Source organism: Coregonus lavaretus (assembly GCF_964263955.1).
Source record: "Coregonus lavaretus genome assembly, chromosome: 37".
Classification (NCBI taxonomy): domain Eukaryota; kingdom Metazoa; phylum Chordata; class Actinopteri; order Salmoniformes; family Salmonidae; genus Coregonus; species Coregonus lavaretus.
Window position 1 is genome coordinate 31,301,695 of NC_140024.1, and position 60,948 is coordinate 31,362,642.

The 60,948-nt window shown below is 42.2% G+C and overlaps 1 protein-coding gene across 2 annotated transcripts; it reads right to left on the reverse strand.

Annotated features, from left to right (window-relative positions):
- Window positions 1-27,227: 27,227 nt before the first annotated feature.
- On the reverse strand, window positions 27,228-60,692 carry LOC311111612 (GRAM domain-containing protein 2A-like). 2 transcript variants are annotated; one of them, XM_084154381.1, is made up of 12 exons: window positions 60,468-60,692; window positions 56,527-56,640; window positions 48,276-48,327; window positions 46,619-46,691; window positions 45,079-45,182; window positions 42,522-42,620; window positions 41,503-41,574; window positions 40,883-40,945; window positions 39,035-39,212; window positions 28,066-28,159; window positions 27,674-27,778; window positions 27,228-27,371 (listed from the first exon to the last, which is right to left on the reverse strand). In XM_084154381.1, exons 2-12 carry the CDS (start codon window positions 56,628-56,630, stop codon window positions 27,368-27,370), a joined length of 948 nt encoding a protein of 315 aa, XP_084010507.1. In that variant the 5' UTR covers window positions 56,631-56,640; window positions 60,468-60,692; the 3' UTR covers window positions 27,228-27,367. The 2 variants fall into 2 exon arrangements, with proteins under 2 accessions (XP_084010507.1, XP_084010506.1); XM_084154380.1 differs by having other exon boundaries at window positions 27,669-27,778.
- Between the last annotated feature and the right edge of the window lie 256 nt (window positions 60,693-60,948).

Genomic DNA, 60,948 nt, shown 5'->3' on the forward strand with positions numbered 1-60,948 from the left:
TGTTTTGGATCATTGTCTTGCTGCATGACCCAGCTACGCTTCAGCTTAAGCTCACAGACAGATGGTCTGACATTCTCCTGTAGAATTCTCTGATACAGAGCAGAATTCATGGTTCCTTCTATTAAGGCAAGTCGTCCAGGTCCTGAGGCAGCAAATCATCCCCAAACCATCACACCACCACCACCATGCTTGACCTTTGGTATGATGTTCTTACTGTGGAATGCAGAGTTTGGTTTTCACCAGGCATAAATATGTAATTGTTGTGTTATTTGTTCACTTATGTTCCCTTTATCTAATATTAGGTTTTGGTTGAAGATCTGATAACATTCAGTATCACAAATATGCAAAAGTAGAGAAAATTAGAAAGGGGGCAAATACTTTTTCATAGCACTGTAGATGAATGGTTATTGGTTCTATTTGAATTAATCTGTATCAAGAATTGTTATATGTTCATTATCAACACAGTATTGTAGCAAACGGAGGGGCAGGGAAGCAACCCCGATCTCTGCCATGAAAGGCAAACACCCTATGCATCACGCCAATAGGGTTAACCCACTTCACTTGTATATCGAGGATTGCTACACTGCCCCCTCCGAACGGGAAGGCACTTCCCAATGCTTCAACTAACCTCAGCCCCCCTCACATGTCCGGGTCGTGTGTTCCGATGGCCTCACAGCCGCCATCCCACATCTGACACCAATGTTCACAATGGCGGGCCAGGGAAGCAAACCTGTGTCTCTGACGTGAAAGGCAAACACCCTACGCATCGCGCCAATAGGGATAACCCACTTGGTGGGAATTGTAACGTGGCTCACATAGCGAGGATCGCTACAGTATGTCACAGGCCTAGCATGCTAATCTGACTATCTCAATGTGACTTGCCTGGATAGCAAAACATGCTAATGTCATTGCCACCTCTATGAGGAAACAAAATACACTTATCGCGTTAGCAAAATCTAAGATGAACGTCTTTATGAATCCAATATGTTTGGCCTTTGCGTAGCAAACACAAACAAGAACTGATGTAATTTCGTATCGCAATGCAGCATAAAAAATAAAGCTGGACTGTTGCTGTATCTTTGCAGGCAGCTTGTGCACATTGACACAACAAGAGTAAGTAAGGGTCCCCTGAGGAACATTCCAGCACAGACAGTATGGCTCCCAAGAGGAATGGGCTCGGCTGTAGTGTGTCTGGCCATCTGCTTCAACCTGACCTCTGCCTCTCTCCACCCCAACACAGCCCCCTCTCAGAATTTGGGTTCTACATTATGCAACAATTATGCAACATTGGATATGTTCATTTTTGTTCATGTGGACTGAAATCATGGAATGTGGATCTTGTGGATTTCCGAACTGTGTCCATTCTACCTATTTTCTTTGTACGAAGAAGACTTTGTTATGGAGACCTACATCAGTAGGAGCATAGGAGGTATGCCTATGGGATCAGCACCAGGTTATGCATTGGACAAAAACGACTAAATCTATTGCTAAGGTAATTTGATGTCTGAGCCCAATTTATTTAGATAGAGAGATGTGAATATTTAGAGAGATGTGTCTACACACGTACAGAGCCACTTAGCTCCAGTGTGGTTTGTGTAGACTGACCTATCAACCTTAAAGCCTGTGTGTTCAGTGTCTAGCTTCCCTAGGTAATTAGCTAGGGGAATTCTTGGCATCGCTAAGAGAGTGTCAGAGTAGGGCTTCTTGAACCTCTGAACCATGTGTCCCTCTGGTCCCGCCCACCAGGCTGTGGGAACTAACCTGTCAAGTGTCATTCACTTGAGGGTTGTCATGGTATCCAGGTGGAGTGGGCTCCTGAAGATCCACCATTTTAGAGAGCATTCTCTCTCTATGAGATCAATAAAATACGTAGAGGATGAAATGTTTGACTGAGTTTATTCTTTGGGAAATTACTTTTATAATACCCCATTCTAATAGCAATTTACTGTATACCAGCATTTGATGAGTATAATTACTTGCTTTATGCACAACTTGCTGTGGTGGCTACATAGAGAGCCCCACAGTGGAGGTGTCATAATACCGATAAAACCTAGCGGTCAAACAGGGAAATTGTTCCAATCGAAACTAAGGGCTGTGTTTAATTTAGGCTTACCCTGGCGTGGGGTTTTGATAACCATGTACAGTGCATTTGGAAAATAATGACCATTTAATAAAGACCTTTTTTTCTACCAGGGTTCATTGGGTTGGCCAAAGACAGATCACGATTTACATTTACATTTGCAACATATAAAAATATCACTATTGCGTCATCCTGCCACTGCTACCATGACGTCACTGAATACAGTAGTTTTCTAAATGTAAACTGTCATTAATAATTATTGCATCATCATTTATCCCATAATGACGTCACTCCCGCCCCCCTCCAGCCCTATAAAACGGACCACGGGCCCGTCTAATACTATTATCCATCAATCACAATGCCCAGAAGACGCCGATCCTCCAGACGCCCTGTCCGAAGGCGCCGCCGCCCCAGGGTGTCCCGACGTCGCAGGAGAGGAGGCCGCAGGAGGCGTTAGACAGGCAGGGTAACCTACCTGATCTAACCGCCCCCTCCCGGTTCTCCCTCCCGACCCCTGGTAGTGTAGAGGTGTTAAAGTCTGCTTAAATAAAAGATGGGCTTTTAACTAAAACTGTTACGACTTTCTTTATATTATTAGATGTTATTTAGGCGATAAGAGTTTTAGTCAGTAGAGTTAATAATATATATTTGATAATAATAGCTTACTCTGTTAGGGATAGATACAATTAACATTTTGAATAACTTAGTCCCTAACAAATAAATAAATACATACATTCAAACATTATTGACACATTCAGTCTTATCAACAGTCAAGTCAGATGCATTGCACCATTAAGGTTTAGTTTGCGCTCATTTGCAGCATAGGCCTACAATCATTTATTGATCCAACGGTTGGATTTCAAGCATTATAAACGGCAAATCATTCATTCATAAACGTTTCCTATAGCTATAACATTGCACAACATTGACAGACAACTAAGGAACATAATAAACACGGGAATATAAATCATTAGACACGGGAAGATAGGCTATTAGTTTAAAAGTATAACGTTTATAGGATAATTTTAAGATCGAACAATGCATTCTCTAAAACGGTAAATTATCTAGGCTGTATTATAATACCGTAAGCCTCTCAGCTGCGGGAGGGTCTACTCCTACAATTTTGCGCCGATTTTCTTCATTTTAGGTACAAAAGATCATAAACCACTGTGTTTTTTGTACTTTGTTTAAAAAAAATAATGTGCAGCCCTCCGCTGAATTTTTATTTTATTTTTTTATTTGCGGCCATCCGCTGAATTTGGAAATCCCGATGTGGCTGGCCCTCGAGACAAAATTATTGCTCACCGCTGGTACAGTAACCCATGTGGCAAAGGTGAAATTTGGACATTATGGTTGGGTTTCAGGTCTGTGCTGCCATCTTGTGATCAGAAAAGGAACTGCAGCTTTTTCCAGGCCGGCAGTGGAATTGTGGTTTCTACATTTTGTGCCGTTAATCTCTTTATTGCTCTGCTTTCTTGCATCACACTTCATGCAGTATCCCCCCCCCCCCCCCTTTTTATTCCTAAAATCATTTTGAAGGAACCTGAAATCAATATATGGTTTCACTTGTTTAAAAAAAAAACAAGGTCGAATCATGATGACGCCAGTGATCTTCAGGTCGTAGCTCTAGAAAGAGGCCCGAGTTCCCGATTTACAATTCTGAGTTGGATGACCGTTCAAAACGTATTTTCCCAGTTGTAGCTCGTTTTTTTCCCAAGTTCCCAGTTGTCTTGAACTCACTGAAGTCAGATTTCCCAGTTCCGAGTTCAGTTGTTTTGAGCGAGGCAGAAATCATGCTGGATTGACATCATGGCCAATGTTGAACGTTTATCATTTTAAGCTTGGAAAAGAGACCCTTAAACCCAGACTTGGGACCACACACCTAATCCACTGAATAGCAGGCTAGTGATTGCTTTGCAATGCTTGCAGTTAGTCACTGATTCCTTCCAAACCACTCATTGTTGAATTTGCAATTTCCAACTTGTTGTGTAATATTTACGTTTTATCTATAATTTCTCTTCATTAATTTTCTTCATATGACAAGTATTAAAAAAGATTTGCCAGTACATTGTCGACTTGATTCATGATGATGACTGCTAGCTAAGATTTATGAAGTATGGTGTTGACCTGATCAGTCCAATCAAAGCTACTGTAGATACAACGTGATTTGACCTGTGGGCCAATGACCTTGAGCCTTCTTGGATGAGCACTTCTAATGTAACCCAAGGGGCTTGGATTTTCAAGCTCTACCCTGCATTCTGGAGCTGCCTTATTTTTATTTAACTAGGCAACACCTACCAAACCCAGACCAATTGTGCACCATCCTATGGAACTCCCAATCATGGCCGGTTGTGATACAGCCTGGAGTCGATCCAGGGGGTCTGTAGTGATGCCTCAAGCACTGAGATGCAGTGCCTTAGACCACTGCGCCACTCGGGAGCCCAGGAGTCCATGAATTCAGGAATGTATGCGGCTTTATTAACTCAATGATATAAATATTTTTTTAAACATTTTTTGCAAACTGATATGTGACACGTATTGATGCAAAAATAACATGCAAAACAGGCAAACCTGTATATAGCCATGTTAGTTTCTACTCCCTGTATATACTGTATTTAGATAGCCTTGTTAGTTTCTACTCCCTGTATATAGATAGCTATGTTAGTTTCTACTCCCTGTATATAGATAGCCATGTTAGTTTCTACTCCCTGTATATAGGAGCCATGTTAGTTTCTACTCCCTGTATATAGGAGCCATGTTAGTTTCTACTCCCTGTATATAGATAGCCATGTTAGTTTCTACTCCCTGTATATAGATAGCCATGTTAGTTTCTACTCCCTGTATATAGATAGCCATGTTAGTTTCTACTCCCTGTATATAGATAGCCATGTTAGTTTCTACTCCCTGTATATAGATAGCCATGTTAGTTTCTACTCCCTGTATATACTGTATTTAGATAGCCTTGTTAGTTTCTACTCCCTGTATATAGATAGCTATGTTAGTTTCTACTCCCTGTATATAGATAGCCTTGTTAGTTTCTACTCCCTGTATATAGATAGCTATGTTAGTTTCTACTCCCTGTATTTAGATAGCCTTGTTAGTTTCTACTCCCTGTATATAGATAGCCATGTTAGTTTCTACTCCCTGTATATAGATAGCTATGTTAGTTTCTACTCCCTGTATATAGATCGCCATGTTAGTTTCTACTCCCTGTATATAGATAGCCATGTTAGTTTCTACTCCCTGTATATAGATAGCCATGTTAGTTTCTACTCCCTGTATATAGATAGCCATGTTAGTTTCTACTCCCTGTATATAGATAGCCATGTTAGTTTCTACTCCCTGTATATAGGAGCCATGTTAGTTTCTACTCCCTGTATATACTATACTGTATTTAGATAGCCTTGTTAGTTTCTACTCCCTGTATATAGATAGCCATGTTAGTTTCTACTCCCTGTATATAGATAGCCATGTTAGTTTCTACTCCCTGTATATAGATAGCCATGTTAGTTTCTACTCCCTGTATATACTATACTGTATTTAGATAGCCTTGTTAGTTTCTACTCCCTGTATATAGATAGCCATGTTAGTTTCTACTCCCTGTATATAGATAGCCATGTTAGTTTCTACTCCCTGTATATAGATAGCCATGTTAGTTTCTACTCCCTGTATATAGATAGCCTTGTTAGTTTCTACTCCCTGTATATAGATAGCCATGTTAGTTTCTACTCCCTGTATATAGGAGCCATGTTAGTTTCTACTCCCTGTATATAGGAGCCATGTTAGTTTCTACTCCCTACAGTGAGGGGGAAAAGTATTTGATCCCCTGCTGATTTTGTACGTTTGCCCACTGACAAAGAAATAATCAGTCTATAATTTTAATGGTAGGTTTATTTGAACTCACTGTATATATATATATATATATATATATATATATATATATATATATATATATATATATATATATATATAGATCCATGTTAGTTTCTACTCCCTGTATATAGCCATGTTAGTTTCTACTCCCTGTATAAAGCCATGTTAGTTTCTACTCCCTGTATATAGCCATATTAGTTTCTACTCCCTGTATATAGCCATATTAGTTTCTACTCCCTGTATAAAGCCATGTTAGTTTATACTTCCTGTATATAGCCATATTAGTTTCTACTTCCTGTATATAGCCATGTTAGTTTCTACTCCCTGTATAAAGCCATGTTAGTTTCTACTCCCTGTATATATATAGATAGCCATGTTAGTTTCTACTCCCTGTATATAGCCATGTTAGTTTCTACTCCCTGTATAAAGCCATGTTAGTTTCTACTCCCTGTATATATATAGATAGCCATGTTAGTTTCTACTTCCTGTAACGGACCTACCTCTTGGTTCATGCGTCGGTGAAGACAGGTGACTTTTCCAAAAAGGTGACACCATCTCAGGATCAAATGGCTGTTTATTAGAAACCGTCACAGTTATGTTGTACAGTGTTAGTCTTGTAATGGGTTGTTCAGAGGTGCTAAAGAGTTATTCTGTTCTCAGAGTGGTTACAGGGACAGGTTGTTCTTTCACCATTGAGAAGACCAGTGACCACTATTACATAGTTACAGCTGTGTCTAGACCCAAAACAGACCAGATGATACATACTAATGGTTCTGGTAGTAAAGTATACCTTACATACTGAAGCTCTGATGTTTCCTCAACAATATTACTGGAATACTCAAAGTGGGGTGTTTGTTCCTAATGCTACACATCTGTTCAGACATTCTGAGTAAAATAAATAATAAATAATTAGTCATTTAGCAGACGCTCTTATCCAGAGCGACTTACAGGAGCAATTAGGGTTAAGTGCCTTGCTCAATGGCACATCGACAGATTTTTCACCTAGTCGGTTCGGGGATTAGAACCAGCGACCTTTCGGTTACTGGCACAACGCTCTTAACCACTAAGCTACCTGCCGCCCAGTAAAAGGACTAGAAATATTTTGCTAGTTTTCTTCCTGGCTGAAATGCAGATTTAACATTCAAATATACAGTCTGTCTCCCAAGAGGAATGGGCTCGGCTGTAGTGTGTCTGGCCATCTGCTTCAACCTGACCTCTGCCTCTCTCCACCCCAACACAGCCCCCTCTCAGAATTTGGGTTCTACATTATGCAACATTGGATATGTTCATTTTTGTTCATGTGGACTGAAATCATGGAATGTGGATCTTGTGGATTTCCGAACTGTGCCCATTCTGCCTCTTTTCTTTGTACGAAGAATACTTTGTTATGGAGACCTACATCAGTAGGAGCATAGGAGGTATGCCTATAGGATCAGCACCAGGTTATGCATTGAACAAAAACAACTAAATCTAATGCTAAGGTAATTTGATGTCTGAGCCCAATTTATAACCGCGATCGATAAAAGACAGTACTGTGCAGCCGTCTTCATCAACCTGGCCAAGGCTTTCGACTCCGTCAATCACCGCATTCTTATTGGCAGACTAAATAGCCTTGGTTTCTCAAATGACTGCATCGCCTGGTTCACCAACTACTTCTCAGACAGAGTTCAATGTATCAAATCGGAGGGCCTGTTGTCTGGACCTCTGGCAGTCTCTACGGGGGTGCCACAGGGTTCAATTCTCGGGCCGACTCTATTCTCTGTGTATATCAATGATGTCGCTCTTGCTGCTGGTGACTCTCAGATCCACCTCTACGCAGACGACACCATTTTGTATACATCTGGCCCTTCATTGGACACTGTGTTAACAAACCTCCAAACGAGCTTCAATGCCATACAACACTCCTTCCGTAGCCTCCAACTGCTCTTAAACGCTAGTAAAACTAAATGCATGCTCTTTAATCGAACGCTGCTTGCAAATGAGAACTTGTTCTCAACTGGCTTACCTGGTTATGTGAATATTTAGAGAGATGTGTCTACACACGTACAGAGCCACTTAGCTCCAGTGTGGTTTGTGTAGACTGACCTATCAACCTTAAAGCCTGTGTGTTCAGTGTCTAGCTTCCCTAGGTAATTAGCTAGGGGAATTCCTGGCATCGCTAAGAGAGTATTAGAGTAGAGCCTCTTGAACCTCTGAACCATGTGTCCCTCTGGTCCCGCCCACCAGGCTGTGGGAACTAACCTGTCAAGTGTCATTCACTTGAAGGTTGTCATGGTATCCAGGTGGAGTGGGCTCCTGAAGATCCACCATTTTAGAGAGCATTCTCTCTATATGAGATCAATAAAATACGTAGAGGATGAAATGTTTGACTGAGTTTATTCTTTGGGAAATTACTTTTATAATACCCCATTCTAATAGCAATCTACTGTATACCAGCATTTGATGAGTATAATTACTTAATTTATGCACAACTTGCTGTGGTGGCTACATAGAGAGCCCCACAGTGGAGGTGTCATAATACCGATAAAACCTAGCGGTCAAACAGGGAAATTGTTCCAATCGAAACTAAGGGCTGTGTTTCATTTAGGCTTACCCTGGCGTGGCGTTTTGATAACCATGTACAGTGCATTTGGAAAATAATGACCATTTAATAAATACATTTTTTTCTACTAGGGTTCATTGGGTTGGCCAAAGACAGATCACGGTTTACATTTACATTTGCAACATATAAAAATATCACTATTGCGTCATCCTGCCACTGCTACCATGACGTCACTGAATACAGTAGTTTTCTAAACGTAAACTGTCAGCCGACTAGGTGAAAAATCTGTCGATGTGCCCTTGAGCAAGGCACTTAACCCTAATTGCTCCTGTAAGTCGCTCTGGATAAGAGCGTCTGCTAAATGACTGTAAATGTAAATGTAAATGTAAATTAATAATTATTGCATCATCATTTATCCCATATTGACGTCACTCCCGCCCCCCTCCAGCCCTATAAAACGGACCACGGGGCCCGTCTAATACTCTTATCCATCAATCACAATGCCCAGAAGACGCAGATCCTCCAGACGCCCTGTCCGAAGGCGCCGCCGCCCCAGGGTGTCCCGACGTCGCAGGAGAGGAGGCCGCAGGAGGCGTTAGACAGGCAGGGTAACCTACCTGATCTAACCGCCCCCTCCCGGTTCTCCCAACCGACCCCTGGTAGTGTAGAGGTGTTAAAGTCTGCTTAAATAAAAGATGGGCTTTTAACTAAAACTGTTACGACTTTCTTTATATTATTAGATGTTATTTAGGCGATAAGAGTTTTAGTCAGTAGAGTTAATAATATATATTTGATAATAATAGCTTACTCTGTTAGGGATAGATACAATTAACATTTTGAATAACTGTCAGTCCCTAACAAATAAATACATACATGCATTCAAACATTATTGACACATTCAGTCTTATCAACAGTCAAGTCAGATGCATTGCACCATTAAGGTTTAGTTTGCGCTCATTTGCAGCATAGGCCTACAATCATTTATTGATCCAACGGTTGGATTTCAAGCATTATAAACGGCAAATCATTCATTCATAAACGTTTCCTATAGCTATAACATCGCACAACATTGACAGACAACTAAGGAACATAATAAACACGGGAATATAAATAATTAGACACGGGAAGATAGGCTTTTAGTTGAAAAGTATAACGTTTATAGGATAATTTCAAGATCGAACCATTCTAAACGGTAAATGATCTAGGCTGTATTATAATACCGTAAACGTCTCAGCTGCGGGAGGGTCTACTCCTACAATTTTGCGCCGATTTTCTTCATTTTAGGATCAAAAGATCATAAACCACTGTGTTTTTTGTACTTTGTTTAAAAAAAAATAATGTGCAGCCCTCCGCTGAATTTTTATTTTATTTATTTATTTGCAGCCATCCGCTGAATTTGGAAATCCCGATGTGGCTGGCCCTCGAGACAAAATTATTGCTCACCGCTGGTACAGTAACCCATGTGGCAAAGGTGAAATTTGGACATTATGGTTGGGTTTCAGGTCTGTGCTGCCATCTTGTGATCAGAAAAGGAACTGCAGCTTTTTCCAGACCGGCAGTGGAATTGTGGTTTCTACATTTTGTGCCGTTGTCTCTTTATTGCTCTGCTTTCTTGCATCACACTTCATGCAGTATCCCCCCCCCCCCCCCTTTTTTATTCCTAAAATCCTTTTGAAGGAACCTCAAATCAATATATGGTTTCACTTGTTTTTAAAAAAACAAGGTCGAATCATGATGACGCCAGTGATCTTCAGGTCGTAGATCTAGAAAGAGGCCCGAGTTCCCGATTTACAATACCGAGTTGGATGACCATTCAAAACGTATTTTCCCAGTTGTAGCTCGTTTTTTTACCAAGTTCCCAGTTGTCTTGAACTCACTGAAGTCAGATTTCCCAGTTCCGAGTTCAGTTGTTTTGAGCTTTGAATGTTGAACGTTTATCATTTTAAGCTTGGAAGACCCTTAAACCCAGACTTGGGACCACACACCTAATCCACTGAATAGCAGGCTAGTGATTGCTTTGCAATGCTTGCAGTTAGTCACTGATTCCTTCCAAACCACTCATTGTTGAATTTGCAATTTCCAACTTGTTGTGTAATATTTACGTTTTATCTATAATTTCTCTTCATTAATTTTCTTCATATGACAAGTATTAAAAAGGATTTGCCAGTACATTGTCGACTTGATTCATGATGATGACTGCTAGCTAAGACTTATGAAGTATGGTGTTGACCTGATCAGTCCAATCAAAGCTACTGTAGATATAACGTGATTTGACCTGTGGCCAATGACCTTGAGCCTTCTTGGATGAGCACTTCTAATGTGACCCAAGGGGCTTGGTTTTTCAAGCTCTACCCTGCATTCTGGAGCTGCCTTATTTTTATTTAACTAGGCAACACCTACCAAACGCAGACCAATTGTGCACCATCCTATGGAACTCCCAATCATGGCCGGTTGTGATACAGCCTGGAGTCGATCCAGGGGGTATGTAGTGATGCCTCAAGCACTGAGATGCAGTGCCTTAGACCACTGCGCCACTCGGGAGCCCAGGAGCCCATGAATTCAGGAATGTATGCAGCTTTATTAACTCAATGATATAAATATTTTTTCAACATTTTTTGCAAACTGATATGTGACACGTATTGATGCAAAAATAACATGCAAAACAGGCAAACCTGTATATAGCCATGTTAGTTTCTACTCCCTGTATATATTTAGATAGCCATGTTATTTTCTACTCCCTGTATATAGATAGCCATGTTAGTTTCTACTCCCTATATATATGTAGATCCATGTTAGTTTCTACTCCCTACAGTGAGGGGAAAAAGTATTTGATCCCCTGCTGATTTTGTACGTTTGCCCACTGACAAAGAAATAATCAGTCTATAATTTTAATGGTAGGTTTATTTGAACTCACTGCATATATATATAGATCCATGTTAGTTTCTACTCCCTGTATATAGCCATGTTAGTTTCTACTTCCTGTATATAGCCATGTTAGTTTCTATTCCCTGTATATAGCCATGTTAGTTTGTACTTCCTGTATATAGCCATGTTAGTTTCTACTTCCTGTATAAAGCCATGTTCGTTTCTACTCCCTGTATATAGCCATGTTATTTTCTACTGCCTGTATATAGCCATGTTAGTTTCTATTCCCTGTATATAGCCATGTTAGTTTCTACTCCCTGTATATAGCAATGTTAGTTTCTACTTCCTGTATTTAGCCATGTTAGTTTCTACTCCCTGTATATAGCCATGTTAGTTTCTACTCCCTGTATATATTTAGATAGTCATGTTAGTTTCTACTCCCTGTATATAGCCATGTTAGTTTCTACTCCCTGTATATAGCCATGTTAGTTTCTACTCCCTGTATATAGCCATGTTAGTTTCTACTCCCTGTATATAGACATGTTAGTTTCTACTCCCTGTATATATTTAGATAGCCATGTTAGTTTCTACTTCCTGTATTTAGCCATGTTAGTTTCTACTTCCTGTATATAGCCATGTTAGTTTCTACTTCCTGTATATAGCCATGTTAGTTTCTACTCCCTGTATATAGCCATGTTAGTTTCTACTCCCTGTATATAGCCATGTTAGTTTCTACTCCCTGTATATAGCCATGTTAGTTTCTACTCCCTGTATATAGCCATGTTAGTTTCTACTCCCTGTATATAGCCATGTTAGTTTCTACTCCATATATATAGCAATGTTAGTTTCTACTCCCTATATATAGCCATGTTAGTTTCTACTCCCTGTATATATTTAGATAGCCATGTTAGTTTCTACTCCCTGTATATAGCCATGTTAGTTTCTACTCCCTATATATTTACATTTACATTTTAGTCATTTAGCAGACGCTCTTATCCAGAGCGACTTACAGGAGCATTTAGGGTTAAGTGCCTTGCTTAAGGGCACATCGACAGATTTTTTACCTAGTCGGCCCGGGGATTAGAACCAGCGACCTTTCGGTTACTGGCACAACGCTCTTACCCACTAAGCTACCTGCCAGCCATGTTAGTTTCTACTCCCTGTATATATTTAGATAGCCATGTTAGTTTCTACTGCCTGTATATAGCCATGTTAGTTTCTACTCCCTGTATATAGCCATGTTAGTTTCTACTCCCTGTATATAGCCATGTTAGTTTCTACTCCCTGTATATAGCAATGTTAGTTTCTACTTCCTGTATTTAGCCATGTTAGTTTCTACTGCCTGTATTTAGCCATGTTAGTTTCTACTTCCTGTATTTAGCCATGTTAGTTTCTACTTCCTGTATTTAGCCATGTTAGTTTCTACTTCCTGTATTTAGCCATGTTAGTTTCTACTCCCTGTATAAAGCCATGTTAGTTTCTACTCCCTGTATATAGCCATGTTAGTTTCTACTCCCTGTATATATATAGATAGCCATGTTAGTTTATACTTCCTGTAACAGACCTCTTGGTTCATGCGTCGGTGAAGACAGGTGACTTTTCCAAAAAGGTGACACCATCTCAGGATCAAATGGCTGTTTATTAGAAACCCTCACAGTTAAGTTATACAGTGTTGGTCTTGTAATGGGTTGTTCAGGGGTGCTAAAGAGTTATTCTGTTCTCAGAGTGGTTACAGGGACAGGTTGTTCTTTCACCATTGAGAAGACCAGTGACCACTATTACATAGTTACAGCTGTGTCTAGACCCAAAACAGACCAGATGATACATACTAATGGTTCTGGTAGTAAAGTATCCCTTACATACTGCAGCTCTGATGTTTCCTCAACAATATTACTGGAATACTCAAAGTGGGGTGTTTGTTCCTAATGCTACACATCTGTTCAGACATTCTGAGTAAAAGGACTAGACATTTTTTGCTAGTTTTCTTCCTGGCTGAAATGCAGATTTAACATTCAAATATACAGTCTGTCTCCCAAGAGGAATGGGCTCGGCTGTAGTGTGTCTGGCCATCATCTGCTTCAACCTGACCTCTGCCTCTCTCCACCCCAACACAGCCCCCTCTCAGAATTTGGGTTCTACATTATGCAACATTGGAGATGTTCATTTTTGTTCATGTTGACTGAAATCATGGAATGTGGATCTTGTGGATTTCCGAACTGTGTCCATTCTGCCTCTTTTCTTTGTAGGAAGAAGACTTTGTTATGGAGACCTAGATCAGTAAGAGCATGGAGGTATGCCTATAGGATCAGCACCAGGTTATGCATTGGACAAAAACGACTAAATCTATTGCTAAGGTAATTTGATGTCTGAGCCCAATTTATAACCGCGATCGATAAAAGACAGTACTGTGCAGCCGTCTTCATCAACCTGGCCAAGGCTTTCGACTCCGTCAATCACCGCATTCTTATTGGCAGACTAAATAGCCTTGGTTTCTCAAATGACTGCATCGCCTGGTTCACCAACTACTTCTCAGACAGAGTTCAATGTATCAAATCGGAGGGCCTGTTGTCTGGACCTCTGGCAGTCTCTACGGGGGTGCCACAGGGTTCAATTCTCGGGCCGACTCTATTCTCTGTGTATATCAATGATGTCGCTCTTGCTGCTGGTGACTCTCAGATCCACCTCTACGCAGACGACACCATTTTGTATACATCTGGCCCTTCATTGGACACTGTGTTAACAAACCTCCAAACGAGCTTCAATGCCATACAACACTCCTTCCGTAGCCTCCAACTGCTCTTAAACGCTAGTAAAACTAAATGCATGCTCTTCAATCGAACGCTGCTTGCAAATGAGAACTTGTTCTCAACTGGCTTACCTGGTTAAATAAATGTGGGAAATGTATTTATTTATTTATTATTATTTAGATAGATAGATGTGAATATTTACATTTACATTTACATTTTAGTCATTTAGCAGACGCTATTATGGAGACCTAGATCAGTAAGAGCATGGAGGTATGCATGGAGGTATGCCTTTAGAGAGATGAGCATGGAGGTATGCCTTTAGAGAGATGTGTCTACACACGTACAGAGCCACTTAGCTCCAGTGTGGTTTGTGTAGACTGGCCTATCAACCTTAAAGCCTGTGTGTTCAGTGTCTAGCTTCCCTAGGTAATTAGCTAGGGGAATTCTTGGCATCGCTAAGAGAGTGTTAGAGTAGGGCTTCTTGAACCTCTGAACCATGTGTCCCTCTGGTCCCGCCCACCAGGCTGTGGGAACTAACCTGTCAAGTGTCAATCACTTGAGGGTTGTCATGGTATCCAGGTGGAGTGGGCTCCTGAAGATCCACCATTTTAGAGAGCATTCTCTTTATATGAGATCAATAAAATACGTAGAGGATGAAATGTTTGACTGAGTTTATTCTTTGGGAAATTACTTCCATAATACCCCATTCTAATAACAATCTACTGTATACTGGCATTTGATGAGCATAATATTACTTACTTTATGCACAATTTACTGTGGTGGCTCCATTGTATCACAATGCAGATACAGTGACATCACAACAATCTGATTCTGAGAGGTTAGTTGCAGTAGTATGAAAAAAAAAAAAAATACATGTATGCACTCACTAACTGTAAGTGTCTCTGGATAAGAGCGTCTGCTAAATGACTCAAATGTAAACATGTAGTTACACAGACATTCTGAACAGTTTAGCTGAAAGAATCTGATTCAACTGACCACTGAGATATCAAATGATAAGAGATTTAATGAGAGAGCCTACTCAGTAGTTGAGAGGTTGGTTGTAATAAACATATTCAGTAGTTTCAGACTTTCTAATTGATGATATGCCTGACATGTCAAGGGTAATAGCAGAGGTCATTAATAATTACTGCAGTGGGCAGAATCAGGGTCACACAGAGTGTTTCTTGGTAGTCTTAAACAAATCCACTTTGAAACAAAAGTATACACCTCACACACATGGTTATGGGCTTTAAAAAGAAGACACCTGTACCATGTCAGATATAGAGTTGAAATGTATTACATTTTGTGTTTGCATTCCAATATTACACTTTATATACATCACAGAAGACTGAAATATAACAAAACCGTTTGACATAGAAACACCGGATTTTCGGCAGTAAAAAAAAAAAAAAGTTTATTAATTATTAAATTATTACAAATATTAATAGCATTCCACCCATGAGGCCACTAGGTCATTTGACTGCAGGAAATGGATGATTAAATAGAGACTTACCTTACATCCTCTGTTCTATGTTTTAGCATCATCTATGGGGAATGGGTTTTACTGTAGATAGCGTATCTGTATTATAATATGCTAAGCATTCTATGCTGCAGTAGGATCTCTTTCCTACAACATTCCAAATCACCATTAAATAAAGACCTGAGTGATTATTTCTACTAAGGTTCATTGGGTTGGACAAAGAAACAGATCACTATTTAAATTTACAAAATAAAAAATATCATTATTGCATCATCCTGCCACTGCTACCATGACGTCACTGAATACAGTAGTTTTCTAAACGTAAACTGTCATTAATAATTATTGCATCATCATTTATCCCATAATGACGTCACTCCCGCCCCCCTCCAGCCCTATAAAACGGACCACGGGCCCGTCTAATACTCTTATCCATCAATCACAATGCCCAGAAGACGCAGATCCTCCAGACGCCCTGTCCGAAGGCGCCGCCGCCCCAGGGTGTCCCGACGTCGCAGGAGAGGAGGCCGCAGGAGGCGTTAGACAGGCAGGGTAACCTACCTGATCTAACCGCCCCCTCCCGGTTCTCCCTCCCGACCCCTGGTAGTGTAGAGGTGTTAAAGTCTGCTTAAGTAAAAGATGGGCTTTTAACTAAAACTGTTACAACTTTGACTTTATATTATTAGATGATGTTTTTTAGACTATAAGAGTTTTAGTAAGTAGAGTTAATAATATATATTTGATAATAGTAGCCTAATCTATTAGGGATAGATACAATTAAAACATTGAATAATTGTATCTGTCCCTAACAAATAAATACATTAAAACAATATATTTATTGAAAACATTGACACATTCAATCATCAACCGTCAAGACAGATGATGCATTCACCATTATGGTTTAGTTTGCGCTCATTTGCAGCATATACCTACAGTCATTTCTTGATCCAAACGTTTCCTATAGCTACACGGGAATATAAATCATTAGACACGGGAAGATAGGCTTTTAATTGAAAAGTATAACGTTTATAGGATAATTTCAAGATCGAACCATTCTAAACGGTAAATTATCTAGGCTGTATTATAATACCGTAAGCCTCTCAGCTGCGGGAGGGTCTACTACAATTTTGCGCCGATTTTCTTAATTTTAGGATCAAAAGAAGCGCGTGGTCCTCCACTTTATAAACCACTGTGTTTTGTATTTTGGTTTATTTTCCAGTTTTTTGTGTGTTTGGAATGGCACGGCTTCTATGGGAGATTAAGATGGCATAATGCAAATGATGTAAGCGTTTGTAGGCCAATTTTGAATCTGTAGAATGACTAGGCCTATATTAAACATAATGCTAATTGCTGGACATTCCAAATTACCATGGCAATTATGCATCACAATAGTAGTTAGATTTCTATGGTGAAGGCTAAGAACATGTGAAGGGCCTTAAAGAAGTAGGGACAGTACCTTTTTTAGTGTGCCAGGTTGCACACAGACTTTTATGGTCACACAGGGTGCCACAGGTGGATTCCAAATGAGTAGCCTAACAATTATTTACACGGCCCTGGTAGCGTTTGGAAATAAACATTTTTTCTGTACTAAATCAATATGAAAACATAGTGTGACAGTGAGCAGTGACCAAAATAACAATAGATTGGAATTGGCATAAATAAATAGTATTTCTATGGTTGCAGTCCTCAAAGATTAAATTTCATTGAATCAAATTAGATGCAACGCGGGAACAGTTCCTTTAAATGTCCGTTTGAACGTCTAAAACTATATATAAAGTATGTAGAAATTATAATGGACATACCTATTCAAATGACTGGCCCGCAAATTGCTTTTAATGAGCAAATCGTTCGGAGAAAGAAAATCTGTGCCGCCCTTCGCTGAATTTTGAAATCCCGATGTGGCCCTTGAGCCAAAATTATTGCTCACCACTGGTACAATATAACCCATGGGGCAAAGGGGAAATTTGGAAAATAGAAAGAGTTGGTTTTCAGTTCTGTGCTTCCATCTTGTGATCAGAAAAAGGAACTGCAGCTTTTTCCAGGCAGACATTTTGTGCTGTTGTCTCTTTATTGCTCTGCATCATACTTTATACCGTAAACAATAAACATTTTTATTCCTAAAGCCCTTTTGAGGGAACCTCAAATAAATACATGGTTTTACCCGTTTTAAATATAATTTTATTTTACCAGGTAAATTGACTGAGAACACATTCTCATTTAAATCAAATTAAATTGTATTTGTCACATGCGCAGAATACTTACAAGCCCTTAACCAACAATGCAGTTTTAGAAAATAGAGTTAAGAAAATATTTACTAAATAAACTAAAGTAAAAAATATAAAAAAAGTAACACAATAAAATAACAATAATGAGGCTTTATACAGGGGGTACCGGTACCGAGTTAATGTGCGGGGGTATAGGTTAGTCGAGGTAATTTGAACATGTAGGTAGGGGTAAAGTGACTACGCATAGATAATAGCAACGACCTGGGGAATAGTTACAGGGGAGAAGAAGTGGGATGAATGAGTCTATTGAAAGCTGGGGATGATTAGGTGGCCATGATGGTATGAGGGCCAGATTGGGAATTTAGCCAGGACAATGGGGTTAACACCCCTACTCTTGTGATAAGTGCCGTGGGATCTTTAGTGACCACAGAGAGTCAGGACACCGGTTTAACATCCCATCCGAAAGACAGCGCCATAAACAGGGCAATGTCCCCAATCACTGCCCTGGGGCATTGAGATATTTTTTTAGACCAGAGGAAAGAGTGCCTCCTACTGGCCCTCCAACAGCACTTCCAGCAGCATCTGGTCTCCCATCCAGGGACCGACCAGGACCAACCCTGCTTAGCTTCAGAGGAAAGTCAGCAGCGGGATGCAGGGTGGTATTCTGCTGACCCCTAAAAGAGGTGGACATATAACAGACCTCTTGGTTCATGCATCGGTGAAGACAGGTGACTTTTCCAAAAAGGTGACACCATCTCAGGATCAAATGGCTGTTTATTAGAAACTGTCACAGTTATGTTGTACAGTGTTAGTCTTGTAATGGGTTGTTCAGAGGTGCTAAAGAGTTATTCTGTTCTCAGAGTGGTTACAGGGACAGTTTGTTCTTTCACCATTGAGAAGACCAGTGACCACTATTACATAGTTACAGCTGTGTCTAGACCCAAAACAGACCAGATGATACATACTAATGGTTCTGGTAGTAAAGTATACCTCTAATGTTTCCTCAACAATATTACTGGAATACTCAAAGTGGGGTGTTTGTTCCTAATGCTACACATCTGTTCAGACATTCTGAGTAAAAGGACTATAGACATTTTTTGCTAGTTTTCTTCCTGGCTGAAATGCAGATTAAACTTTTAAGCAAGAAAAATATCATATTTTTCAATTCAGTTAAGTTCTTGATTGTTTACTCATTCAGACGACTGTTTTCAGTATTTAGATACAAGACTGATCACTCACTGTGACACATTGTGTCTGGCTAAAGGTAGCTTACAATACAAAGCTGACAACTGACATTTGTACGAATTAAAACAAAAGACAAGATGTTATACTAAACAATATTTTTCTGACATCAAAGATTAACATCCTACCCACTCTGGTAAACATACCTGTGGTGTCATGGTAACACAAACAGAGTTAAAGGACAACATTTCAACATTTAAAAAGTCAGACTAGGCTGGATACTTTGCATAATTGTATTGCACTATTTATCAGGAATAACATGCCTGTTAGAATGGCAACATATGAAGACCTCATTGATGATGATGAACATTTGAAACAGTGGACCGATCCTCAAAAGTTCATATGGGCAATCTTTTAACATTCTGTAAAACCAACGATATTGGCTTCTTCCACTGTCAGTGTGTTAATGCATCCAAATCCTTTCCTTGAAAGTACTATATAGATTGCCAAAAGTTGAATGGTTTTGACTTTTCTCTAAAGTCCTGTAGTTGGTTCATTCCTGGTTGAGTTGACAGGAGGGAAAAAACCCAGTTGACTCCAATGTTGGCGAACATGGCCAGAAATCTTCAATAAAAACCATCAGACCAATCCGCTTGTTGCTTTTGAATCCCTCCACCAATCAGAATCCTTCCTAGTCCTGACTCCCAGCAATTCCCACCAATCCTGGGCTTTTCAGTCCATCCACAATTGGTTTGAGTGTAGTTTGCTGGCTCTTCAATCAGCCTGCCCATTTGATCTTTCACCTGCCATTGTGGGGGGGTGGGGGGGTTGCCCTCTTCTAGTCTACAGTGTATTAAAATCATGATAAATAAATAGTCTGTTTGCATAGTCTGGAGGTGGTCACAGAGAGGAATGTGTCCGTAAAGGGAGCCAGTCAAGTGGTATTGGATCACAGTGCAGAGCAGCAGTTACCTGGGAAGAAGAGACCAAAGACAACATAATTGTCAGTAAAATAGCTTTCCCTCCAAAAATGTGACATTTGAATAACAGTTATGAACAGGATTTTCTGAGGGTGAAATCCTAATTTAATAAACGTGACAGTTTATTATTATTATTATTATTATTACTATTACTATTACTATTACTATTACTATTATTATTAGTAGTAGTAGTAGTAGTAGTAGTAGTAGTAGTAGTAGTAGTAGTAGTATAAAACTGAATTACAAAACAGTTACGTCAATAGTTACACACACACTTGGCTGAAGTTAAGACTGGCCCCACCTCACCTCTCTCGGAGGGGCAGTGTTGGGTTGTTGAGGAAGGACAGCTGGTGCTCCAGGCTGCATACACGGAAGGCCAGGTAACATGAAGACAGGATGAGGAGGATGATTCTGAAGTGATGGACAATACGTTTTGACATTAGGATGTACCAACTGGGTGTATACACTAGGTGGCAGTATAACTGGATTTCTGTGATCATATGTTTAAAAATACTAAATTAGGCCGTGTTCGGATATTATTTCACAGAAAAGATTCGGACAAAAAATGTTGATCATAATGCTGCCAATGAATGTATATTTATCCGGCAACATAATGTAAAGATACTTATCATTATTATGGTCCTAATGATATGATTGTTGCTGCGAGGAAGCTGGTTGAGGGGCACAGCAATAGTTACAGTATGACGAAGAACTTGAGAAGCTGATATTCCATCGGGCCCAGCTCTGGTACAGGCTCTGTTAGAAGGATCTTCTCTGTCTCAAGGCTCCGGTCTACAACACACACACACACACACACACACACACACACACACACACACACACACACACACACACACACACACACATTAATATATCCATCTAACAGACTATGTAGTAGATAGTGTATTGTTGCTTACAGATGCCATCAAATATATTGTGGTAAGTTGCAGCTGCCTACGGGGTAAAATGAGCCATTCAACCAGTTTTGAAAAGAAAGAAAAACAGAACATTCTGCTCCATTGCACTTCATTGTAAAGTGCAAGGATGCCAATATATATTTGACCACATCTGTCTGTACAAAGGTATTGAATGTATGCAAGTGGGTCAAAGTTTTTATTTGATCAATTTACACTCATGTTTTCCAACTCTTATGCAACCCCAGACAGTTACGTCATAGTAAACACATCTTAAACAAATATTAAATATGTAAAAAGTCCACTATGACAATATGCACCCATATGCATAAGGGGAAAGGCAGAATGTCCTATATCAGGGATCATCAACTACATTCAGCTGCAGGATGATTATTTCTTGAGCGGATGGTCAGGGGGCCGGAAAATAATTACAAATAATTTGTAGACTGCAAAAGGCCCAAACAGATATAATATTTGACTAAAACATAATCATTTTAAACCTTGCTTAAACCTTTGTATAATAAATATCTCTATAATGCGTGGGAATACTTTGAAACAGATTTCCCAAATTCAAATCACTTGGAGCTGATTCGCTGGTGTTTCTACAGTCGTTTATGTCTCTCCCCTGTCTTATGCCTGCATACAGATGGGAACCCTGTCTTATATGTCATAGTAAAGCCTGGATAGAGATGGAACCCTGTCTTATATGTCATAGTAAAGCCTGGATACAGATGGGAACCCTGTCTTATATGTCATAGTAAAGCCTGGATACAGATGGGAACCCTGTCTTATATGTCATAGTAAAGCCTGGATAGAGATGGAACCCTGTCTTATATGTCATAGTGAAGCCTGGATACAGATGGAACCCTGTCTTATATGTCATAGTAAAGCCTGCATACAGATGGAACCCTGTCTTATATGTCATAGTAAAGCCTGGATACAGATGGGAACCCTGTCTTATATGTCATAGTAAAGCCTGGATACAGATGGAACCCTGTCTTATATGTCATAGTAAAGCCTGGATACAGATGGGAACCCTGTCTTATATGTCATAGTAAAGCCTGCATACAGATGGAACCCTGTCTTATATGTCATAGTAAAGCCTGGATACAGATGGGAACCCTGTCTTATATGTCATAGTAAAGCCTGGATAGAGATGGAACCCTGTCTTATATGTCATAGTGAAGCCTGGATACAGATGGAACCCTGTCTTATATGTCATAGTAAAGCCTGCATACAGATGGAACCCTGTCTTATATGTCATAGTAAAGCCTGGATACAGATGGGAACCCTGTCTTATATGTCATAGTAAAGCCTGGATACAGATGGAACCCTGTCTTATATGTCATAGTAAAGCCTGGATACAGATGGGAACCCTGTCTTATATGTCATAGTAAAGCCTGCATACAGATGGAACCCTGTCTTATACAGTGGGGCAAAAAAGTATTTAGTCAGCCACCAATTGTGCAAGTTCTCCCACTTAAAAAGATGAGAGAGGCCTGTAATTTTCATCATAGGTACACGTCAACTATGACAGACAAAATGAGATTTTTTTTCTCCAGAAAATCACATTGTAGGATTTTTAATGAATTTATTTGCAAATTATGGTGGAAAATAAGTATTTGGTCAATAACAAAAGTTTCTCAATACTTTGCTATATACCCTTTGTTGGCAATGACACAGGTCAAACGTTTTCTGTAAGTCTTCACAAGGTTTTCACACACTGTTGCTGGTATTTTGGCCCATTCCTCCATGCAGATCTCCTCTAGAGCAGTGATGTTTTGGGGCTGTCGCTGGGCAACACAGACTTTCAACTCCCTCCAACGATTTTCTATGGGGTTGAGATATGGAGACTGGCTAGGCCACTCCAGGACCTTGAAATGCTTCTTACAAAGCCACTCCTTCGTTGCCCGGGCAGTGTGTTTGGGATCATTGTCATGCTGAAAGACCCAGCCACGTTTCATCTTCAATGCCCTTGCTGATGGAAGGAGGTTTTCACTCAAAATCTCACGATACATGGCCCCATTCATTATTTCCTTTACACGGATCAGTCGTCCTGGTCCCTTTGCAGAAAAACAGCCCCAAAGCATGATGTTTCCACCCCCATGCTTCACAGTAGGTATGGTGTTCTTTGGATGCAACTCAGCATTCTTTGTCCTCCAAACACGACGAATTGAGTTTTTACCAAAAAGTTCTATTTTGGTTTCATCTGACCATATTACATTCTCCCAATCCTCTTCTGGATCATCCAAATGCACTCTAGCAAACTTCAGACGGGCCTGGACATGTATTGGCTTAAGTAGGGGGACACATCTGGCACTGCAGGATTTGCGTCCCTGGCGGCGTAGTGTGTTACTGATGGTAGGCTTTGTTACTTTGGTCCCAGCTCTCTGCAGGTCATTCACTAGGTCCCCCCGTGTGGTTCTGGGATTTTTGCTCACCGTTCTTGTGATCATTTTGATCGGGGCCCGTCCAATAGTCTTATCTATCAATCACAATGCCCAGAAGACGCAGATCCTCCAGACGCCCTGTCCGAAGGCGCCGCCGCCCCAGGGTGTCCCGACGTCGCAGGAGAGGAGGCCGCAGGAGGCGTTAGACAGACAGGGTAACCTACCTGACCTAACCGCCCCCTCCCGGTTCTCCATCCCGACCCCTGGTAGTGTAGAGGTGTTAAAGTCTGCTTAAATAAAAGATGGGCTTTTAACTAAAACTGTTACAACTTTGACTTTATATTATTAGATGATGTTTTTTAGGCTATAAGAGTTTTAGTCAGTAGAGTTAATAATATATATTTGATAATAGTAGCCTAATATATTAGGGATAGATACAATTAAAACATTGAATAATTGTATCTGTCCCTAACAAATAAATACATTAAAACAATATATTTATTGAAAACATCGACACATTCAATCATCAACCGTCAAGACAGATGATGCATTCACCATTATGGTTTAGTTTGCGCTCATTTGCAGCATATACCTACAGTCATTTCTTGATCCAAACGTTTCCTATAGCTATAACATCGCACAACATTGACAGACAACTAAGGAACATAATAAACACGGGAATATAAATCATTAGACACGGGAAGATAGGCTTTTAGTTGAAAAGTATAACGTTTATAGGATAATTTCAAGATCGAACCATTCTAAACGGTAAATTATCTAGGCTGTATTATAATACCGTAAGCCTCTCAGCTGCGGGAGGGTCTACTACAATTTTGCGCCGATTTTCTTCATTTTAGGATCAAAAGAAGCGCGTGGTCCTCCACTTTATAAACCACTGTGTTTTGTATTTTGGTTTATTTTCCAGTTTTTTTGTGTTTGGAATGGCACGGCTTCTATGGGAGATTAAGATGGCATAATGCAAATGATGTAAGCGTTTGTAGGCCAATTTTGAATCTGTAGAATGACTATATTAATCATAATGCTAATTGACTGGACATTCCAAATTACCATGGCAATTATGCATCACAATAGTAGTTACATTTCTATGGTGAAGGCTAAGAACATGTGAAGGGCCTTAAAGAAGTAGGGACAGTACCTTTTTTAGTGTGCCAGGTTGCACACAGACTTTTATGGTCACACAAGGTGCCACAGGTGGATTCCAAATGAGTAGCCTAACAATTATTTACACGGCCCCAGTAGCGTTTGGAAACAAACATTTTTTCTGTACTAAATCAATATGAAAACATAGTGTGACAGTGAGCAGTGACCAAAATAACAATAGATTGGAATTGGCATAAATAAATAGTATTTCTATGGTTGTAGTCCTCAAAGATTAAATTGCATTGAATCAAATTAGATGCAACGCGGGAACATTTCCTTTAAATGTCCGTTTGAACGTCTAAAACTAGATATAAAGTATGTAGAAATTATAATGGACATACCTTTTCAAATGACTGGCCCGCAAATTGCTTTTAATGAGCAAATCGTTCGGAGAAAGAAAATCTGTGCCGCCCTCCGCTGAATTTTGAAATCCCGATGTGGCCCTTGAGCCAAAATGATTGCTCACCACTGGTACAATATAACCCATGGGGCAAAGGGGAAATTTGGAAAATAGAAAGAGTTGGGTTTCAGGTCTGTGCTTCCATCTTGTGATCAGAAAAGGAACTGCAGCTTTTTCCAGGCAGACATTTTGTGCTGTTGTCTCTTTATTGCTCTGCATCATACTTTATACCGTAAACAATAAACATTTTTATTCCTAAAGCCCTTTTGAGGGAACCTCAAATAAATACATGGTTTTACCCGTTTTAAAGATAATTTTATTTTACCAGGTAAATTGACTGAGAACACATTCTCATTTAAATCAAATTAAATTGTATTTGTCACATGCGCAGAATACTTACAAGCCCTTAACCAACAATGCAGTTTTAGAAAATAGAGTTAAGAAAATATTTACTAAATAAACTAAAGTAAAAAATATAAAAAAAGTAACACAATAAAATAACAATAATGAGGCTATATACAGGGGGTACCGGTACCGAGTCAATGTGCGGGGGTATAGGTTAGTCGAGGTAATTTGAACATGTAGGTAGGGGTAAAGTGACTACGCATAGATAATAGCAACGACCTGGGGAATAGTTACAGGGGAGAAGAAGTGGGATGAATGAGTCTATTGAAAGCTGGGGATGATTAGGTGGCCATGATGGTATGAGGGCCAGACTGGGAATTTAGCCAGGACAATGGGGTTAACACCCCTACTCTTGTGATAAGTGCCGTGGGATCTTTAGTGACCACAGAGAGTCAGGACACCGGTTTAACATCCCATCCGAAAGACAGCGCCATAAACAGGGCAATGTCCCCAATCACTGCCCTGGGGCATCGGGATATTTCATTTTAGACCAGAGGAAAGAGTGCCTCCTACTGGCCCTCCAACACCACTTCCATCAGCATCTGGTCTCCCATCCAGGGACCGACCAGGACCAACCCTGTTTACTTTCAGAGGAAAGTCAGCAGCGGGATGCAGGGTGGTATTCTGCTGACCCCTAAAAGAGGTGGACATATAACAGACCTCTTGGTTCATGCGTCGGTGAAGACAGGTGACTTTTCCAAAAAGGTGACACCATCTCAGGATCAAAATGGCTGTTTATTAGAAACCGTCACAGTTATGTTGTACAGTGTTAGTCTTGTAATGGGTTGTTCAGAGGTGCTAAAGAGTTATTCTGTTCTCAGAGTGTTTACAGGGACAGGTTGTTCTTTCACCATTGAGAAGACCAGTGACCACTATTACATAGTTGCAGCTGTGTCTAGACCCAAAACAGACCAGATGATACATACTAAGTTATGGTAGTAAAGTATACCTTACATACTGAAGCTCTGATGTTTCCTCAACAATATTACTGGAATACTCAAAGTGGGGTGTTTGTTCCTAATGCTACACATCTGTTCAGACATTCTGAGTAAAAGGACTAGAACTTTTTTGCTAGTTTTCTTCCTGGCTGAAATGCAGATTAAACTTTTAAGCAAGAAAAATATCATATTTTTCAATTCAGTTAAGTTCTTGATTGTTTACTCATTCAGACGACTGTTTTCAGTATTTAGATACAAGACTGATCACTCACTGTGACACATTGTGTCTGGCTAAAGGTAGCTTACAATACAAAGCTGACAACTGACATTTGTACGAATTAAAACAAAAGACAAGATGTTATACTAAACAATATTTTTCTGACATCAAAGATTACCATCCTACCCACTCTGGTAAACATACCTGTGGTGTCATGGTAACACAAACAGAGTTAAAGGACAACATTTCAACATTTAAAAAGTCAGTCTAGGCTGGATACTTTGCATAATTGTATTGCACTATTTATCAGGAATAACATGCCTGTTAGAATGGCAACATATGAAGACCTCATTGATGATGATGAACATTTGAAACAGTGGACCGATCCTCAAAAGTTCATATGGGCAATCTTTTAACATTCTGTAAAACCAACGATATTGGCTTCTTCCACTGTCAGTGTGTTAATGCATCCAAATCCTTTCCTTGAAAGTACCATATAGATTGCCAAAAGTTGAATGGTTTTGACTTTTCTCTAAAGTCCTGTAGTTGGTTCATTCCTGGTTGAGTTGACAGGAGGGAAAAAACCCAGTTGACTCCAATGTTGGCGAACATGGCCAGAAATCTTCAATAAAAACCATCAGACCAATCCGCTTGTTGCTTTTGAATCCCTCCACCAATCAGAATCCTTCCTAGTCCTGACTCCCAGCAATTCCCACCAATAATCCTGGGCTTTTCAGTCCATCCACAATTGGTTTGAGTGTAGTTTGCTGGCTCTTCAATCGGCCTGCCCATTTTATCTTTCACCTGCCATTGTGGGGGGGGTGGGGGGGGTTGCCCTCTTCTAGTCTACAGTGTATTAAAATCATGATAAATAAATAGTCTGTTTGCATAGTCTGGAGGTGGTCACAGAGAGGAATGTGTCCGTAAAGGGAGCCAGTCAAGTGGTATTGGATCACAGTGCAGAGCAGCAGTTACCTGGGAAGAAGAGACCAAAGACAACATAATTGTCAGTAAAATAGCTTTCCCTCCAAAAATGTGACATTTGAATAACAGTTATGAACAGGATTTTCTGAGGGTGAAATCCTAATTTAATAAACGTGACAGTTTATTATTATTATTATTATTATTATTATTATTATTATTATTATTACTATTACTATTATTATTATTATTATTATTATTATTAGTAGTAGTAGTAGTATAAAACTGAATTACAAAACAGTTACGTCAAAAGTTACACACACACTTGGCTGAAGTTAAGACTGGCCCCACCTCACCTCTCTCGGAGGGGCAGTGTTGGGTTGTTGAGGAAGGACAGCTGGTGCTCCAGGCTGCAGACACGGAAGGCCAGGTAACATGAAGACAGGATGAGGAGGATGATTCTGAAGTGATGGACAATACGTTTTGACATTAGGATGTACCAACTGGGTGTGTACACTAGGTAGCAGTATAACTGGATTTCTGTGATCATATGTTTAAAAATACTCAATTAGGCCGTGTTCGGATATTATTTCAAAGAAAAGATTCGGACAAAAATTTTTGATCATAATGCTGCCAATGAATGTATATTTATCCGGCAACATAATGTAAAGATACTTATCATTATTATGGTCCTAATGATATGATTGTTGCTGCGAGGAAGCTGGTTGAGGGGCACAGCAATAGTTACAGTATGATGAAGAACTTGAGAAGCTGATATTCCATCGGGCCCAGCTCTGGTACAGGCTCTGTTAGAAGGATCTTCTCTGTCTCAAGGCTCCGGTCTACAACACACACACACACACACACACACACACACACACACACACACACACACACACACATTAATATATCCATCTAACAGACTATGTAGTAGATAGTGTATTGTTGCTTACAGATGCCATCAAATATATTGTGGTAAGTTGCAGGTGCCTACGGGGTAAAATGAGCCATTCAACCAGTTTTGAAAAGAAAGAAAAACAGAACATTCTGCTCCATTGCACTTCATTGTAAAGTGCAAGGATGCCAATATATATTTGACCACATCTGTCTGTACAAAGGTATTGAATGTATGCAAGTGGGTCAAAGTTTTTATTTGATCAATCTACACTCATGTTTTCCAACTCTTATGCAACCCCAGACAGTTACGTCATAGTAAACACATCTTAAACAAATATTAAATATGTAAAAAGTCCACTATGACAATATGCACCCATATGCATAAGGGGAAAGGCAGAATGTCCTATATCAGGGATCATCAACTACATTCAGCTGCAGGATGATTATTTCTTGAGCGGATGGTCAGGGGGCCGGAAAATAATTACAAATAATTTGTAGACTGCAAAAGGCCCAAACAGATATAATATTTGACTAAAACATAATCATTTTAAACCTTGCTTAAACCTTTGTATAATAAATATCTCTATAATGCGTGGGAATACTTTGAAACAGATTTCCCAAATTCAAATCACTTGGAGCTGATTCGCTGGTGTTTCTACAGTCGTTTATGTCTCTCCCCTGTCTTATGCCTGCATACAGATGGGAACCCTGTCTTATATGTCATAGTAAAGCCTGGATAGAGATGGAACCCTGTCTTATATGTCATAGTAAAGCCTGGATACAGATGGGAACCCTGTCTTATATGTCATAGTAAAGCCTGGATACAGATGGGAACCCTGTCTTATATGTCATAGTAAAGCCTGGATAGAGATGGAACCCTGTCTTATATGTCATAGTGAAGCCTGGATACAGATGGAACCCTGTCTTATATGTCATAGTAAAGCCTGCATACAGATGGAACCCTGTCTTATATGTCATAGTAAAGCCTGGATACAGATGGGAACCCTGTCTTATATGTCATAGTAAAGCCTGGATACAGATGGAACCCTGTCTTATATGTCATAGTAAAGCCTGGATACAGATGGGAACCCTGTCTTATATGTCATAGTAAAGCCTGCATACAGATGGAACCCTGTCTTATATGTCATAGTAAAGCCTGGATACAGATGGGAACCCTGTCTTATATGTCATAGTAAAGCCTGGATAGAGATGGAACCCTGTCTTATATGTCATAGTGAAGCCTGGATACAGATGGAACCCTGTCTTATATGTCATAGTAAAGCCTGCATACAGATGGAACCCTGTCTTATATGTCATAGTAAAGCCTGGATACAGATGGGAACCCTGTCTTATATGTCATAGTAAAGCCTGGATACAGATGGAACCCTGTCTTATATGTCATAGTAAAGCCTGGATACAGATGGGAACCCTGTCTTATATGTCATAGTAAAGCCTGCATACAGATGGAACCCTGTCTTATACAGTGGGGCAAAAAAGTATTTAGTCAGCCACCAATTGTGCAAGTTCTCCCACTTAAAAAGATGAGAGAGGCCTGTAATTTTCATCATAGGTACACGTCAACTATGACAGACAAAATGAGATTTTTTTTCTCCAGAAAATCACATTGTAGGATTTTTAATGAATTTATTTGCAAATTATGGTGGAAAATAAGTATTTGGTCAATAACAAAAGTTTCTCAATACTTTGCTATATACCCTTTGTTGGCAATGACACAGGTCAAACGTTTTCTGTAAGTCTTCACAAGGTTTTCACACACTGTTGCTGGTATTTTGGCCCATTCCTCCATGCAGATCTCCTCTAGAGCAGTGATGTTTTGGGGCTGTCGCTGGGCAACACAGACTTTCAACTCCCTCCAACGATTTTCTATGGGGTTGAGATATGGAGACTGGCTAGGCCACTCCAGGACCTTGAAATGCTTCTTACAAAGCCACTCCTTCGTTGCCCGGGCAGTGTGTTTGGGATCATTGTCATGCTGAAAGACCCAGCCACGTTTCATCTTCAATGCCCTTGCTGATGGAAGGAGGTTTTCACTCAAAATCTCACGATACATGGCCCCATTCATTATTTCCTTTACACGGATCAGTCGTCCTGGTCCCTTTGCAGAAAAACAGCCCCAAAGCATGATGTTTCCACCCCCATGCTTCACAGTAGGTATGGTGTTCTTTGGATGCAACTCAGCATTCTTTGTCCTCCAAACACGACGAATTGAGTTTTTACCAAAAAGTTCTATTTTGGTTTCATCTGACCATATTACATTCTCCCAATCCTCTTCTGGATCATCCAAATGCACTCTAGCAAACTTCAGACGGGCCTGGACATGTATTGGCTTAAGTAGGGGGACACATCTGGCACTGCAGGATTTGCGTCCCTGGCGGCGTAGTGTGTTACTGATGGTAGGCTTTGTTACTTTGGTCCCAGCTCTCTGCAGGTCATTCACTAGGTCCCCCCGTGTGGTTCTGGGATTTTTGCTCACCGTTCTTGTGATCATTTTGACCCCACGGGGTGAGATCTTGCGTGGAGCCCCAGATCGAGGGAGATTATCAGTGGTCTTGGATGTCTTCCATTTCCTAATAATTGCTCCCACAGTTGATTTCTTCAAACCAAGCTGCTTACCTATTGCAGATTCAGTCTTCCCAGCCTGGTGCAGGTCTACAATTTTGTTTCTGGTGTCCTTTGACAGCTCTTTGGTCTTGGCCATAGTGGAGTTTGGAGTGTGACTGTTTGAGGTTGTGGACAGGTGTCTTTTATACTGATAACAAGTTCAAACAGGTGCCATTAATACAGGTAACGAGTGGAGGACAGAGGAGCCACTTAAAGAAGAAGTTATAGGTCTGTGAGAGCCAGAAATCTTGCTTGTTTGTAGGTGACCAAATACTTATTTTCCACCATAATTTGCAAATAAATTCATAAAAAATCCTACAATGTGATTTTCTGGATTTTTTTTCTCAATTTGTCTGTCATAGTTGACTTGCACCTATGATGAACATTACAGGCCTCTCTCATCTTTTTAAGTGGGAGAACTTGCACAATTGGTGGCTGACTAAATACTTTTTTTCCCCACTGTATGTCATAGTAAAGCCTGGATACAGATGGGAACCCTGTCTTATATGTCATAGTAAAGCCTGCATACAGATGGAACCCTGTCTTATCTGTCATAGTAAAGCCTGCATACAGATGGAACCCTGTCTTATATGTCATAGTAAAGCCTGCATACAGATGGAACCCTGTCTTATATGTCATAGTAAAGCCTGCATACAGATGGAACCCTGTCTTATATGTCATAGTAAAGCCTGGATACAGATGGAACCCTGTCTTATATGTCATAGTAAAGCCTGGATACAGATGGAACCCTGTCTTATATGTCATAGTAAAGCCTGCATACAGATGGAACCCTGTCTTATATGTCATAGTAAAGCCTGCATACAGATGGAACCCTGTCTTATATGTCATAGTAAAGCCTGCATACAGATGGAACCCTGTCTTATATGTCATAGTAAAGCCTGCATACAGATGGAACCCTGTCTTATATGTCATAGTAAAGCCTGCATACAGATGGAACCCTGTCTTATATGTCATAGTAAAGCCTGCATACAGATGGAACCCTGTCTTATGTCATAGTAAAGCCTGCATACAGATGGAACCCTGTCTTATATGTCATAGTAAAGCCTGCATATAGATGGAACCCTGTCTTATATGTCATAGTAAAGCCTGGATACAGATGGAACCCTGTCTTATATGTCATAGTAAAGCCTGGATACAGATGGAACCCTGTCTTATATGTCATAGTGAAGCCTGCATACAGATGGAACCCTGTCTTATATGTCATAGTAAAGCCTGCATACAGATGTCACAATTATGAGACAATAATAGTGTTATGTACTGTATACATCACTGGGCAGTTTCTTCTAGATCATATAATGTAGCAAGTAGTAGGGTACAGTAGTAGGGTACAGTAGTAGGGTACAGTAATAGGGTACAGTAGTAGGGTACAGTAGTAGGGTACAGTAGTACAGTAGTAGGGTACAGTAGTAGGGTACAGTGGTACAGTAGTAGGGTACAGTGGTACAGTAGTAGGGTACAGTAGTAGGGTACAGTGGTACAGTAGTAGGGTACAGTGGCACAGTAGTAGGGTACAGTAGTAGGGTACAGTAGTACAGTAGTAGGGTACAGTAGTAGGGTACAGTAGTAGGGTACAGTGGCACAGTAGTAGGGTACAGTAGTAGGGTACAGTGGCACAGTAGTAGGGTACAGTAGTAGGGTACAGTGGCACAGTAGTAGGGTACAGTGGCACAGTAGTAGGGTACAGTAGAAGGGTACAGTGGTACAGTAGTAGGGTACAGTGGTACAGTAGTAGGGTACAGTAGTAGGGTACAGTGGTACAGTAGTAGGGTACAGTGGCACAGTAGTAGGGTACAGTAGTAGGGTACAGTAGTACAGTAGTAGGGTACAGTAGTAGGGTACAGTGGCACAGTAGTAGGGTACAGTAGTAGGGTACAGTGGCACAGTAGTAGGGTACAGTAGTAGGGTACAGTGGCACAGTAGTAGGGTACAGTAGTACAGTAGTAGGGTACAGTAGTACAGTAGTAGGGTACAGTAGTAGGGTACAGTAGTAGGGTACAGTAGTAAAGTAGTAGGGTACAGTAGTACAGTAGTAGGGTACAGTAGTATAGTAGTAGGGTACAGTAGTAGGGTACAGTAGTACAGTAGTAGGGTACAGTAGTACAGTAGTAGGGTACAGTAGTAGGGTACAGTAGTACAGTACAGTAGTAGGGTACATTGGTACAGTAGTAGGGTACAGTGGTACAGTAGTAGGGTACAGTAGTAAAGTAGTAGGCTATAGTAGTACAGTAGTAGGGTACAGTAGTACAGTAGTAGGGTACAGTAGTAGGGTACAGTAGTAGGGTACAGTGGTACAGTAGTACCCTGTCTTATATGTCATAGTAAAGCCTGCATACAGATGGAACCCTGTCTTATATGTCATAGTAAAGCCTGCATAAAGATGGAACCCTGTCTTATATGTCATAGTAAAGCCTGCATACAGATGGAACCCTGTCTTATATGTCATAGTAAAGCCTGCATACAGATGGAACCCTGTCTTATATGTCATAGTAAAGCCTGCATACAGATGGAACCCTGTCTTATATGTCATAGTAAAGCCTGCATACAGATGGAACCCTGTCTTATATGTCATAGTAAAGCCTGCATACAGATGGAACCCTGTCTTATATGTCATAGTAAAGCCTGCATACAGATGGAACCCTGTCTTATATGTCATAGTAAAGCCTGCATACAGATGGAACCCTGTCTTATATGTCATAGTAAAGCCTGCATACAGATGGAACCCTGTCTTATGTCATAGTAAAGCCTGCATACAGATGGAACCCTGTCTTATATGTCATAGTAAAGCCTGCATATAGATGGAACCCTGTCTTATATGTCATAGTAAAGCCTGGATACAGATGGAACCCTGTCTTATATGTCATAGTAAAGCCTGGATACAGATGGAACCCTGTCTTATATGTCATAGTGAAGCCTGCATACAGATGGAACCCTGTCTTATATGTCATAGTAAAGCCTGCATACAGATGTCACAATTATGAGACAATAATAGTGTTATGTACTGTATACATCACTGGGCAGTTTCTTCTAGATCATATAATGTAGCAAGTAGTAGGGTACAGTAGTAGGGTACAGTAGTAGGGTACAGTAATAGGGTACAGTAGTAGGGTACAGTAGTAGGGTACAGTAGTACAGTAGTAGGGTACAGTAGTAGGGTACAGTGGTACAGTAGTAGGGTACAGTGGTACAGTAGTAGGGTACAGTAGTAGGGTACAGTGGTACAGTAGTAGGGTACAGTGGCACAGTAGTAGGGTACAGTAGTAGGGTACAGTAGTACAGTAGTAGGGTACAGTAGTAGGGTACAGTAGTAGGGTACAGTGGCACAGTAGTAGGGTACAGTAGTAGGGTACAGTGGCACAGTAGTAGGGTACAGTAGTAGGGTACAGTGGCACAGTAGTAGGGTACAGTGGCACAGTAGTAGGGTACAGTAGTAGGGTACAGTGGTACAGTAGTAGGGTACAGTGGTACAGTAGTAGGGTACAGTAGTAGGGTACAGTGGTACAGTAGTAGGGTACAGTGGCACAGTAGTAGGGTACAGTAGTAGGGTACAGTAGTACAGTAGTAGGGTACAGTAGTAGGGTACAGTGGCACAGTAGTAGGGTACAGTAGTAGGGTACAGTGGCACAGTAGTAGGGTACAGTAGTAGGGTACAGTGGCACAGTAGTAGGGTACAGTAGTACAGTAGTAGGGTACAGTAGTACAGTAGTAGGGTACAGTAGTAGGGTACAGTAGTAGGGTACAGTAGTAGGGTAGAGTGGTACAGTAGTAGGGTACAGTAGTAAAGTAGTAGGGTACAGTAGTACAGTAGTAGGGTACAGTAGTATAGTAGTAGGGTACAGTAGTAGGGTACAGTAGTACAGTAGTAGGGTACAGTAGTACAGTAGTAGGGTACAGTAGTAGGGTACAGTAGTACAGTACAGTAGTAGGGTACATTGGTACAGTAGTAGGGTACAGTGGTACAGTAGTATAGTAGTAGGGTACAGTAGTAGGGTACAGTAGTACAGTAGTAGGGTACAGTAGTACAGTAGTAGGGTACAGTAGTAGGGTACAGTAGTAGGGTACAGTGGTACAGTAGTACCCTGTCTTATATGTCATAGTAAAGCCTGCATACAGATGGAACCCTGTCTTATATGTCATAGTAAAGCCTGCATACAGATGGAACCCTGTCTTATATGTCATAGTAAAGCCTGCATACAGATGGAACCCTGTCTTATATGTCATAGTAAAGCCTGCATACAGATGGAACCCTGTCTTATATGTCATAGTAAAGCCTGCATACAGATGGAACCCTGTCTTATATGTCATAGTAAAGCCTGCATACAGATGGAACCCTGTCTTATATGTCATAGTAAAGCCTGCATACAGATGGAACCCTGTCTTATATGTCATAGTAAAGCCTGCATACAGATGGAACCCTGTCTTATATGTCATAGTAAAGCCTGGATACAGATGGAACCCTGTCTTATATGTCATAGTAAAGCCTGGATACAGATGGAACCCTGTCTTATATGTCATAGTGAAGCCTGCATACAGATGGAACCCTGTCTTATATGTCATAGTAAAGCCTGCATACAGATGTCACAATTATGAGACAATAATAGTGTTATGTACTGTATACATCACTGGGCAGTTTCTTCTAGATCATATAATGTAGCAAGTAGTAGGGTACAGTAGTAGGGTACAGTAGTAGGGTACAGTAATAGGGTACAGTAGTAGGGTACAGTAGTAGGGTACAGTAGTACAGTAGTAGGGTACAGTAGTAGGGTACAGTTGTACAGTAGTAGGGTACAGTGGTACAGTAGTAGGGTACAGTAGTAGGGTACAGTGGTACAGTAGTAGGGTACAGTGGCACAGTAGTAGGGTACAGTAGTAGGGTACAGTAGTACAGTAGTAGGGTACAGTAGTAGGGTACAGTAGTAGGGTACAGTGGCACAGTAGTAGGGTACAGTAGTAGGGTACAGTGGCACAGTAGTAGAGTACAGTGGCACAGTAGTAGGGTACAGTAGTAGGGTACAGTGGTACAGTAGTAGGGTACAGTGGTACAGTAGTAGGGTACAGTAGTAGGGTACAGTGGTACAGTAGTAGGGTACAGTGGCACAGTAGTAGGGTACAGTAGTAGGGTACAGTAGTACAGTAGTAGGGTACAGTAGTAGGGTACAGTAGTACAGTAGTAGGGTACAGTGGCACAGTAGTAGGGTACAGTAGTAGGGTACAGTGGCACAGTAGTAGGGTACAGTAGTAGGGTACAGTGGCACAGTAGTAGGGTACAGTAGTACAGTAGTAGGGTACAGTAGTACAGTAGTAGGGTACAGTAGTAGGGTACAGTAGTAGGGTACAGTGGTACAGTAGTAGGGTACAGTAGTAAAGTAGTAGGGTACAGTAGTACAGTAGTAGGGTACAGTAGTATAGTAGTAGGGTACAGTAGTAGGGTACAGTAGTACAGTAGTAGGGTACAGTAGTACAGTAGTAGGGTACAGTAGTAGGGTACAGTAGTACAGTACAGTAGTAGGGTACATTGGTACAGTAGTAGGGTACAGTGGTACAGTAGTAGGGTATAGTAGTACAGTAGTAGGGTACAGTAGTAAAGTAGTAGGGTATAGTAGTACAGTAGTAGGGTACAGTAGTACAGTAGTAGTGTACAGTAGTAGGGTACAGTAGTAGGGTACAGTGGTACAGTAGTAGGGTACAGTGGTACAGTAGTAGGATACAGTGGTACAGTAGTAGGGTACAGTAGTACAGTAGTAGGGTACAGTAGTAGGGTACAGTAGTACAGTAGTAGGGTACAGTAGTAGGGTACAGTGGTACAGTAGTAGGGTACAGTGGTACAGTAGTAGGGTACAGTGGTACAGTAGTAGGGTACAGTAGTAGGGTACAGTGGTACAGTAGTATAGTACAGTAGTACAGTAGAAGGGTACAGTAGTACAGCAGTAGGGTGCAGTAGTAGTATACAGTAGTAAAGTAGTAGGGTACAGTAGTAGGGTACAGTAGCACAGTAGCAGGGTACAGTAGTACAGTAGCAGGGTACAGTAGTACAGCAGTAGGGTGCAGTAGTAGTATACAGTAGTAAAGTAGTAGGGTACAGTAGTACAGTAGCAGGGTACAGTAGTACAGTAGCAGGGTACAGTAGTACAGTAGCAGGGTACAGTAGTACAGTAGCAGGGTACAGTAGTACAGTAGCAGGGTGCAGTAGTAGGGTGCAGTAGTAGCGTACAGTAGTAGGGTGCAGTAGTACAGTAGTAGGTTATAGTAGTAGGGTACAGTAGTACAGTAGTAGGGTACAGTAGTACAGTAGTAGGGTACAGTAGTAAAAGTAGTAGGGTGCAGTAGTACAGTAGTATCTACAGTAGTACAGTAGTAGGGTGCAGTAGTACGGTAGTAGGGTACAGTAGTAGGGTGCAGTAGCACAGTAGTAGGGTACAGTAGAACAGTAGGGTACAGTAGGGTACAGTAGTAGGGTACAGTAGTACAGTAGTAGGATACAGTAGTAGGGTGCAGTATCACAGTAGTAGGGTACAGTAGTAGGGTGCAGTAGCACAGTAGTAGGGTACAGTAGTAAAGTAGTAGGGTGCAGTAGTAGGGTACAGTAGTACAGTAGTAGGGTACAGTAGTAGGCACAGTAGTAGGATACAGTAGTAGGGTACAGTAGTAGGGTACAGTAGTACAGTAGTAAAGTAGTAGGGTGCAGTAGTAGGGTGTAGTAGTACAGTAGTAGGGTATAGTAGTAGGGTACAGTAGTACAGTAGTAGGGTACAGTGGTACAGTAGTAGGGTAGAGTAGTAGGGTACAGTAATAGGGTACAGAAGCACAGTAGTAGGGTACAGTAGTAGGGTACAGTAGTAGGGTACAGTAGTACAGTAGTAGGGTAGAGTAGTAGGGTACAGTAATAGGGTACAGAAGCACAGTAGTAGGGTACAGTAGTATAGTAGTAGGGTACAGTAGTACAGTAGTAGGGTACAGTAGTAGGGTAGAGTAGTAGGGTACAGTAATAGGGTACAGAAGCACAGTAGTAGGGTACAGTAGCACAGTAGTAGGGTACAGTAGTACAGTAGCAGGGTACAGTAGTACAGTAGTAGGGTGCAGTAGTAGGTTATAGTAGTAGGGTACAGTAGTACAGTAGTAGGGTACAGTAGTAAAAGTAGTAGGGTGCAGTAGTAGGGTACAGTAGTACAGTAGTAGGGTACAGTAGTAAAAGTAGTAGGGTACAGTAGTAGGGTGCAGTAGCACAGTAGTAGGGTACAGTAGTAGGGTACAGTAGTTTAGTAGGGTACAGTAGTAGGGTACAGTAGTACAGTAGTAGGGTACAGTAGTAGAGTAGCAGGGTGCAGTAATAAAGTAGTAGGGTACAGTAGAACATTAGGGTACAGTAGTAGGGTACAGTAGTACAGTAGTAGGGTACAGTAGTAGGGTGCAGTAGTACAGTAGTAGGGTATAGTAGTAGGGTACAGTAGTACAGTAGTAGGGTACAGTAGTAAAAGTAGTAGGGTACAGTAGTAAAAGTAGTAGGGTACAGTAGTACAGTAGTAGGGTACAGTAGTAGGGTGCAGTAGCACAGTAGTAGGGTACAGTAGTAGGGTACAGTAGTATAGTAGGGTACAGTAGTAGTATACAGTAGTAAAGTAGTAGGGTGCAGTATTACAGTAGTAGGGTGCAGTATTACAGTAGTAGGGTATTGTAGTAGGGTACAGTAATGGGACACAGCAAGTCCCTACATGCTAAAATTTCCATTTGGTGCTTAATCCTGTATTGCAAACACAACTCTCCCTTCCCAGTTCCCCTCCTAAACATAATCAAGTATTTGAAAATTCTGCAAACGTGATGGCCCAGCCCCAGCCCGCTAACATCAATGGATAACTCTGGCCAGGAGTCGATAAAGCTGAACACCTCCAATCACTTAATGCACCAGAACAAAACGGCACGCTCACCTCATGTGGCATAGCCTCAATAGACATGGCTGATGTTGCACTATGATATTATGCTATTCATGAGAAATGCTGTGTTCGCCATTGTATCTGTCAGTTTGTCATCCTTTGTGAAATTAAATACACAAAAAACAGGTTGTCCCTAGCCTGGTCCCAGATCTGCTTGTGTCGTCTTGCCAAACCCGTACGGTCCTTCTCATGCGAAACAAGAATTGTCTGTAATACAGCATAAACCGATGGGGGTCCAGGCTAGGTTCTCACCTTCCAGAGGCTGGTCTGTCTGGAAGGAGGAGTCCACTGCAGTCAGGCTACCCGTGGAGCTACCCAGGAGGTCTGGGAGGGACGAGGACACGGACACCACCGAGGGTTTTCTCCTCCACTTCAGCACCGGAGGATACTCATCCGCCACCGGGAACTCATCCGCCACCGGGTACTCATCCTGGAGGGAGAGAGAGGAGGAATTATTGATCTGAAAGAACTAAATCTTCAGGAAAGAAAGTGTTCCACTCTCTCGATGCTGCACAGTTTATCTATATATCTACATCCATGATCAATCTATAACATATGAATTAGACAATAATACATATTACACCCCATTACATACAGATGTTATGAAAGTCAACCATCATACAAGATGGCTGTATCGTGTGTGCCCACTCAGGAGAATACTCATTGAGACAGTAAGAGTCAGATGACAATGGACCAGATATTGATTACTTCCATTTCTTTCCCAGGAAGTCATTGATAAGGTCATTGTTGAAGGTCACAGAGCGGCATGGCCATGGCAGACTTGGGTCATCATGTCAACATGTCTTATAGGTTATGACCCAGACATTACGCCAAACATGTCTTATAGGTTATGCCAAGGACATTACCCCAATTATAGAGATTCTGAAACTATCGTTCTCTTTTGAAATACTCAAGTTCCTGGGTTATGGGGCGGCCGGCAGCCTGGCGGGTTGTGGTGTTGGGCAAGTAACCGAAAGGTTGCTGGATCGAATCCTCGAGCTGACAAGGTAAAAATCAGTCGTTCTGCTCCTGAGCAAGGCAGTTAACCCACTGTTCCCCGGGTGCCAAAGATGTGGATGTCGATTAAGGCAGCCCACCGCACCTCTCTGATTGAGGGGTTGGGTTAAATGCGGAAGAAACATTTCAGTTGAATGCATTCAGTTGTACAACTGACTAGTTATCCCCCTTTCATAAGACATTAATTAAGACAATACCTAAGACATTAAGTAACTCCGGAAATCAAGTAGCAACATTGATAGGGGTGGGGGCCACCAAAAATCTGAACTCATCATGAGGGGCAGCAGTTGCTCCCCACTGACATAATACATAACATTAATAGACAGGTACAGCTGAAGGACATAGCTCCATAACAGGACATAATACATAACATTAATAGACAGGTACAGCTGAAGGACATAGCTCCATAACAGGACATAATACATAACATTAATAGACAGGTACAGCTGAAGGACATAGCTCCATAACAGGACATAATACATAACATTAATAGACAGGTACAGAACTACACACAGTTAAAATAACAATACACACGTTCATATTCTTATGCCTTAGCAATCCATGCAACCTGTACTCATAACAAAGGCTACACTGCAGTCATCCATTTTGTTACAGTTGCTTACTGTTACAATTGGAAATCCTGATCCTAATCTTGCAGAACCAGTTGTTCTGTAAACACTAGCGAGAACCTCACAGCATTAGGAACCACCCAGGTCCTTGATTCTCCCGTTTGACCTCAATACTATTCAGAATAATAATGTGATTCATGTTGTACTTGTGTTCAGTCTAGCTGGCCAATGTTCTAACCCATAAGAGACAACGATCAGTCTGAAGTTGGACAATGTTCTAACCCATAAGAGACAATGATCAGTCTGAAGTTGGACAATGTTCTAACCCATAAGAGACAACGATCAGTCTGAAGTTGGACAATGTTCTAACCCATAAGAGACAACGATCAGTCTGAAGTTGGACAATGTTCTAACCCATAAGAGACAACGATCAGTCTGAAGTTGGACAATGTTCTAACCCATAAGAGACAACGATCAGTCTGGAGTGAGGAGCCAGAGTCCTAAGCTTACTTACCAGAGATAAGGTGTGGGGCACCTCCATGTAGTGTTTCAAGCTCAGACTCTTCTTCCCATTGACCTGGAGAGGGAACGATGAGATGTGGGAAATATTCAGTACGCAAACTTTGAAGACCAATAGACCTGTTAATGTGGGAGTGAGCTGGTTCAGTAGTAGATGTGTGTGTGTGGGATGTTGTATTAGGTGTGTGTGGGATGTTGTATTAGGTGTGTGTGGGATGTTGTATTAGGTGTGTGTGGGATGTTGTATTAGGTGTGTGTGGGATGTTGTATTTGGTGTGTGTGGGATGTTGTATTAGGTGTGTGTGGGATGTTGTATTAGGTGTGTGTGGGATGTTGTATTAGGTGTGTGTGGGATGTTGTATTAGGTGTGTGTGTGTGTGTGTGTGTGTGTGTGTGTGTGTGTGTGTGTGTGTGTGTGTGTGTGTGTGTGTGTGTGTGTGTGTGTGTGTGTGTGTGTGTGTGTGTGTGTGTGTGTGTGTTCTCTAACCCGGAGGTGTGTAGCAGTAGCCAGTGTTAGGTGTGTGTGTGGGGTGTTGTGGAAGCCAGTGTGTGTGTTCTCTGACCTGGAGGTGTGTGTGTGGGGTGTTGTGGAAGCCAGTGTGTGTGTTCTCTGACCTGGAGGTGTGTGCAGATCCTCCGGAGCACGTCATACACACTGTCCCTGGACAGCAGAGACACAAAGACATACTGCAGGGCGGAGGGGGGAGGAAGGAGAGAGGAAGGAGAGAGGGAGAGAGGGGGAGAGAGGGGGAGAGAGAGAGAGAGAGGGGGGGGGGGGAGAGAGAGAGAGAGAGAGCGAGAGAGAGAGAGAGAGAGGGGGAGGGGGAGAGAGAGAGAGAGAGAGAGAGAGGGGGAGAGAGAGAGAGTGTTAGCTAACTCAAATGAGAATGAAAGCATACACACGCACGTCTGCTCACACTCATGCACATACAGGGTAGGAGAGTAAAACCATTGTCAGGAACATTTATATGATCCATTAGACATCATCTCATTACCAGGAATGCAATTTTCTCTAAATATAGTTACTGTGAACAGTAACTAAATCTACCATGGATTGTATTTGACAGATTAAGGCATAATCTAGTACACTGACAGAGGATATTTCAATAGTGATATTACATTCCTCTTACATGGTGCCTGTACTGTACCTCTACTAAAACACCCCTCTTTCAAAAATCATTTTCAACGAGAGAGTATGAGTCCTTAAATCACCTACTAGTTCCACAAAATATCATAAAACAGCAGCTGCTCTTCCTGGGGTCCAGCAAAATTAAGGCAGTTATACAATTTTAAAAACATTACAATACATTCAGAACATTAAGATGACAGAGTAATAATTAACCCTTTCCAGACGTTTGCTCCAACGTAAAGGAGCAGGCTGCAGGTGAACCGTTCTATCTCCCACACACTGGAGAGGAACCAAGAAGGGACACTACCTAAATAGACTGCAACCTCGACACCTTTTCAGTGTTACCGAACCATGCGCTGACTTGCATTAGCTTAGCCTGTTAGCACAAGGTGTTGTTTATTTTCCATCTACCTGTGCTTGGTGGAAAGAACGTGGTGCGGCACTAACGCCAGTTAGCCGTGTTTCCATTCACTGTGGCCAGAGGCGCTAAGAGGCTAACGCTCACCTTCTGACTGGTGTCTGTGGTGATGGCTAGGCCGTTGGGCACCAGACCTGCCGTTTTGTGCTTCTTTACCAGCCTCACAGAGACCACGGGGATAGCAACCTATGATGGGGGGGAAGAGGTGGGGAAAAAGAGGACACAATATTATACTTTATAGAGAGAGGGACTTACTGTACCAGACACAGGGACTTACTGTACCAGAGAGAGGGACTTACTGTACCAGAGAGAGGGACTTACTGTACCAGACACAGGGACTTACTGTACCAGAGAGAGGGACTTACTGTACCAGACACAGGGACTTACTGTACCAGAGAGAGGGACTTACTGTACCAGACACAGGGACTTACTGTACCAGAGAGAGGGACTTACTGTACCAGACATGGGGACTTACTGTACCAGAGAGAGGGACTTACTGTACCAGACACAGGGACTTACTGTACCAGAGAGAGGGACTTACTGTACCAGAGAGAGGGACTTACTGTACCAGACACAGGGACTTACTGTACCAGAGAGAGGGACTTACTGTACCAGACACAGGGACTTACTGTACCAGAGAGAGGGACTTACTGTACCAGACACAGGGACTTACTGTACCAGAGAGAGGGACTTACTGTACCAGACACAGGGACTTACTGTACCAGAGAGAGGGACTTACTGTACCAGAGAGAGGGACTTACTGTACCAGACACAGGGACTTACTGTACCAGAGAGAGGGACTTACTGTACCAGAGAGAGGGACTTACTGTACCAGAGAGAGGGACTTACTGTACCAGACACGGGGACTTACTGTACCAGAGAGAGGGACTTACTGTACCAGACACAGGGACTTACTGTACCAGACACAGGGACTTACTGTACCAGAGAGAGGGACTTACTGTACCAGACATGGGGACTTACTGTACCAGAGAGAGGGACTTACTGTACCAGACACAGGGACTTACTGTACCAGAGAGAGGGACTTACTGTACCAGACACAGGGACTTACTGTACCAGACACAGGGACTTACTGTACCAGAGAGAGGGACTTACTGTACCAGAGAGAGGGACTTACTGTACCAGAGAGAGGGACTTACTGTACCAGAGAGAGGGACTTACTGTACCAGACACAGGGACTTACTGTACCAGACATGGGGACTTACTGTACCAGAGAGAGGGACTTACTGTACCAGAGAGAGGGACTTACTGTACCAGACACAGGGACTTACTGTACCAGACACAGGGACTTACTGTACCAGAGAGAGGGACTTACTGTACCAGACATGGGGACTTACTGTACCAGAGAGAGGGACTTACTGTACCAGACACAGGGACTTACTGTACCAGACACAGGGACTTACTGTACAGGGGAAGACAATACGGTTTTAAAGTTAAACAGGAGGAGACACGGATGGGGGAATGCCAGGGAGAAAGAGGGAGGGAGGGAGAGTGTGTGTGGCTGGGTTACAGCTGGTTGAAGGAGAGAAGGGGCAGAATAAAGGAGGGGAAAGCCCCTGGTGCTGGACAGAAGGGATAGAATAAAGGAGGGGAAAGCCCCTGGTGCTGGATAGAAGGGGCAGAATAAGGAGGATATGTGTCTAGTTGCAGATAGAATGCTAGGAATGCACTCTGACTAAGCAGCTTATTGCAGGCCAGAGGCAGGAGAGACAGGTGTAGGGTGTTAATTTGATCACTCTGTGGTTGCTGAGAATTTTCCTGCAACAATACTGGTCAGATGAAGATCCTCCATCTGTACCATGTTTCTAACTCCCTGGAGGGAAAGGAACAACCATGACATCAAAGGAGGAAATGCACAGCATATACTCTAATAGTCTAGACCAGACACACTACAGGTAGGCAGGTACACACACACTTTGATTTGAATGGACGCACGCACGCACACACACACACACACTTTGATTTGATTGGGCGCACTCACACACACTCAAACAAATGTCCGTAGGGCAAAGAGCCACTACTTTTGTGCCAATGCGGTCACAGAAAAACTCCTGGCCCTAAAATAGTAGTCAACAAAGTAAAAACAACAGGCACAACACAAAAACCTGAGCTACATGATTTGCTCATGGACATCGGCTGCCTGACTAACATCTCCATCGGCTGCCTGACTAACATCTCCATCGGCTGCCAGATTAACAGCTCCATCGGCTGCCTGACTAACATCTCCATCGGCTGCCTGACTAACATCTCCATCGTCTGCCTGACTAACAGCTCCATCGGCTGCCTGACTAACATCTCCATCGGCTGCCTGACTAACAGCTCCATCGGCTGCCTGACTAACAGCTCCATCGGCTGCCTGACTAACAGCTCCCAGCACACTGTTCCAATTGGAAGTGGGCAAGGTTGAAGGTGAGTAGTGTGATAGTTGGCCTTGGAAGTCTCACCCTGCTTCTCTCTGTCTGTCCATCTATATATCGAGGCCCTGCGGTCCTGTGTGGCTCAGTTGGTATTAGTGTGGCGCTAGCAACACCAGGGTTGTGGGCTTGCTCCAGCTGGGGTCACACATTCTAAGATGTATGTATATATTATAGACGATCTGTCTATTAACTGCCAGGCCTTCACTCACCTTGATGTCCTTGCCAAAGAGGTTGGCATAGAAACACAACCAGTTCCTGGAGATGTAGAGACGGCCTTGTAGCAGGATGTCTCGGAGCAGAGCGCAGGAGTATACTGAGGGAGAGGAGACATAAACAGGTTAACAGTAGCCGCTAACTCAAAACAAGCACATCGCTAACACTGTGTTTGTAGCTTCTCACGAAAAATGTATGCATGCATGACTGTAAGTGGCTTTGGGTAAAAGCGTTTGCTGAACGGCATATTTTATATATAATTATAGTTAATGTCTTTGACTTGGCCTATAGGTGTTTCTAAAATAGGTTAATAGGCATTGAATAAAGTAACTGGTACGTTCATATCAGTTAAACAGATCAAAACTGTATACACCATCATCACTTTACCCCTAGTCTAAAATAGAACAGGGCTGGGTTTCCCAAAAGCATCGTAGCACTAAGATAATCTTAATTCAATTGAAACTACACTACCAGTCAAAAGTTTGGACACACCTACTCATTTTTATATTTTTAACAGTTTTTTACATTGTAGAATAATGTGAAGACATCAAAACTATGAAATAACACATATGGAATCATGTAGTAACCAAAAAAGTACTGTAAGTGGACAAAAATGATCTTAGTGCTACGATGCTTTTGGGAATCCCAGCCCTGACCTAATCTGCATAACCTGACCTCAAACCATACAACTTCCTGTTCAGGGCCTGAGGACTGGTTACCCTTACCAGAAACTCTCTGAATACATAAAGATGGTTTCAAACACACTGAGTAGCCTATACAGTTCCAAAGCCAAAAATGAAATGACTAAAACTCATACAGTATGTGGGGACAAAAACATAAGAGAAAGTGTATACTCATTGCAGACGACAACATTTGACAGTGAAAGTACTTCTACTAATAATAGTGATTAGTGCCGGGACGATACCAGTATCGCGGTACTCGTTAGTATCGTGGGAAGGAAATAAAACACGAAGTGGGTTTAACTTCTTTAGGAAAACAGCCCTAATTTTTATTTTCCAAGCTTTAGCACAAAATATTTTACATACAGCAGGTTTTTAAACGACCGAAGAGTTTGGTCTGCTTTGTGTTTACATTTTTGCCATGGAAGAAATATTGCGATACTGGTATCTTCCCGGCCATACTAGTAATAGAAGTAGCAGTCCTTCACTAATATTAAATGCAAATATAATATTTTTAACCAATTACAGGCACATTCATTCAACTCTGTAGTAAAAGCATAAGAAGACAGAAACCAGCACGCAAACAGACATACAGAGATGTCAGCTACCGTAGCATGTTAGCAAGTCAGCCTCAAATAAATGAGCACAGAAGAGATGCTACCGTAGCTAGCAAGTTAGCAAAAGGTATATAACCACAGCACATAGAGCTAATAGCGTGTTTGCCTGACGTTATTACACAGCATATAGACAGTAAGCTAAAGACATGCTACAGTAACTAGCATGTTAACCTAAAACACACACATCAAACAGAGATGCTACAACAGGTGTTAGCATGTAGCATTTTTGTTGACAGTACCTTTCATTAGGATCTCGTCCTTCGGAACGCACTGGAAGAGTTTGTGGTACTGCGAGTTGTACTTGCTGACAGTCTGAGCAGAGGGACAGGGCAGAGTCATGAGCAGTTCCTTGGCTGGCCTCCCTCCCACCGGTAAACCAGCGGACGCCCTCTCTCTCAGAGGACGAGAGCTCTGCTGCACCAGACTCAGCATGCCGGAGCCGCACACACAGCTGCACACACACACACACACATCCACGGCGTGGCGGACCCCACTGCAAGACACAGACTGTCCTCCAACTAGTCAGACGCCAACCGGTGTCCTTTGTGCAGGTTTGAGGAGGCAGCTCTCCGTTAGACAGACACACACACACACACACCCCTCCGGTCCGACACGGTGTGCAACTCAGACCGTCACTGAGCTCTTTCTCAAACACGACCTCCCACACACTCTCACACACTGCCCTTCTCAGCCACAGACACCCTGAGTCCTTCCTTCCTTCCTTCCTTCCTGTCTCTCTCTTGCTGCCTCAACACGACAGAGCACAGTGACTCCCCCTATGCTCACCCCATGCCAGCCCAACCCATGCTGCCGCCTCCTTACCTCCTATCCCTGTCTTGATAACAGCTTGCTGCCCACAGGCACCACCCCCTCCCTTCCTCCTCTCTCACCAAGCACATGAGACAGTCAGAACTGTCACCCCTCGCAGCCAACCCCCCCCCCCCCCCCCCTCTCTCTCTCTCTTCACCACCTCCTCTCTCCTCCTCCTCTCTCCACATCCTCCTCTCTCCACCTCCTCCTCGCTCCACCTCCTCCTCTCTCCACCTCAGCTGTTCTGCCTGCTCTCTCCTCCTCCTCTCTCCTCCTCCTCTCTCCTCCACCTCTCTCCACCTCAGCTGTTCTGCCTGCTGTGTTGGTGAAAGAAAGTCATTGTCTTTGCCTCCTATCTGTCCTGTCCTGTTAATATGTGCAGCCAGCTGGTGTGACTGTGGGGCTCAGCAGCTCTACTTAGCATGCCCCTTTGGGAGACATGGAGATAATAATCACAGCTACGGTACAGTTCCTTTAATCTGGCCTGATGGCCTGCTGATCTCGCGGAAAGAGAAAGGGTTTGAGTTAATGGATGACCTCCTCACCTATTGAATAACCGTTGAGCTCTGAGCCAGAAGCGACACAATCAAATCACCGGTATTACATCTTTATGGCTGGAGATAATCAGTTGCTGGGGCTGGATTGGCGAGGTGGGATGATTGATGGAGTCTCAAGGCTACTGTCAAACCTTGATCTGTCTAAGTCTATGGACAGATGGACAGATCTAAATCATGTTTGTATTTCAGGATCGCAATGCCTCTTTTAAATTGTAGCTTAGCCTCGGCCACCCTCGCTATTAGGAAACTCCTCAAAGGACCACTCCTAAAGGCAAGCAATGACAGGGTTAACTGAAACACAGGTCATAAAAAGGTCAAATGAACTTTATTCCAGAATGTGCAGTACATATGTGAAGTAAGGGTCAATCAATATAAAGTGTATAGGAATTTAACTCTGACAGGAAATAGACAACTGACTTTGCCTGCATCCAACTCGGCTGTAATTGGCTTCTCTTTGTTAGGCAATATGCAAAATCAATAAGGTACAGATATAATCTATAATACATTAGAAAGGAAACATGCTACTCACCGAACCCCTGTAGCATTTCTTCACATCTTCATATGATAGGTCGTCAATCAACCTGTGAAGGAAATGAAGAAGGAAATAGTGTGAAAAGAAGACATCTTCTAGTGTTTTAATACATCATGCCAGAGAGAGACTCAACAAAACACCATCTTGAATATCATTGGTCCACAGGGATTGTATTGCTCTCACTAACTCCTATTGGATCATTTGTTCGATCTTAATCTTGTTGGAGAATAGTGAGACATTTCACCTATAATCATTTCCTGTGGCATCTGATCCAACTGTAATCTGTGAACTCTCTGACCTCGGCATCAAATCAAACAGTAGTGCTGTACATTTGTCTGCCGTTTGTGACAGTGATGTTGGCATGGTTCAAGGTCGGCTACCAGACAAACATGTACAGGAGAAAGGAAGCAGACATACGGTATCTCACTCAAACAGAAACAAACACTACGCGACCACACATACAACCACACAAACACCGCCACACAGCCAGGCACACATAAAGGCAGGTGAATGTGCTTTTCTAAAACTGGGCTGACTAGTTACATTATGCAAACTCAGTGGCCCACACACATACTCTTTCAGACATCTGACCAGCAAGCATAGGTACAAGCACAAACATGTGTGCAAGCAAGCAAACACACACACACACACATAATCCGGCATTCAAACACGCTCATGAGGGAGATGCCCTCAGCACTGCGGCAGTAAGTCACACCATCGCTCACATGACTAGCACGCTGCGAACGCAGACGAATCTGCCCCTGCAACAAAAGCGCTGCCTGGACTGGAGAGACATTCCAAATCTAACCCTATTCAACCCAGGGGCCAGTACACAACGCTAGATGTACACAGGATAAAACACACGTCCTTCCTCCAAGGCAACCATCCTCTGCTGATTGCCTGAGACAAGTCTCTCCCTGTCATAAGACACTGTGTGTGACAAGCCAACTAGATCTCTTAGTCAGCACCTTCCCTAAAATTAGCCCCTACTGCCTTGACCTTCTCAGTGGGAAGGTCCTTCCCTAATATTAGCCCCTAATGCCTTGACCTTCTCAGTGGGGAGGACCTTCCCTAATATTAGCCCCCTACTGCCTTGACCTTTCAGTGGGGAGGACCTTCCCTAATATTAGCCCCCTACTGCCTTGACCTTTCAGTGGGGAGGACCTTCCCTAATATTAGCTCCCTACTGCCTTGACCTTTCAGTGGGGAGGACCTTCCCTAATATTAGCCCCCTACTGCCTTGACCTTTCAGTGGGGAGGACCTTCCCTAATATTAGCTCCCTACTGCCTTGACCTTCTCAGTGGGGATGACCTTCCCTAATATTAGCCCCCTACTGCCTTGACCTTCTCAGTGGGGAGGACCTTCCCTAATATTACCCCCCTACTGCCATGACCTTCTCATTGGGGAGGACATACAGTGGGCAAAGAGACCTGCAAATAATCCTTTGGCTGAGTTTGGTAGTGTCAAAGTATCAGTGGTGGTATTCTATGTTTACTTGAGGCTAGCACCGATGGGAGAAGTCCTGCTGTCTTGTATTACAGTTAAAGCCAAGATAGTTAGATTTTTATGTAACTACAAAGAGGGGAAGAGAAAGATTGGGAGAGGTAGGGGTGAGAGAGGAGAGAAAGATTGGGAGAGGTAGGGGTGAGAGGAGAGAAAGATTGGGAGAGGTAGTGGTGAGAGGGGAGAGAAAGACTGGGAGAGGTGGGGGTGAGAGGGGAGAGAAAGACTGGGAGAGGTAGTGGTGAGAGAGGAGAGAGAGAGAGAGAGAGAGAGAGGTGTCAGCATGCTTCAGTTCGGCTGGTGAACCGAACAAGTGTCCCGCATACTCCCATAAAAGGCCTTCGCTTGAAAAACTTGAAAAACGCGGCAAAAGTACTGCTAGTATACACTTCCTCAAAATAGTCAGAATTAATGTAAGATAACTCAAGAAATCTGTCATTAATTTTGATGTTTTTGCCAAGGAAATCTTAGTTGCGCAATTTTACATCTAACATGTTTGGTGCAGTAGTTCTCAATGAAAAAATGTGCATGAAAACGCATCGTCTCTCATTGAATGACAAAGACTTTATTGAAGAATCCCTACTGTTGACCAATCACCGACGAAGGAGTGTAGACTTCGGCTACCGACTTCGGCATGCCTCAATAAAAAAATGTTGTGTCCGAACAGCCGAGAAACCCTTACCAAAGTCCAAAATGAACAAAAACGTCTGAAAATGTCATCACATAATATGCACGAACACTTCTGAACTATTTCGTCTGGGAAGTATGCGAACGCCTTTATAGGGAAAGAGGGGCTCCCAGAAAAGTTTATCACATTGTTCTCTCAGGGGACATTTAGCTAGTCAGCTGGCAACACATTTAGACTTAACCTCTGCGGTAGAAACAGCCCTGACTGGTGTATTCATACCAATGACGTATATAAACCCTGGATTGCTGATGCTATGTATAGACGTGTTAGCTGAAAATGATGCGCACACTTCAATGGGGAAGAAGTCTGTGTGTTGTTGTGATTCTGAATGGCCAGTTAGCTACCAACAATGAAAAGAAGTTGCCATGTGGGGAATCGTAGGTGGCTCATTTCAGCTAGTTTTATCTTGTTCTTGATACCATGTCTTATTTTGAGGTGCTAGCTAACCAACAACTGTAACCATGTATGAGAGACATTGTGCAAATATATGAATGTTTTCAATAAACATTGGAGACAAAACATAGTTTACATGTTGTCAACAATCTAGGCCAACCCAGTCTATTTAGCCCCATAGTTGCACACACGTCTGTTTTGTTGCTAAACAACCCCAACCCATTTATTGGCCATTGAGAGACTTTGAAGCCACCCGTCGGCCATATTGGTACTCCCCAGTAGGAGCTGTCCTCCACAGGAATGAATGGAATTCTACAGTATTTCAATTAAATGTTTCAAGGACAAAATTACATGTATTTAAGTATTTTTGTTATTTAAGGAAAATATTTGTATATATGTTTTTGATTTTTTGTTTTGCTCACATTACATAATTATGCAGTAGGGTGTCTGTAATAGATTAAATATGGCAAAAACATTTACAGTGGGGGAAAAAAGTATTTAGTCAGCCACCAATTGTGCAAGTTCTCCCACTTAAAAAGATGAGAGAGGCCTGTAAGTATTATTTGCAAATTATGGTGGAAAATAAGTATTTGGTCAATAACAAAAGTTTCTCAATACTTTGTTATATACCCTTTGTTGGCAATGACACAGGTCAAACGTTTTCTGTAAGTCTTCACAAGGTTTTCACACACTGTTGCTGGTATTTTGGCCCATTCCTCCATGCAGATCTCCTCTAGAGCAGTGATGTTTTGGGGCTGTCGCTGGGCAACACAGACTTTCAACTCCCTCCAAAGATTTTCTATGGGGTTGAGATCTGGAGACTGGCTAGGCCACTCCAGGACCTTGAAATGCTTCTTACGAAGCCACTCCTTCGTTGCCCGGGCGGTGTGTTTGGGATCATTGTCATGCTGAAAGACCCAGCCCTGTTTCATCTTCAATGCCCTTGCTGATGGAAGGAGGTTTTCACTCAAAATCACACGATACATGGCCCCATTCATTCTTTTCTTTACACGGATCAGTCGTCCTGGTCCCTTTGCAGAAAAACAGCCCCAAAGCATGATGTTTCCACCCCCATGCTTCACAGTAGGTATGGTGTTCTTTGGATGCAACTCAGCATTCTTTGTCCTCCAAACACGACGAGTTGAGTTTTTACCAAAAAGTTCTATTTTGGTTTCATCTGACCATATGACATTCTCCCAATCCTCTTCTGGATCATCCAAATGCACTCTAGCAAACTTCAGACGGGCCTGGACATGTACTGGCTTAAGCAGGGGGACACGTCTGGCACTGCAGGATTTGAGTCCCTGGCGGCGTAGTGTGTTACTGATGGTAGGCTTTGTTACTTTGGTCCCAGCTCTCTGCAGGTCATTCACTAGGTCCCCCCGTGTGGTTCTGGGATTTTTGCTCACCGTTCTTGTGATCATTTTGACCCCACGGGGTGAGATCTTGCGTGGAGCCCCAGATCGAGGGAGATTATCAGTGGTCTTGTATGTCTTCCATTTCCTAATAATTGCTCCCACAGTTGATTTCTTCAAACCAAGCTGCTTACCTATTGCAGATTCAGTCTTCCCAGCCTGGTGCAGGTCTACAATTTTGTTTCTGGTGTCCTTTGACAGCTCTTTGGTCTTGGCCATAGTGGAGTTTGGAGTGTGACTGTTTGAGGTTGTGGACAGGTGTCTTTTATACTCATAACAAGTTCAAACAGGTGCCATTAATACAGGTAACGAGTGGAGGACAGAGGAGCCTCTTAAAGAAGAAGTTACAGGTCTGTGAGAGCCAGAAATCTTGCTTGTTTGTAGGTGACCAAATACTTATTTTCCACCATAATTTGCAAATAAAATCATAAAAAATCCTACAATGTGATTTTCTGGGAAAAAAAATCTCAATTTGTCTGTCATAGTTGACGTGTACCTATGATGAAAATTACAGGCCTCTCTCATCTTTTTAAGTGGGAGAACTTGCACAATTGGTGGCTGACTAAATACTTTTTTTCCCCACTGTACAACGGTGGGGGAGTGCCAAGATCGAGGCACAGTGGCTTCAATACAGCGCCCCCTACCAGTCATGTAGTGTATATATAGACCATTAATTCATACACACCAATATATACACTAATAACTTCCCACGAGACATCACAGTACTCTCAACTCTGACCTATTTTAACAAACTACTTGTAATTATGTGAATACAAACATACAACAAGCTAAACAAAATGCATGGAAAACCCCCAAATCAAATCAAAATGGCGTGCAGGTTTATACAGTAGCTATACCACAAAATGTTGAATGAGCAAGCCTTTTCATCCATCCATCCACCCTCAGTGTAGAAATAAAGTGTGTCTATATCTGCTCTTTCATTCTAGTTGATTCTGCTAGTTCATTCTAGTTGATTCTGCTGGGTTCATTCTAGTTGATTCTGCTAGTTCATTCTAGTTGATTCTGCTGGTTCATTCTAGTTGATTCTGCTGGTTCATTCTAGTTGATTCTGCTGGTTCATTCTAACTGAGCAGCAGGGAGAGTTGAGAGGTGTTGAGATATCCTGTGGTGTTTGTGAGGAGAGAAAATAGGTCCTGCTTGCAGCTGAGCACCATGGCTGTGAGAGGAAAGGGCCAAATGTCCCCGGGGCTAGTGAGAACATCGCCTACTGCGAGCTGAAATCAGGGGGCAGTCTGTTGCACAAGTACTGTAGTACAATTAGGTTGAGTTTGAGTATGGAAGTGCACAATCCTGGTCCTCAGATCTGGGCTGCATTGTTGACCGGTTTTTCTCTTTAGGATCCGTTTTTGATTTGATCCAATGGAGAGACTTTCTAGTCAGTCGCTGACTTTAAATAACATGATCTAACGAGAGCCAAATAAATATAACAGATAAAGGTCTTTCTCTCTCTCAAGGTTGTTTGAGGAAAAAGCAATATTTTCATTCTATAAGCATCTGCAGTAAACGGGGGATCTTAGCAACCCTGTGGAGGATAGCCGGGGGTTTTAATTTCTCCTCTTGGGACAGAGCTCTGCCTCACTCATATAATCCTCTAGTCAACAGAGAATGTCTGTATCTATCTTCCATGGATAACATTTAGCAAGGCTATATCTATTCTTTATTACAATGTTGTAATGATTGAATGTTTATAAAAGGTTCTATAATGTTTATGGGCACCAATGAAATAATTAAGATGTGACAATAAAAATGGGCATGGGAGTTCTGCTGAATTGATTTCCTCAACATTTCAGTTTCGGTGGGGACAATCCGGAACGGCTTATTATCCTGTAATATTGTACAGTATCGACAAAGACAATATGCTTGCTCCACTCTTCTAGATTTTAGTTTTCCTTTGTAATTCTATTGTCATCAACAGGTGCTAAGAGTAGTGGCAACACGTTTATTATTTTGAACAACAAAGCTGATATCTACAGAAGGTTGGCACCATATTAGATAGGTGGGTGGGTTGTTGTCTACAGCTTGTCCCTTTGCCTGCCTGCCTGTCTGCCTGTTGGAGGCTGGCTATAAATAACAGCTGGTCTGGTTCCCAGGTGGAGGGAAGCATGGTTATTGAAAAACACAGGCACTGTTCTCTGTTTCTCTCCCTCGCTCCTCTTCTCCTCATCCATCTCCCTTTTCCCTGCAGTAAACTACTGGAAGAGTCCCTTTAGATCTTTGAAGACATAAAGGTACCAAGACGAATCTCAATAACAATATTCAAGTCCAGCAGAGTCCAACAGCTCAAAATCAATCAAACACCTATTTCCCTTGTCTTACCTGAACCTTAGTCATCAGGCTTGAAAACAAAACAGACATCGATTTATGCAGGAGCATTATTTACCTTCCTGTGAGAAGTGGAAAGTGTAACCAGGGCCGCAGTGTGTGTGTGTGTGTGTGTGTCTCAAAGTGTCCTTCGCTGCGGCGCTGAATAGCATGACTAATTACAAGCCTGAGGAATGATACATTAGAAAGGGAATAGCTCCCTCAGGCAGACGGAGACAGATACACTGTCAATAATTCAGCTGAAGAAAAGAGAAAATGGGACAAAGAGTAGAGCACAGAGGTCAAAGGTGAGAGGTCAATGTCATGACCTACATCTGTGTCGTTTTGGTATTTTCTTTAACTATCACCTTTACATTTGTAATTTGGCTGAACTATCCCTTTAGGACAGAAACCTAGCATCTGCATTAATCAAAAACCATAGGAAAGGTGAAGCAACATGGTGGACACTGGCCAGCCACTTGCTTTCCCCTCTCTGTCTTTCACATTAATTCATGAAGGAAAGAAAATAAGGCAAATAAATCCAAATCCACTGTAGACCAATGAGACGCACCCATGAAAATAAATCCACTGTAGACCAATGAGACGCACCCATGAAAATAAATCCACTGTAGACCAATGAGACGCACCCATGAAAATAAATCCACTGTAGACCAATGAGACGCACCCATGAAAATAAATCCACTGTAGACCAATGAGACGCACCCATGAAAAGAAATCCACTGTAGACCAATGAGACGCACCCATGAAAAGAAATCCACTGTAGACCAATGAGACGCACCCATGAAAAGAAATCCACTGTAGACCAATGAGACGCACCCATGAACAACACAGTTCAGAGTTCCCACCCACTAGTCAATGACAGAGTGAACACACCACAACACACCACACTGCGGTAGCCTACCCTGCCAAATCCCATCCCAGGACAGCTTCCCCAGGATTAGAATGCCCCTCCTGCCTTAGATCCTGGTTATATAAGCCCCAGCAGCTCCACAGTTAGAGCATCCTATTCCCTATATAGTGCACTCCTTTTGACCAGTGTCCCATGGCAATATAGGGAATAGGGTGGCCGTTACACCACCGTGCCACGGAGTCAGGTTACACCACCGTGACACGGAGTCAGGTTACACCACCGTGCCATGGAGTCAGGTTACACCACCGTGCCGGAGTCAGGTTACACCACCGTGACATGGAGTCAGGTTACACCACCGTGACATGGAGTCAGGTTACACCACCCTGCCACGGAGTCAGGTTACACCACCCTGCCACGGAGTCAGGTTACACCACCGTGACACGGAGTCAGGTTACACCACCGTGACATGGAGTCAGGTTACACCACCCTGCCACGGAGTCAGGTTACACCACCGTGACACGGAGTCAGGTTACACCACCGTGACATGGAGTCAGGTTACACCACCGTGACATGAAGTCAGGTTACACCACCGTGACATGGAGTCAGGTTACACCACCCTGCCACGGAGTCAGGTTACACCACCGTGACATGGAGTCAGGTTACACCACCGTGACATGAAGTCAGGTTACACCACCGTGCCCCATCTATCCCCACACTGCAGCTTTACTCACGTAGCTGTCTTGTAACCCACCGTAGCAGGAATGTCAGAGACAAAAGAGTTATCAGACAACATTAGGCCTGAAGGGTGTTTTGTCTGTCTGCCTGGCTGCTTGTGTCAAATAGCCTATACAGAGGACCTGTTGCTGTGGACTTGAGGAGGAACACTCATAATAATGCTGTGTAAAAAGCAAACAAGATGAGAGTTTAACTAAAATCGGCCAAATTCTTTCTTTCTAGTTTTATTTAAATTCAGCCACCAACCAGTTCATCGACGTCCGAGGGATAACTATAGACAAAAGATACTTTAAAAAAGTGTACGTGTGCATGTTGCCTACCTGAAGTGCGGATGGCCTCCTTGAGCATCCTGGTGTTTTGAGGGCTCCAGGTCCTGTGTTGAGACGAGGACTCCCTCTTCATTCTGCTCTTGGTGTTCAGTCATGGTGTTGGGCCTGAACACACAGACCACACAGTGTTGAGTTGTCATCAGTTATCCACAGGCTGGCTGGCTCAAGGCATGTGTCATGTGTTCTCACAGAGCTCATACCGATGCATGGACATACCCATTCATCCAGATTCTACAGCAATATACAAGCAAATGTACACAGGTTCATGGAAGCTGTGCACGGGGTCTGGGGAGACTTTCTCGTGCTCTTTCATGTTGGACACTGTTGAGCAACCACTTGTGCTCCCCAAACACACGCACGCACGCACGTGCACACCATTCCACTAACCCACTCACATGTACACTAGATGATACCGTGACCCTTTTGGGAGAAAGGCAGTAGTTACCACATCCTCGGTATAATCCCAGGTGTGACTGACTGATAATAGCTCCGTGTTCTCTAGAAACCCATGACTCAGTCTGGCCATTAACCACATGCTGAGTCTCCTACCTATTGTCTCTAGTTGGCCTGGTTCATTACATCTGAACCAATTACTTCTCTGTACTGAAAAGCCTCTTCCTGATGCGGAAGGTCATAGTTCACTGGTTCCCACAGAACTCCCCCAACCTGTCCATTACTAATGCACTGTGGCTAGCCAGTCAAAGTAGATGACGCTGGCGAACAATAGCTTCTTGGTTGCTGTAACTATTCCAGCTGCAAACAGGTGTCTATGATACAGTAAAAGTAAATCAAACAGAAGGGAACTTTTTTAGAATGAAATGCAGATGGGGGGGGGGGGGGGGGGGGACTAAAACAATTAATCATAGCTCCAGATTAGGGAATATAACTGAGGGCATCTTAAATCCCTCTTGAGCTAAAGACATCTTTAATATTCCTATAACCTTCACTGGCCGAGAGGGAGCAACTTCAGGCTGGGTATCATCATTTCCAGCAAATGTCACCAAATTCTACGGCCCGTTGGCGTGGACATTGTTTACCCATAATACCCTGTTAAACCCTCCCTTCCCTGAACAGTCGGAAGACCAAGGGACATTTTGTCTCGTCTTATTTGTGTGACTTGTTGTTTTCAAATTGGACAAACAGAAACTCATCAGGACAGCAGAACTGGAGGACCGGAGTTGTGCACACTTGGTCTGAATGAACAGTGGGGTGAGCACTTTCCCTTAAGTTGCAGAGTGCAGACTGAGTCTCTGTGTGTTCTGTGAATGCAGCTGTCATGGCAACAAAACACACAAAAACAACCTGAAAACGTTGTTTCAAGAATTGGTAGCCAACAAGCTATGGGAAGTAATTGTCAATGTCAACTTTGGTTATAACAGAATGACCAGAAACAACAACACGAAAATGGCACCAAGTTATCCAAACTAAAAAATGGTTTGTGTGGTTGAGACATCGAGCAATGTTGATCTGAGATGTTTACTAGTCGGAATACTTACAAGAACACATGACCTGTGGAATAGGAATCCAAACTGACCTCTTGGCTCCTTGTACTGAGTCATCTCACTCTGACTTGGCTTATAACAGTGACATAGGCCAAACCATTGTCCATATATGAATGTTAAACGTGAGCCTTCTTCCCTCTCCACCTCCTGCTGATTAGGGCACATCTACAGAGCCATCACAAGACATCCTCCAATCTAATTAACTGTAATCTAGTTAAGCTAGCTGCAGTTTCTAGGACCTCTACTGTTAAAGGGGCAGGACACCATTTCTCCTTCAACTCCCGTCTCCTCCCTCGTCTTCTCTAGAGTGACGGGGGAAAGCAAAACAAACAGGTCTGAGTCATGGACACAATCTAATCTATCGGAAGTTATAGGCTGTTAACGTCAATGACGCTCCAGGTAGAAGTTGCAATCAGCCAAAACAACACAACACCCTCTATATACAGTATATCATGCTAGCTAATTACATGATACAGTATAATGATACATACAGATCATGTCATCTTTCAATGATGATGAAGCCATTCATATCATCCATCTTCTGATATGTTAATTGTGACCAATAAAATCCAGAAGCAGTTAGCGGTAACCTATGCCTCAAAGTCTCTCTCCCTCTCGGTCTCCCCTCACACCTGGAGAGGCTATGATGTGCTGCTCCCTCTTGATCACAGGTAGTGTCTGGTGGTGTCAGTTTACCTCAGGGTCAGACGGGGCTGAGAGAGGCTGGCCTCAACGAGGATCATTATCAATCTCGGCTATCCTATTCCAGAACAGCTGACGCTTACAAGAGTCAGCAATGTTGGACAAATTGATGTCTTAGCCAAACCATGGGCAATTAATGATCCATAAGAGCATGTATTAAGAAGAACACAGAACGTGATCAACCATAAGTCATCCCGGGTCATATTTCGTGTTTTGTCTTTCAGAGTAACCAAAGGGATGATACTCATGACCCATTACCTTCAGGGGTAGTTATCATTTAACCTCAGGGGGCATTTCTCCTCTCTCATGGTTCACCACAGCAGTGCAAACCAATGGGCTCGTTCAAGCTGAACACCTGCAGTCAGGTGGCCTATTAATTACACGGTTGTGCTTAGTCATGATAAGGGAGGAAGTGGAGTGTGATTTAATAGGGGCCCTAGTACTGTAGCTGCCACCTGCATCTGAAAACGGCATGCTTTGCATAATTGGCTGAAGCTGGGTTGTCCTATTGTGGTCCTGATATGGCCTAGTCCCCGATATGGCTACAGACTCCATTCTTATTGGTCATGAGGGCTAGTCCATATTTATACCTGTACATATGGACTAAGATCAGGCAAATTGTGATGCTGGTAGCTGTCTATGAAACCATAACACAAAGGAGGACTTTGGCCTGTGAGATAATGTATACACACTGCTACACTACAAGTGGAGACTGTAGACTATGCAGGCACCATGGACCTGTTCTCTGGACCTGTTCTCTCACAAGATAAACATGATGACAATATGAGTAGAGGTTGGTCAATATCCTGTTTGTGAGTTGAATAGCTACTCTACAGAATCAGACAGCATGTGCTTGTATTGCAAGGCCAGATCATTTGCAACATGTTTTGTTTGACACGTCTGCTTGCATTTATACTGTAGCCTACATGTTTTTGTGTTCTGTGTTGTTGTGTCTTGTATGTACCATTCGTCACCACACATAAAGTTCCCTTACAGAAAAAAAAAAAAAAAAAGCTATTTGAAATGAATTTCAAAGAGCTATAATGAGGGCTCCTTCCAAGCAAACGTGAGTGTAGAGGGTGACATCACTGTGCCCCTTCAAATGGCTCTGATTAGGCAGGCTACTGTCTACAGTAAACAAGCGTAGACATGTCGTCACTGACGCTTAGATATATTTAAAGCCACACAGTCTAAGATTTCCAGAACTAATTAAATATAACCGTTGGTTTTTGAAGAATATGACTCAAATACGCAAATGGCATTAGTATAATTGAATACCCTTATTATAACCAAAAAACGTTTTGTAAAACAAGTAGCATTCTGTACCTACATTGTTTACAGTTGTGTTCTCCCTTTGTCAACAAATGAGAGCTTCAAATAATTTTCTGAAACAAATATGTTGTAGGATTGTCACTCCGTGAGGACTAAATATATAAAGTAGAGGCTAAAATGTGATACATAAAATAAATGTGATATATTTTTTGATACAGTTATAAGCCTGTAGGCTGTGATAAAGAAAACCCAAGGTATACAATCATTTGAGGTTATTGGCGGGACTGCTCCAATTGATTTAGAAACCAGGCTAATAACCTACATATACAGGCTGCCCTACTTCATACCTATGAGGTACGTACATTAGTGCCTACATTCATTATCAACAACTTGTTATGCTTTTGACAACAACTGTCAATAAAAAAATAGACGACAAACTCTAGTGATGAGACTTACGCAATCTTTGCCTTAACGAACAACCTTCCGCCAACGTACCGCTGCACAGGTAGGTTAGTCGTCTTATTTTATTCATCCAAGGTAACGGTCATGTCCTCCGCAAGGTTGAGTTGGTACCAGCCACAGCTTCACATGTCGCAAAGTAGCTATAGCGAAATGTCCATGTGAAAAGAGAAAGTGAATTGCGAAAAATGACACAATTCGAGGCAAAGAGGCATGCTGCGAGACAAGAAACACTGGCTGTGCACATTAGGCCACCTACAGCAAAGCACATTAGGCCACCTACAGTAGCCTTTTCAAGTAAAGTAAATCAACTTCAATAATGGCAATACAATGAATAAATCCATGTATGAGTTCAATCAATTATAAATCAATAAAATGCCAGATAAGTTTCCTGAGTAGGCCTAAGGCCCCCAAATATAACTGTATTTGGTTTGTAACAGTCTGTTAAAAAACGTTATTTTGAATAACACTGCATATT

What these genes read in the sequence shown, in the direction of transcription:
- LOC311111612 (XM_084154381.1), bottom strand. Translation starts at nt 56,630, where the DNA reads ATGACTGAACACCAAGAGCAGAATGAAGAGGGAGTCCTCGTCTCAACA. An exon ending in GGACGAGATCCTAATGAAAG is followed by an intron (nt 45,183 to 46,618) that starts GTACTGTCAACA and finishes CCTCTCCCTCAG; the next exon opens with TATACTCCTGCGCTCTGCTC. An exon ending in GACAGACCAGCCTCTGGAAG is followed by an intron (nt 28,160 to 39,034) that starts GTGAGAACCTAG and finishes TGTGTGTTGTAG; the next exon opens with ACCGGAGCCTTGAGACAGAG.